Below are 71,877 nucleotides of genomic sequence, written 5' to 3'. Positions count from 1 at the left end.
TGTGTAGACTGCAGTTTCCACCTTCTAAATCTGTGCCATTCAATGACATCACCTGTAGAATATTATGATCAAAACACCTGTTTTGATCATATAGTGTGTGGGATATGCTAACAACTGTCCAAATGGATGACTTGAAGGCTGCCAGGAATCTACTATTAAAAAATTTCAAGTTTGCAAATTCCTGCAAACTCGTGTTACTCAAAGTGTGGTGTGTGCACCAGTAGCATCAGCAACTCATACCCCAGACCTACTGAATCTAGGATCTGCATTTTAACAAGACTCCCCAGTGATTCATATGCACATTACAGGTTGAGGACTGTAAACTATCAATTGCAATATAGATGTTAGCTGCATTATTATTCATGAAAAAAAAATAATACCTTCTTAATCTGTTTCAGAGACCTTCACATAATCATCTCATTTGGTTTTCACAGCAATACTGAGAGTTAAAGTTTTAAACCCCTGTTTATAGAAGAGGAAATGAGATTCAGAGAAATAAAGTGACACTTAGTATATTGAGTTTTGATTAGTCCTATAGTTGGAGAAAATGTTATCAATTCATTGTTCAGATACTCTCATATTTTTGTTTTTTTTTTTGGCGAGGAAGATCAGCCCGAGCTAACATACGATGCTAATCCTCCTCTTTTTTTTTTTTTTCTGCTGAGGAAGATTGGCCCTTGGCTAACATCCATGCCCATCTTCCTCTTTTTGCTTGAGGAAGATTGTCTCTGAGCTAACATCTGTGCCAATCTTCCTCCATTTTGTATATGGGATGCCGCCACAGCACGGCTTGACCAGCGGTACATAGGTCTGTGCCCAGGATCTGAACCAGCGAACCCCGGGCCACTGAAGTGGAGCACATGAACTTAACGTCCACGCCATGGGGCCGGCCCCCAATTCTTGCATTCTAAATGTTAAACAAAATTCTCATATGCAATGATAGAATCATTTTGGAGAGCAATTTGGCTGTGTATCAAGAATCATAGCAGTGTGTCGAATGAGGTTGACTGCTTTCAATATTTCTTTGAATTAGTGATTCTATTTCTGGAAACTTATCCTAAGGAAATAATCTAAGGCATAGGAAAAATTCTAGCCAAAAGAGCTCACCCAGCACTATTTTAAATATTTAAGCATTGGAAACCCATAGCATTCGAGGGTAGGGAATAGTTAAATGACCTACAATATATCCACATAATGATATATTAAGTAGCCATATTTTAAATGGTGTTTACATTTAAAGCATATTTGGTATTGAACCAGATTGACTCTTTATGGCCTTTTCATCTACTACATGAAAATGGTTGGAAAAAGTTAAAAATGAAAGTTGTAAGGCAAAGATTATTTGTAAAGTGCTAGCTATAAAATTCGGTCTAAGATATATAAGGAAGGGCCTGCTCAGGCCGTCATCACCCTCTCTATCCATCCAAACCCAATGCCCAGCCATTCTTCAAGTCCTGCCTTTTCTACGAAGCCACCCCGACTCCTTGGCCCACCCTCCCTCCCTCCTCACAATCCCCATAGCACACATTGGCCCTTGGCATAGGCTGCCTTGTACAGCTGGTATTTTCATACAGTACGTGTCTCCCCGACTGGGGTCCTTGACATCAGTGACTGGGTTTTTAGACCTCTTTTATTCTGTGCAGCACACAGCTAAACCCCTGTCCCCAATCACTCACCAGGTCCTATTGATTTGACTTCCTAGCTTTCCTCAGCCCTATCCTTTCTTCTCTATCCCTTCCATTAAGACGTGTGTTCAAGGCCCTCTTCATCTCCGAGGTGGATTCCTGCAACATTGTAGCTATCAATGCTGTTTTAGTTAGGGTGCTTTCGGCTACAAGTAACAGAAAACTCAATGTGGAGTGGCTTGAATAATGAGGAAAGTCTATTCCTTTTATTCTGGAGAAAAGCCCTTTCCAGAAAGCCCTCCAGAAGGCTCCCTCAGGGTCCACTGGCCAGCACTGGGTCACACATCCATGCCTTAGTTTCAGGGGAGGCTAGGAAAGCCACCACGGGGCATTTTCAATCTCAATGGTGGGATGCAGGCTCTGCCAGCAGGAAGGAGAGAAGGGTGAAGGGGCAGTTTCTATTAGGATAGGGAACCAATAGTGTCTGTCTCCAACTCCCTGCTTGGCTCTCCCCACCTCTTTAATCTATTCCCAGCACTGCCATTATTTACTCACTCATTTAATTAATGATTCATCTGTTGTATTAGTTTCGGCTAGCTTATGTTCCAGTAATAAACAACTTTCAACTGCCAGTTGCTTGGACTAACAGGGTTAATGTTCACTAGCCACGGCAGCAGGCGGGGAAGAGAGAGCCTAGAGATCTGCAACAGCTCTCACCTGCTTGCGCCTGAAATTGACATGTGTCAATTCTGCTCCCATTTTATTAGCTGAAGCAAGTCACATAGCCATATCTAAATTCAAAATGGCAAAAAGTGAGACTATCCTTTGTGCCGGGTGAGCAGCATTAACAGTTACCACAGTCAACAAATATTTATCGGGCATTGACTCTATGCTGGGTGAGGTGCTGGAGATGCATTGGTAAGAAAAACAAAGTATCTATTCTGAAAGCATTTACAGTCCAGAAGCAATAGTTTACTCCTTCCTGTATGCCTTCGTGCTAACATATAAAGACTTAATTGTACCACCTCTTACATTTTTATTGTGTTAAAAAAAAAAACTTGGCTGTCTGCCTGAACAGGTTGTAAAACCTTAAAGATGTCTTATCCCTCCTTGTAAACCTAATACCTAGAATGGTGCCCAGCACTAATAGAAACTGTAATATTCGTTGAGTGATGTTTGAGAGAGGATGGGCTCAGCTACAAGGAAGAGGAAGCGCAGCTGACAGTGACTTAAACAAAGACGGTTTGTCTTTTCACGTAGCGAGAAGTCTAACAGCCAGAAGCTGCTGAGGTTGGTTTCTCTGTTCAACAATGTCACCCAGGACCCAGGGTCTTTCCAGCCTTACGCCACAATATGCTTAGCTTGTTGGCTTCTCCTCCTGTGATTGTGCCTCAAGGTCACAAGACTGCTGCCGCTGCTCCGTATAACATATTCACATCTAAGCTGGGAAGGAACAGAAGGGGCAGCGGCAGGGGGCTCTCCTCTGATGACTGTCCCTCATAGCAAGGAACAAAAGCTTTCCTAGAAACCAGCCAGTAGCTTATGTTTCACGGCCAAAACATGGATCACATGGCCACCCCAAGCTTCGAGCAAGGCTAGGAAAGAGAATATCTGGATTGCCAGTCTCTGTGGTTGGAGATGCCAAAGAAGAGGCTGAGAATGGGTGGGTAGCCAACCGAAAGGGTTCATCACAAATGAAGAGTATGTGCTCAATAAATATTTATTGGTGGAAGTTCAGATTTTTATGATCTGGTTGTTTACTGATTTTTAAGTACATATAAAGAACCCTCATCAGTGTTGTGACTAGCCAATATTGAGCGCATCTTCTGTTTGTCCTGGGTACTCTGCCAAGCAAGTTATATGAATTTTTTCATTCAGTCTTCGCAACCGTATGACAGAGGTATTATCAATCTCTGTTTTACATATGAAGGAACTGAATCCTAGAGTAGTTAAGCAACTTGCCCAACTTGTTCACTTACGAGCTGGTAAATGATGAAACTGGGGTTTAAACTCCAGTGTCTGAGTCCAGAGCCCATGTTCCTATCCTAGAACTTTAGGTCTAGAGAGGAACAGATAGCTCATCAGACCCAAGCCCTTCATTGTCATAGCGCTAAAGAGCAGAGATGGGAGGTAACCTGCTCAAGATCACACAGCAAGCCCATGTCAGAGCCAGGCCCAGGAACCAGAGGTCCTGACTCCCAGGCCACGGTTTTTTCTATCACACTGGGCTGCCTCTATTTAGAAACCTCACATTAGTTCACTGATCTTTAAAAAGACAAAATGCCAAACTTGATATCCGTGGGCAATTCAGTTAAAAACAATGTACTTGACTTAAGGTTTGGCAAATTAGAACAAGTTGTTTCCCTTTTTGGAGTCAAAACTTGATGACTAGTTGGTTCAGACTTTTACCCAACTCAGTGGAAACTCCAGTCTGTACAACATTTTTCAGTTCTCATGTGATAAGGGGAAGGAAAGAATGTAATGGTCAAGCCTCAGCGGGGACTTACCGAGATGACTTCAAGCTCCAAGCTCATGACCCAGAAATGCTTTCTTTGTGGTGTTTAACCACATCGGCATAATACAGCCTTGGGAAGCCTCTTGATAGAGCAGAACATGTATGGTTCAAATCCTGCTTCTACCAATGACCAGCTGTGGGCACCTGTGACCTAGGCCGTCCGGAGAATTACGAGAAGCTAGTGTACGGAAATCTCCAGGCACAAAGCAGGACTCGGTGAGTGTTCAACTCCCTCTCCCCATCCTCAACTACTTCCCCTTCGGACTCAGGGCTGAAATGCAGCCTGCATCCAATTTAACAAGCAGTGCTTACCTTGTCCACACTGCATTCAGTTTCAGAAGGGTCGAGTTTCTTTTGTCAACAGGGGAACAAGTTTGCTTAACAAGTTTGAGAAGTCATTTGGGTGTAGCATTTAAGACCTCCGAGAGGAAAGGTTATAAGCACAGGCTCTTGAATCACACGAGGGTTGCATTTAGGCTCCATCACTTCTTAACTATGTGTGTAGTTATGTAACCTCCTTGTGTCTCAGTTTCCTTCTCAATACAATGGGGGTAATAATAGTACTGACCCCAAGGGGTTGAGCGGGGATTAGATTCGGGAATGTGTGCAGAGAGCTGATGACTGTGTGTCACACGGGAAGCCCATCACACGGGTTCGCTGGAGCCTTGTCAGATCCTTCAATCTCTTCCACAGCATTTTCCATCTGAGTATTTAGTGTCTGTTAGACAAAACATTTTCTCTGCTTCTCTTAAGGGTAAGGACAATGGGGCAAATGCCCTCATGTGGCAGCAGAGTGGGAGCGTTGAAGGCATTAGCAGAGAACCCGGGACCGCGGGGCAGGAGGCCCGGGTTCATGTTCTGGCTCTGCCACCAGCGCCCGTGTGTCCTTCTTTCTCTGGCCTTCAATTCCATGCTTGTAAAATTGGGGGTTGGAAGAGGTCAGGTCATTTTTGGCCTTAGACATCGTGCTAATCACGGCCATCCAAACGTCTTCTTGGAAGCCTTAGGTAACCAAAACTGGCAGGAAGCAACAGTTTAGTAAAGGTTCAGAATCCTCTAATTTGGGTTCACGAATGAAGAATTCTTTCAAGATCCCCTCCCAGACCAAGAAGAGCCAATTAGGAAGGAATAGCAGCCTTCTCCCTGTGCAAAGTTGAGGAGTCCCCAGGCTTGTCCTCCTTACCCCAGCCTCCCCACCCTCCTCTAGCCCCCCTTGGACACAATGTGACTTCCATCCTCCACCCTTTTTCCCCATATACTTCTGTAAACAAGCTCTCAGATCCTTCTCCACACTCTGAAGGAAATTCATTCAACAAACATGCACATCCTCCAAATGTGCACCCACTGTGCTCCAGGCACTCTTCTGGTGCTAGGATAGAGCAGTGGACAGAGATACAGCCCCAGCCTCATGGGGCTGACTTTCTATTGGGGGCAGACAGAAGCAAGCAAAATAAACAAGTGAGATACACAGTAGGGCAGGTGGAGTTGGCGGAGAGTTGCTTTTGACTGGGTTGGGGTTTTGCTAAGTGGGTACGATCTAGCAAGCTTGAGATGTGGGAGGGGAGGGTGTAGACAAGAAAGGAGTTGCAATAACTAACCATGGAGTTGAGGCTGGGAAAGGGAGGAAGGAGGGATTTGAAGGGGGCGGTGAAAAGGCGGGGAGGTCAGTGACTGTGGGGCCCCTGGGGGTGGAATCTTGAAGGAACAAGCTAGAAAGTGGTTTGAACGTGGGATCTTTGGAGGGCCTAGGGCTTAACTGTGTGACTGAGCAGCTGAGTCAGGGAAAACGAGATTATTGAGGGAGAGGAGGTCATGGAGCCAGGAGGCCAGAGTGGGTGGATCGGGCAAGTGGGTGGCAAAAACACCGAGCATCATGGCAGGACGAGCTGGAGAGAGGACAGGGAGGTGGGAACCGAGACCCTCAGGGAACTCGTTAAACAGTGACAGAGGTGAGAGGCAGATTAGTGAAGACATATTAACCGTGCAACTTAATGTTACAATTGGAGAAAACCTCTTTTGTTTTTATAGTAAGAACTACAGAAAGGGAGAGAGCCATTTATGTCATGAAAAGCAGGCCTGAACGTGAAAAGTTGGGAAATATCTGGAATATCTTGTTTCATCAAGGATCAAAGCTGCCAGCTGCGGACATGTGGCTCTACTTGTGCGATCGTGAGCAGCCGTGAGCTGGTGGGAAGGGATTTAGTTTTTTACGGGTGAAGAACCTTCCTGTCATCCCTGAAAGATCAAGGAGATAGCCACCGTTTCAACAGAGGCTTGAAATAATAGCGTAATGATAATTTGTTAGTATCATCTATTGAAAACCATTGATTGAGAGGCAATGTGTAGAGGAGTTAAGAACGAGGGCTCTGCTCCTTGCTACTCATTAACCTCATCTGGACAAGGAGGATAATAAGAGCACCTACCCCTTCAGGTTCTGAGAAGTAAATGAGCTAATGTGCCCAGAGATGGTTGCCTGGAGTGTGTGAGGACTCAAAACATGTTGGCTGGATATTCTAATCTTTCTAATCTTTGTTGGCAAAAAAACAAGCAAATAAAAACAGGCTACGAAGGTCCTGTGCCGTTAATATTTCCGTGTGTGGAGTAGCGGCCAGATAGTAAAGCTGAGACGTCGGTCCTTCCTCTGCTAATTGCATTTCAACAGCGGCTAGGAGGCGGTGTGGCCCCGGGGAGTGAGACTGTGCTGAGGGTCAGGAACCCTGGGTTTACTTTCCTTCTCAGCCTATGAGGCCAAGACCAGGTAAGGCCAAGGGCGAGGCAGAGTGTCTCTGAGCCTCCGCTGGCCCCCCTGTAAGGTGGGGACGATCATTCCTGCCAGGACCACACAAGGTCGTTTCGAGGACCAAATGAGGAAATGTCCCATGAAGGTAGGTGGTAACTCACTGGAAAGGTGTATGCAGCTCACCTGTGTTGAGTGAACCTACTGCGTGCTGGGCGCAGAGGTTTGGAATTCAGCCTGCCTCCTCCCTAAAGAAGGCAGGCCATGTACCCAGATAGCCAGAGTCTAGGGGAGAACATCCTAGGGGAGTCCCATTACAGAAGGAAGATGTATTTTTATGGTTGAGTCTATGAGCAGATTTAGGGAGAATATGAATTGCACTCAGTGTGCTCAGCAGTTCTCCTCCTAGAGCATCATCCAACAGATGTCCCTGCTTCTGCAAGATGGCCTGAGGTCCAGGCTGTTCACTGTAGAATGCTTCATAGCTGCATCAGTTCAGAAGCCCCCTAAACGCCCACCAAATAGAGGACGGGTCAAATATACGGGCTCTAAAGCAGAAGAAGGAAGAGCTCTTTGTGAACTGACATGGAAAGACGGCCAAGAAATAAGAAGTGAAGAAAAAAAAACTTGGCGCAAAACAGCGCTATAGGATACTACTGTTTTTTGTCCAAAAAAAGGCAAGGGAGAATATCTGTATGTACTTATATATGTGTAGAATATTCTAAAGCTAGTTAGAAGAAACTAGTCCCATTAGTTGTCTCTAGGAAGAGAAACTGGGACTCAGGGGTAGGAAGAGGAATATCACTGTATATCTGTGTGAACCTTTTGATTTTGAGACCGTGTAAATGCAATATCTGGGGGATGGGAGGCAGAAAGATGGGGGAGAGAGGAACACTGTGTGTGGGCTCTACAATCAGACAGACGGGCATGAATCCCAGCTCTACCACTTTCCAGCTGTATGACCTTGCACAAGTTACTCAGCCTCTCTGAGGCTGTTTCTATATGAAAGGGGTATGATAATGTGATAATACCTCCAACCCACCTGGGCTGTTGGGAGATTGAGACTAAAGAGTTTAGAGCATTTAGATGGAAAATGGTTGCTGTAGCTGTTTAACCAGCCAGGGCTTCCCCCTCTCCAGATCAGCTTCCAAACTTCCTGGAGGGCACATGCAGTTCATCTTTTCCTTTCCCATGCAATGCCCCAGGCACCTAGCCCATGGCAGTCCCTGCGCCTTCAGGATACCAGGTCAAAGCAGAGTGTGTGCTGGGGGGAGTGGTTGGGAGGGTGGGTGTCCTGAGTCAAATGCAATACAATGCTTCCCTCATGCTTCCTCCCTGCAGAGGAAAAACCCTGCCGACTAGCTGCTGGGCTCTCTGGTAACTGGGTCCAGCTCCCACGTCCCTTCACCCTGGGCTGCACCTCCTCGTGCTGTTGAAAATAGCAATTCTGAAACACAAGCGAGCGTGCATCTGAATTGCTGGTGCGAATCAGATTCCTGGGGGAAGGACCTCACTTTGCCCACTTAGGCTGCCAAGACGGAGCTCCAGCCCCATCTCCGGGGCTCAGTCCCACGCTCTTTACATGCCCTTTACTCTCTCTCCAAATTACTCACCAGTCCTCAAGCTCATCCACACCTTTCCACCTTCACACTCCACGCTTCTGATTTCAAGGATCTCTCTCTCAAGAGAGATTTCTCCACTTGCCTAAATGATGCCTGTCTTGACAGGTGCAGCTCAAATATCTCCTCCCCCAGCAAGTCCCTTCAATTTGGGCTTCCTTCCCCTTCCTTCGGGTGCTCCCAGACCCTGAATTTGCACCTATCATAGCACTATCATGGCTTCCTTGAATTAGAAGTATCCTCACCAACAAGGAAAACTATGACTTGCAAGTGCACGAATGTGAGGTGCTTTATAAACATCGGCACCACTCCGCCCCAAGCCCCAGAGAAGTGTTACTGTCCCCGTTTCATAAAGAAGCAAGGCTCAGGGACGTAGGGGTTTGCCCAGGGCGGGGGGCTGGGATCTATCTAGTCTCCCTAGTTGTTTTGGGTATATGTAGAGACTGTACACTCTTTAAGGGTGGCGGTCAGTTTCTTTTCCTCTCCTTCAGGGCCATGGAAAGTCCAGCCCCTCTGGGAATACTAATTCTTGAGATGGGGATGGTGGTAAGAAGGTGATTCCAGGTAGGGACCACCCCTGAGGAATCTGTGCAGAGGTGGGGGTGGCAGCGTAGGGGCCAACGGGTTGTTTCAGAGGGAAGATGAACATCATCATCTGAGAGGAAAGATGGTGTGGTGAAACAAGATGGGGCAGATATGGTTCCCACGTTGGGGAACTCAGGCAATCAGGAAATTTGCTGGAAACAGGCAGGCACAAGGCCAGAGGAGAGCAAAAGCTGTCTCCCATTTTCATCTACACATCTCAGGAAGTTCCCATGTGAAAAATCTACATATAGACTCCCCCATGTACAAATGAGCTGTACCATCCATATACAAAGCTATTCATTGCAGAATTTGGCTGTAAAAACCGGAGCCAATTCAATGTCTATCAACAAGGAACTCGTTACATCAGTCAGAATTCCCTATGAGGGAACACTCTCCAGCCCAAGAAAGGAGGAGGAAGTCCTCATTGCTCTGATATGGAACAATCGCCAAGATATATTTTAAGTAAAAAATGCAATGTGTATAATCAGGGAAATGAAAATGAAAACCACGGTGAGTTACAAGTTCACACATATCAGTCTGGAACATTTAAAAAACTGATAATTCCAAGTATTGGTGAGGACACAGAGCAAGGAGAACTCTCAAACACGCTGGTAGGTGTGTGGATTGACACAACCACTCTGGACAACAGTTTGGCATTATCTACTAAAGTTGACAATGTGCATTCCCTAGGGCCCTGCAAACGCCCTGGGGAAATTCTTACCCAAGTCTCCCCTGCCCCCCTCCACACACACCAGGAGAAACTATTAAGAAGATTCACACCAGTGCTCTTCCTAAAAGCAAGAAATTGGAAGCAACCCAAATGTCCTTAAATAATACAATGAAAAATTAATCATAGTGTCTTCATACAATGGGATTGCATACCAGGGTGGAAATGAACAAACCCAGCCACACATGTCAGCATGACTGAATCTCAGGACCATAATTGTGGGCAGGATGACAGCAAGTTGGAGAAGATGGCATGCAATACACCTCCTTCTCCTCAAACCCAAAAAGGTGAGACACTACACAACATTTATTGTAGGGCCACATAAACATGCGGTGGGACTATAAGAGAAAAGGGCTCGAGAAGCACAACATTCAGGATAGTATTTAGGGGAAGAGGAGGTGGGGTTGGGAAGGGTCACATAGAGGATTTTAAAAGCCCCACTTCTTTGTCTGGGACAGGTGGTGGGTATGGGGTAGCTTATTGTATTGTGGGTTTTTAAAAATTTTATATACATTGTGTAACTACTATTTTTGTATTTACTTAATATTTAATAAAAACAATTTTTAAAAATGAAGCCCAGACCAATGTGAATAGTATGCTACCATGTATAAGGGACACACACACACACACACACACACACACACAAACTCATATTAAAGTACTTCTGGAAGGGTACATGTGTAATGGGTAAAATTGGTTGCCTCTGGAGGGGAACTGGGAGGCTGGGGACAAGGAGGGAGACTTTCCTGAATTTTTAAAATTTTGAATCACACAAATCAACTGAAATGAAAAATAATAAAATTTGAAGAGAGAGAGACTGAGCGAGGGAGACAGAGAGGGTAAGGAGAAAGGTAGGGGAGGGTGAGAGGGAGGGAAGATGGGGGGACGGGGGCAGGGGGAGGAGAACTGGCTGGGCTCTGGCCACCAAAACCTTCTGAGTGTGCCCAGAATCACTAGTGGAGCTGGAAGCCCCGCCGGCCAGCCCAGGGAAGGCTGTGTCCTCATCCCACAGCTCAGCCTGGACCCAGATCATGCTCTTGCACCTAAGGGCAGGGCCAGCTTCACACAGTTGCCCATGTGGACTCTGGCTCTGCAATCTTCGGTTTCCAGAGCTTTGTTTCCAAACAAGCCTCCCTCGGTCTCTTTCCCTGACCCTGCCTTCTTATCTCAGACCTTCACCCCACCGGTGATCTCAGCAATTCCTTTGAAGTTGCTTCAGAGTTCTGAAATATGCGTGTGTGTCACCAAGGTCAGCCAACTGTAAATAGACCCTTTTCATCCCCTTTTCAATCCTCCCATCAAGGACCCAGTGTCCTTTGCTATACCGCCTCATCAAAACCTGCTCACATACTCATTATTCACATACCAATAACTCAAAGGAAACGAGGGTCACGGGCACGTCCCAAGGATCATGGCCTTGAGAGGTAAAGGCATGCAGTGATAATGGAATTTCAGGCATCAGCCTGAAGGAAGGATTTGGACACAATGGCAGGAGGTGCCTTCTGCCGTGCTTGTACCCAGGATGCCTGAGGACTCAAGTGTTGGCAGCTTGGGTTCATATAAGACAGGGGACCCCTGAGGTCGGGCTCAGTCCCCCAGAGCCCAATGGCCACGCATGAGGAGGAGGGGGCCAGGGAGGATTGTATTACTCTGAACTAAGAAGTACCTTATTCCCCAAAGAGCCAGTGCAGGGATCTGGGTGGCACCATAGTACGGAGGTGGGTGCTAAGAGAAGGCTGTGCTGCACAGCTGGACAGGATCAGCTCTCCATCCATCTCCTCATTGGGAAAGTTCCCCAGTTGAAAAGCACCTTGGCAGTTCATCAGTCTCCCTCGGGAGCAAGGTAGTGTTGCAAAGAAAGAGAGAAGACTTGCTGGATAATGGAGCTTAGTGGAAGCTGTTCGACAAGCAGGTCTGGAGCAAAGCCATGGCTGACCACACTGTGTTGGTGAGGATGTGGAGCACCCGGACTCTCACACACTGCTGTGGGAGTGCAAATTGTACAACCAAAGGAAAACTGGCAGAAGCTACTAAAGCTAACCCCACACTTGTCCCATGACCTAGCAATTCCGCTCCTGGGGATATACTGAAGAGAAGTGAGCACTTGTGTCCACCCAATGACATGTCCAAGAATGTTCAGAGATGTGTTATTCATGATAGACCCCAAATGGAAAAACCCAATGCCCACCAGCAGGAGAATGAATAAACACACTCCAGTGTATTTGTACAATGGAATACTACTCAAAACAAACCATAGCTACATGCAAAACAGGGATAGAGCTCAAAAATATAATGTTGTATGAAAGAAGCCAGACACAAAAGATCACATACTGTATGATTCCATTTATATGAGGTTCAAGAACAGGCAACACTAACCTATGGCCATAGAAGACTGGACAGTAGTTACCCTTAGAGGGGGGATACTGACTAGGAAGGAAAACGAGGAACTTTCTGGGGCACTGGAAATGTTCTGTATTTTGATCCGGGTGGTGGTTTCACGGACGGATACACATGTAAAAATTCACGGCTATTAAACTTAAGATTTGTATACCTTAATTACTGTAGGTAAGGTTATAGCAAAAACAACAAAAATATTCAAGGTCGAAAGCTCCATTGCTCCTGCCCCCTGACCTGACTACTCAGCCCCCAGAAGTGTTGTCCACCTTGGAAAGACTTTTCATGCCAGGTGCTGGTGGCTGTACCAGGGAGCAGAGAGCACGAACTTCTCAGGCTGAAGAAGAAATCATACGGCCTTTGGGGACCTCCTCCTCATAGATGTTTGAACATGGGGCAGAATTATGCCTAGGACTTATTTCCATGAAAATGTACCCCCAATATAAAGTTCTTGGGATAGAGATATATAGCTCCCATTCAATTTCAACTGCTGGAGACCACCAGTATTTTAGCAAAACAAACGGGGAAAAAACCCCAAAAACAATGACAGGCAATGGTTGGCTTAAGCCTTCAAGACACACGGCAAGTGAAAAAAAGCCAAGTTTGGGCAGAGGAGGTGTCAGGCCTTGTGTCCAGTCATGCCAAGAAATTTTGCGGTGATGTCAAACAGCTAACAGCCTCTCAGACAAGCTGATTTCTCAGCTACCCCATACAAGAAACCAAGATACATGCTCTACCCAGAAAAAACAAGAGGCTATAAGAAATTACATTAAAATGGTGGAAATGGTTATGTCTGGGTGATTAGAATAGTCTTACTTTCTCCTTTGCATTTAAAAAAAAAACCTCAAATTAGATAGCAAAGAACAAATTTTATAATCTTTCATGATCAGCTCAGATAAAATCCTTCGGGGGTCCTTCTGGACTCTGAAGCTGGGGGAAGAGCCCCTCCCCAAGGTCCCGTGAATCCTGCACCCTTACCCATCAGGAACTGTCAACGTTGCATCCCCAATACTGCCTCCGTGTCCCCCAAAGGGGCCAATACAAAGCAGAAAGGGAAAGGAAGGAGCTCAGACACTACTTTAGAAGTGAGGGGAGGTAGACTGAAACCCACCACTCCCAGTCAGTCTCACAGGTGCCAAGCAAAGGACATACAGTGTCCTTTGAAATACAACACAACAACCCTTCTGAAATTTGGGGACAATTAGCTTTTTCTACTCCATTTAACCTGTGAATCCTGACCCTCTTAGGAATATTAAAATTGTAGAGAATACTAATATACATATTAATATATTATACATGTATATTTCTTTTCTTTCCACCCCTAGTGCCCTCTGCCACCCTTGAAGGGAAAGGGCAAGCAGAAGGTCACGTGCCAAGGTCGAGTCAGAGCCCTCCCTCTAGCTCTGGCCCAGCAGACACAAACCTCTCTGGCCCCTCTTCCCCACCACCTCCTCCAAAGACCTCCTTCCCTCATCCTGGCTCTGGTCAAGGCCAGACTGGCTGCAGCTGGCAGGACCAGACGTTCACACTCATTGCCCTACAGACACTGTGGGAGGGCCTGCAGACCCAGGGGTAGACAAGGCCCCCTACTCTATCTCCCTTCAGCACCCCTCCCAGAGCCTGGCAGTATTACCACTCAACCCCTCTTCTCCCAAAGTCTAAGCTCACAGCCCAGCCAGGTTAGGAGAGCCCATCTGAAAGGCCAAGTCACACTCCAGTGTTAATGGCAACTCACACATTAATGGAAGTGCCAAAGCTGACCAGAGTTTTGGCAAATGCTTTTAATGACATTTTTAAACTTGTTAGGACAATGAGACTTTTGTATTCCTAGTCAGAGTGCCCTCATATGCTCCAGTATCATAATATCATTTTAGACTTAAGTCCATGAATTTTAATCACAGCATTGATAAAATTCATTAAGGACACTTCTGCTCACCTTGAGGGCTCTGAATACGTGGACCTGCAGAGTAGGAAGTGCTAGGTTCTGGGTCCTGGTCTAGTACTGCCTTTTCCTGCTCTGTGATGCTGAGCATGTCTGACCTGCCTCTCTCTGTGAGATGAGTCAGTGGGCCTAGATGATCCTTAGGGCTTGACATTCTCTGTGTGAAGCCCTCCCTGGGGACCAAACCCCTCTGAAGATGTCAGCTCCATCCTCTCTCCCCCCAACTCAGCCTCTACGGGGCTTTCCTCAGGTCTGTCCTGCCCCCTCTCTCCTTGGCCACTCTCCTAACCTCCCTGGTGGGCTCCAGTGCCCCTACATTTTTGTCATCTGCTCCTACCTTCCTCTTGAACTCCAGACCCAGTCCCATCTGCTTGCTGGGGGTTTTTCTCAGATGCCACGTAGGCAACACAAACTCATAAAAACTAAACTTTTCCTCCTCCCCCCAAACCCACTGCTGATCCCTCCAGCCACACAGCAACCCTGCACTGATATTCTGGCTTTTTGACTCTGCTGTCCAGTTAGCTGCCAAGTTCCAATCAAGGCTCTTCCCTATTCAAATCCTTCAAGAGATGCTGTCACCTACCATGTACTAAATGCCTCGCCCTGGCTTCAGGGTCCTCTATTAAGTCAGTGTCAGAAAGACTCAGAGAGGTCCAGTATTATGCTTGAGGTCACACAGTGAGTGGCAGGGCTCTTAATTCCCACACACTGCCTCGCCACCTCAATGGCTTCCAGTCAAATGGGATGGCAGGTAGTCACTGGAGTTGAAATACACACCATACCGCCCTGAGCCCTACCTTTGCTTAAGCTGCTTCATCTGTTTACAATGCATTCTCTTTATCCTCGCCTGCTAAAATCCTACCCATTTGGTCATTTTCCCTTTACTTCATTTCCAAAATGTTTCATAGGGCGAGCTTGTAACTTCACTCTAAATTGCCTTTGTTATTCAAAATATAAATTCATCAACAGGGATTTTTATCCCCATTTTTCAAGGCTTGAATTAGTTGCTTCATTCTTCTGAAAGCTTCCCTTATTCCCCCAACCAAACATGAGGTCTCTCTCAAACTCCTCCTCTCTGGAGCCCCACACCTGCATCATGCAGAGTTGTCTGCAATGTGTCTTACAAACCAGGTTGTGAGTGTCCTGGGACCAGGGGTGTGCATCCTCGCACCCCCAACACGTACCAGCACAGTGGTGATACTATGTCAATGTTATACCACATCGAGAACTTTTACACTTTAGTGACTTCAATGACAAGAATTTCAAAGGCCTTGTGGAGGAGGTGATCAGGCGAGTCCCGTGTCCTCCAGCCACACCGCTGAGACACGTAACTCCCAGCCAAGCCCAGGAGCCAGGCAGGACCACAGAGAACGGGACAGGGGAGGGGACGGGGAAAAGCTATCCTAGGCCCAGCCACTGAGTAGTGTGTCCCTGGTAAGTCTTCCTCTGCCTCTGCTCTTCAAAATATCCCTTTCCAGAAATGTTGAAGTCACAGCCACTGAGAGAGGGAAGGAAGGTAGAGAACAGGCCAGCACAGCCTTGAAGTGCTGTGGAGCCCACGAGAAAAGCCTTGACCAGATCCTTGTCCCAGGATTCTGCCACCGTTTCTTCGCTGGCTGACCTTGGACAAGTCTTTTAATCTTGCTGGTCTATTTCCTCATCTGCAAAATGAAGACCAGGTAAGCTCAAGGATCCCTTCCAGCTCTGAAAGGGGCTAGGCACACGTTATGCCTCTTGGGGTGCCCCAGTTGCCTATCTACAGAACAGGGAGAGCAACAATGGCAAAGGAGGCACGAGCCTGATTTCCCCAAGCTTGGTAAACAGGTGCTGGAGATGTCCAAGGGCCACTTCTCCCACTGAAGGAGGAGCAGATGCTCCTAAAGGAACATAGCCACAGGGAAGCCGAGGCGTGGGAGGTGAGCTGGACTTTCCACAGCTCCCAGAAGGCGGTGCTGTCTGGGAAGGAAACAACATCAACACCCATCTTCACATCCCTCCCAGGGGTCCAAGAGACAGGCAGGCAGGCAGACAGACAGAGCCTTCTCCAGCTGGGAGCCTGCAACTGCTAGACAACCCCGTTCTTAATGGTCCCGGGCCTTCTGAGGAGGGGATGATTTGTAGAACTTAAGACAGAAGCAGGCCCCCACTGATGACACCAAACTCAGCACAGCAACTGCTGCCCATTAGAACATTTATTTCTCAGAGAGAAAATAAGTTTCAGACAGTCATATTATAGTAGGTAAAATTAACTTTTGTATTCTTTACAAGCATAGATTTTTCTGTTTATTACGTCTCTTATACCATCTGTTATAAACAATTCTAGAAAGCAAATAAAGTCACTTTCTACAATAAATAGAGCATCGTGTGCTTCACAGCAGACGCGACTGAGACACATAGGCCCCATGCCACAGCAGGATCTGAGCCATTTCCTGTTCTAAAAGAGCAGTTTTAAAAATGAGACTCAGAGAGAGACTGAAAGATTGAGATTGAAAAAAAAGAGACTAAGAAAGCATTGGGGGGAAGAAATAGATAGACACAGAAATTGAGAGAGAGAGAGCCCCGAGATCTTACAACACAGGTTGAGACGAAGGTCACAGAGTCCACAGCCGACCAACTACCTGGGGAGAGGGGGATGCACTGGCTCCTTTAAATACACCACACTGTGTGCGTTTAAAATACTCAGCCACGCAATGGAGGACTCCAGTAATGGAAACTATAGGCCTGAATAATTTAGAACAGTATTTTACAATTATATACACCATGTCCTTCCCTAGCCATATGCTGTATTGTATTTTTATTATTGTACAAAATCCAAAACCCCATCCGTTATGTTATAGAGAGTTTTGTTGGTTCCCTTTTAAACTCTGGCTCGTGTCCCAAATGTATAAGAAGTTGTGGTGGTTGGTTGGTTGTATTTTTAAAAAGTCGAGTGTGTAAAAATGGCAGTGATCTCCCCAGTGACTTCCAAAACTCCCCTATGAAAAATTTAAAACAATTAAAAAGAACGTCAGGTTAAAAATCAACATGGCGATCAGCGGCCTGCAACCTGGCCCTGCGACTTTGGTGCTTAAGAGGTGAAAAAAAACATCCAGAGAACAGACATTGAAGCCTCTGAAAGTTGTGTTGGTTTGTCAGTCAGCATTCCCCTTTTCACAGTTTTTTTCCTTCCGTTTTTGAGAAGGTGCAGGTGGGAGGGGGTTGAAGGAGAAGGTGGGAGGGGGTTGAAGGAAAAGAGGGAAGGGGACAGATAGTCTGAAATAAAAGCACTGCGTTCCCTGGAGTTCAGAAGCGGGAGCAGCAGAGGCTGGGCAGGGCAGAGCACAGGACAGGAAGATGCTGGAGCGCAGGCACCACGCCATCGATGGTGGTGGAGAGTGAGGCTAGAGGCTGCAGTGGTAGCAAAGGAAAAGCCCACGAGGAGTGAACAGGAGGGGTGAGGGGGGCAGACCCAGCCGAAGGCACGGCTCCGCCCCAACAACCCTCAACATCCAAGTGGACAGACGGACACTCATGCCAGCAGCCTGGTTTGCTGACAGGAGCCCGCCCAGCCTCAGCCCACCTCTCGGCAAGACAAGGAGAGGCCAGGAAGGGCCTTGCCTCAATCCAAGGAGGCAAGCTCTCACAGCCTGGCCTCAGCTGTGCGTCTGCAGCAGATGTGAAAGTCGGGGGCAGGGGACAGGTGGTGTGTGTGCTGGTGGGAGGGTCACCGAGTGGTAGGCTGGCCCCTGTCCTTGGCCCTGAGGAGCCAGGCGGAGACACCCACCTAGCGTAGCAGCTGGCCTCAAAGGGAATGAGACATAAAAAGGAAAAAAAAACCCAGTTTGGTGATGGTTTCTGTCAGTTTGGCACAAGAGGAAGTAGGGAAAGGACCATGGGAAAAAGAGAGCCTGGACAGAGGTACAGAAGATGAGACAGGGAAGAGGTATGAGAATGGGTGATGCAGCGGGAGAGAGGGTGAGCTCAGTGAGATTCCTCGAGGGACCCTCGTGTAGCCACAGCACCTCTGGGGTCAATGTCAGAGCCTCGCTCACCCTGAGGTGTAGTTAGTTGGGAGTGGGGTGGAGGGGGCCAGGCACGCCCTTGAGAAAGAGCCCAGGACCTTGTGCCTCCTGGGGCCAGGTCCATCTCCACGGCTGGGCCCAAGCCTCACAGCTGTTTCTACTTCTAACTGGTACTTCAGTGGACCAGCCCCTGAGGGAGCTCAGGTGGGAGTTTTTGGCACATGGCAGGCCCGCCAGGGGAACCACGCAGTTGGTCAAAACTGGGGCCATGCCCTTGGGCAGGACACAACCCAGTCCCTGGCCTGCCATGGAAGGGGGAAGCTGCCGGCCATACGTCTGGCTGGGGCAGGAAGAGGCTTCTCTCTGCCCCATGGAACGGAGGCAGGGCAGGCAGGTCAGGCCAGGCCCCACCCTTACAGGTAGCTGGAAGTGACAAAGGAGTGGGGCCCCCGGACTCGGCTCAGGTGGATCATTGCGCGGTCGTAGGCCACCTGCACTGACTTGCGGATGCTGGTCTTGCGGCCTTCCAGCATCTTCAGCTTGTCCACGGTGTCTTCCACGCCCAAGGGCAGGACTTTGTCCCTTGGAAGCCATTGCCTAAAATACAAGCACAGTAAGAGGTCTGGGCCATGGTGGGTCCCATGAGGGGGCTCCTCTGGGCCCACTTGCTCAGGACCAGCAAAACCAGGGCGAGGGCAGGGCAGAGGGAAGCAGACTGGAACACCCCAGGCAGGGGTGAGACACACTTCTGAGCTGTGGCTAAGAAGTGTGGCTGATGCCAGGAATCCATGAACTGATCTCTGGTGGGGCCTGCACCTGTTTTTTTTTTTTTAACAGATCCCCAGTTGAATCTAACATGTGGCTAAGAGCCTAACCTTTGGAGCCAGATCTTGGTTTGTATCCCAGTGCTGGCTATGGGGTCTTGGCTTTCTGAGCCTCAGCTTCCTCATCTGCAAAATGGGTTGGGAGAGGATTAATGAAGATTTAAAGGAGGATTAAATGAGCTCATGTATGTAAAGCAATTTGCATAAGGACATGGAGTAAATACTCAATAAATGGTAGCTATCATTATCATCATTTTTACTAGCTGGTCCTACCTCCTCACTCTATAGAAGCAGAGGTGAAAGAACTCTCCTGCTGGTGCTAAGAGAAACCTTAAGGTGTTCACAGACCATGAGGAAGCAAGCCCCTCGTAGTGGACCCTGCGCTGCCCAGAACCCCTGCTCTGGACAGAGACATGCATTTCCGCAGCCACTGGGAGTACTGGCAGCTTACAGGCTCTCACCTGAGGCCCTCTCCAGGAATCACCCCCCACCAAGGGAGCTGCCTGGCCCAAGGTCACCTCCTTCCAGGGGCAGACGGCGTTCAGTGACTAGTTGACGTGGGGGTACAAAGGCACAGCCCAGATTCCTGACATCTCTAACGAGCCACCCAGCTCCAGAGCTGCCCGTAGGATCAGCTGAGCCCTCTACAGCAAGTGCTATAGTTCAACTTCTTCCTCTGCCCCGTGCTGCATCCCTCACCCCTACTGCTCTCCCCAGTAAGTCTCCTGATACAAAGCTCCCTCTCAGAGTTTCCCAGGGAATCTGATCTGCAGTACCCCTCAGTTATGATGAACACTCTTCATCAGTGTTATTGGTAACACTAAGTTACTATTAACATGGCAAGTGCAGGCCAGCTACTGGCAGGTAATGCCTCACCTTCACTTGGATGGAGGCAGGGTGACTGAGTCCACAGCCCCTCTGTGCACCTCTCCAGCATGTCAGCATCTGCACAGCCTCCCGGTCGAGCCCCTCAGCCCGCACCCTGGCATGGGCCCTCCCCGGCAGCAGGGCCCACTCACCAGGTGCGCTTATTGTCAAAGAAGAGGACAAGGAAGAGCTTCTCTCCAGCCTCGGCCTGTTTCTGCTCTCCCAGCTTCAGCACATCCATTGGGGGGACAGGGATGGGGACGCCATTGTGCAGGAGGCCCTCCCGGGGCATCTTGGGATCGATGATCTGGAGGCAGGAAAGGAGATGGCACTCAGCTGGGAGTAAACAGGGCGAGCAGGGCACCCTGCCCAGGACTAACTGCTGAAGCACCCCACACCAAAGCTATGCAGGGGCTTGGCCCTGCCCACAATCAAGTGATGGAGGGGCTGACCTCTTCCATGACCCTCAGTACCCCAAAATGGAAATCTTGACTGTTTCCCAGTTCATTGTCCCAATCCTCCAGCCCTGTCCAACCAGTCCTTCCCATGAGGGGGCTTGCTCCACAAACTATCAGGCCTCAGAACTGAAACAGGATTAATAGGAAGCCAGCGTGTGGGGGTATCAGAACTGAGTGGGTCTCTCTAATGTCCAGGCCAGATATGCAAACTTCTTCCTCCCAATGTCCTTGAAGGCAGGGGAGTGGAGGCCATTGTTTTCACTGTCAATTTCCCTTTAGAACCTTTGCAATTCACTTCAAGAGCTCAGGGGCCCTCCTAGACACCATGGCTATGAAGAACATTCAGCATCAGCAGGAGGGTCCATCCGTTTGGCTCTACCTAACAGAGCCCCTGGTTACCCACCACCCTCCTGTCTGACTATAATCCTCCCTGGTCCATGGACCAGATACATTTGTGGCACCTCCATGGTTAAGATCAGAGAGAAGACTGAGCTTGAAGGGTCACTGGAGAGGGGAGAATGATGTGGCTGGAAACAAGGGCCACTGGAGGAATTAGTCTTTGAGGCTGCATGCTCCACAAGGGCAGCTGCTCAGCAAAATGCCTGGTGGCATCAACACAACAATACTTCTCCAGCTCTATGGAGCACTAAGTTACCAAAGCTCCTAATTATTCACACATCATCATCTTATTTCATCCTCTTGCTGATGCCGAGAAGTCTGCTGACAGGTATTAGCTGACAGAGGAAAACGTCAAGCACAGAAGGAGGATGTTGCTGTTTGGGGCCATGGCTGGGACTAAAACCAGATGCCTGGACAAGGCGTGGGCCTCTGCTGTCCGCTGCCTCATACACAGCACCTGCCTCCAGAGCAGCTGGCTGACAATCTCTGTGCACTAAGGCCAGAGAGACTTGGACACTTACTGAGGAAGCAGCTTTCTCCAGAGATGGAGCTATCTTAATTCCTATACCCTGTCCCAGGGGGCCTCTTCTCATAATAAACTGCTCTCACTATTTACCTTTGGGTGTCTGCCAACTTCCCTACATCCCTCTCAAGATAAGCAGCTGAAAACAGGTGTTCTGGTTAAGAGTTGACTCTAAGGAAGAACCACTCCCACTCTGCCCCCAGCTGTGTGATTTGGTCAAAACTCTATCTCCCTGCCTGTCTATCTCTCCTGGGACTGAATCTAAGGATCCTAATGAGAAGTACCATATAAGCCCTCCTGAGCTTCCTTGATTATCGAACAAGACAGTGGGGCTACTCTGATACATTTCCTCTTAACTAAGCCATGCTGATTCCTGCCTCGGAACGTAGGGCAGATGGTGAAAAATGTCCCCCTGGAGGGCAGAAGCAAGGTGGGTAAGTCTGAGACTTAAGGAGAGCTCTCCTCTCTTTTTAAAGAAGACAGAGGCAAATGTGTCCCAAAATAATAAATAATGGTCCATTCACTCAAATGTTATGCAGATGAAAAACAACAGGGAAATAAAGCTTGTGATAAACTAACATATATAATAAATGTATACATACACTATTATTACAGCTATAATACATAATAAATAGAAGGAATGATACAAAATGCTTACAGTTGACATGTTGGAACGCTGGGGTTTGTGTTGCTTTTCTCTATTTTTCCAAAACTTCTGTAATGTACTTTTATTACTTTCACAGAAAAACAAAAAACGTTTTTTTAAAAAACAAGAGCCCCCCCTAAAAAGATTAAAAACTGTATATTCACTATGGATGCAAGTACATATATAAGTATGCACAGGAAAACTACTGGGAGAGCATAAACCAAAATGAAAACACAGGTTCTGTTGAGGTGGTTAGGGTTTCAGGCGGTGGCTGAATTTCTTTAATCAAGAAAGAAAATGTATGATTAAGAAGATAATTAAAAAGAAAAAAAAAAGACTAGTTGTAGACTGGCTTTTTTGCATTGTGAGATTTAAAAAAACCCAAACCAAAACCTGCACAGCCTTACTCACTTCTTCAATGACTAAGCTGGGGGGTCTCACCGACGCAGGACACGGAGCCTTGTGAAGGCAGCCCCAGGCCCAACCTCCCCAGCGGCTGGATCACAGCATGGATTCCCCCACCTGCCACTGCTAAGAAAGGGCTGAGGCAGGCCACATTGCTTCCAATACGGTTCCAGCAAGCTATGTAACCTCTTGGAGCTGTGGTTTCCTCACCTGTCCAAAAAGGATCCGAGTTCCTGCCCTCTTTACCTTAAGAGGTTACTGTTAGACTTGAAAGAGCCATAGACATGAAAGAGCTGGGAGAAGCCCACAGCTCTGTATGCATGAACGAGTTTGGCAGGGTGGTTCTCAACCCTGGCTACAGATCTTCTGGGAAGCTTTTTAAAAAATATTCAGGCCTTGGTCTGGCCTCAGAGAGTCTAATTTGGTAGTTCTGAGATGGGGCCTCAGTATTTGCACTGTTTAAAAAATTCTCCCAGATGATTCTGACGTGCCCCGAGGTTAGAATCAGTATCTTCCAGGGCCAGATGGACATCACCTCCCCAATACAGAAAGAGCTAAGAAATAACAATCAAGGTGGTACAAATGGAATTTTTAGCTCTGCTACTATGCAAAAAATGGAAATTTAGCTACTGCTAGTAGGAGTATAAACCAGAACTAACTTTCTAAACAGCAACTTGGCAATTTGTATCAGAATTTTGCATAGACTTTGCCCCAAGCAGGCACTCCTAAGAACTCACTGTAAAGAAATAATCATGGATGTGCACCAAGGTAAAGCTACAATGACGATTACTGCCAGCTATTTATTATAGTGAGAAATTCAAAAGAATTTAAATGACCAACTAAGGAATGGTTAAAATAAAGTAGATGCATACAACTGAAGACAATGCAATCATTTAAGTGATGTTGATGAAGAATGTTTAATGGCTTAAGACATGCATGTTCACGGTACATTGCTAAGTGAAAGCGAGGTTAAACAGAGTATGGTCTCATATATACACATATTTATGCATTAAACAAAAAAAGAATGGGTAGATAGATACACACCAAGAGGTAACATCTGAATACACGGGACTGTGGGTGATCTTGAACTCAATGGCTCAGAACCCAGGCTCTGACATCACACATTTTGTGTTCTGGGCTCAAACTGCAATCCTGCCACTGAACAGCTAGACAACCATGGGTAACAAATAGATCCTCAATTTTTCCCCTTACAAAATGAGAATAACCATACCTTCCTCAGTATTTCAAAAACTTAGCATGACAGATGTTTAATAAAACAGCTAAGCATTATCAGCAGCTTTTAAAATTCTCTACAATGAGCACATATTACTTTTATGCATAAGCAAATAAATAAATGCTATTAAATCCCTGAGAGCGCTAGTTTCTGTCTGCACACTTTCAGCCTATTGTAAGTGCCCAAGCTGGGAGCCTTGCTGGTCTGACCCACCCAGGCTGGGGTAAAACCTCCCTCCCTTCTGCAGCTAAAGGCACCCTGATTCCCACCACTCTGCTGGCTTGATCCAATCAGATAAGCCCCCAAGGCAAGGCAGGGGTCAGAACCACCCAGGGTGGCGTCTGGGGCAGACTCACCAAGGCAGGGTAGGAGGGATAGCCTCGGCACTTGGCCCACACCAGCTCCAGGGGCTCCAGGTCTCCGCGGTCTTCAAAGGGCATCAGGAGGCTTCTGCCTGGGGGTGGGGGAGGGGAGGAGACAGTGCCCGAAGGGGACTTGCAGTGGTGCCCAGGAGGCCTGCCTGTGGCCTCCATTTGACTGGGGCAGCCCAGGAATGAGTCCAACATCCACCCTTCCTCTTCCCTGCCCCTTCCTTAGAAGTTCTTAGACTAGATCACAGGTAGGCAAACTTGTTCTGTAAAGGGCCAAATAGTAAATATTTTAGGTTTTGTGGGCCACATGGTTTCTGTTGCAATTACTCAGCTCTGCTGTTGCAGCATGAAAGTAGGCCCAGATAATCCATAAATGAATGAGCATGGCTGTGTCCCCATAAAATTTTATTTTTGGACACTGCAATTTGGATTTCATGTAGTTTTCATGAGTTGCAAAATATCATTCTTCTTTTGATTTTCTTTTCAATCACTTGCAAATGTAAAAACCATTCTTAGCGCGTGGGCCCTATAAAAACAAGCAATAGGCTAGAGTTTGCTGACCTCTGGACTAGAACCTTGGGATGGTGTTCCTTAGAAAAATATATCTGCTTCATCACAGGGCCCCAGGGAGAAGGACCATAACCCAGCTTGAGCAAAGCCACAGACTACTCTCTGGGCCTCCCTGAGTGGGGAGTCCTCACGATGGAGGCCTCATGGAAAAAGATGCCTGGGACAGACATCCCAGTAAAACCACTTGCTACATGAGTTGTTTTCTGACAGGGCCTCACCTGGCCATCCAGGTCACCTGGATGCACAGTACTCAGCAGAGCCAAGCAGGTCTGCAAGTCTCTCGCATGCCTGCTTTCGTCAGAACCTTACACTGGGGGTCCCACCCGCGGCAGGCACCACATCTCTTCAGCTTACTTTGTTCTGCACCCAACGAACTAGCACACATGAATGGGGACTTCATAAATGCTTCTGAACACAAAGAGGAATGTTCCCTTCCCCTCCCCACATCTATAAACTGGGAATGGGGAGGTGACCACACTCAACCAAACAGAAAGGGCCAAATCCCACAGAGTGGAAATTTCTAAGGAACATTTTATTTATGTTTCTAAGGAACATTTATAATTTAAAAAAATATATACTACTACTAATGAGGAACTGTTTTCTACCTATTCAGTCAACAGCAATAACAACAAAAAGATAAAATCCAGTACTGAAGAGGCAGGCTGCGGGGAAACTGGTGCAATCACACACTGCTGAGGCAACTGCAGGCCAGTCCAATCCTTTCAGAATGTAATTTGGTGGTATGTCTCAAGAGCCATAAAAAAAAAGTATGAACCATCTGCTCCAGCAAATTCCTTCCCTGGGAATTTATTCTAAGAAAAATAACTTTAAAAACAAATAGGAGGATTTTGAACAAACATATTCACTATGTTATATACGTTAAAAGTTGGAAATAACCAAATGTCTAACTGCAGAACAGTAAAGTAGATGATAATGCATTGATTGGAAGATACATTATTCCAATAATATGAGATAAATAAAGATTATATCAACATAAAAAAAAAGTATGAGATAACATTGAAAAAAGCAGAATATAAAGAGCATGTGTTTTGGATTAGCATTTTGTTAAAAATATGCCTGAAATAAACAGAAGGCAACACAGAGAAATGAAGACAATGGTGTTAAGGTGATGGAACAGTGGCAGAACAATGTCCTTTGGCATCATTTTAATATGTGGTTTTTAAACTAAGAGTAAAATGTCACCACCCGAAGCACAAAGTATATGCCAATCCACTCCCAGTTTTGCACTAGATGCTGTACAAATTCATCCAGACAGGAGCCCTGCCCTCGGGGCACTGACAGTCAGACAGTAATGAAACACGCAGGCATGCACTCATCAACACACATGTGAGAAAGAAACAGATGCTAAGGGAAAATAAAGCAGTTGGGAAAAGGAAAGAGAGGGAGAGAAGCCAGTGAAGCCTGTGTGTTATGGAAGCTTCGAGGACAGGGCCTCCAGAATGCACACTGCCAAGGGAGGGCTGGCTGACGGGCACTCAGGGAACAGCCCGCCCAGCACCCACTCCTCCTGAGTACCACCCAGTCCTCTCCTTTGGCCCTGGCCTGTCCTTTATTCCCTTGGTCCATGGAGACGAGACCCATGTATTTTACTGTGTGGACCAGCTGGAGTAGAATGTCTCATGAGGAGAGGATCACATGCAATTACAGGGTTATGTGTGAGACGCAGTGATCCGGGCTATCACTGATTATTCCAGTGAGGGCACACTGGCAATATCTACCAAAATCACAAATGCACACTTCCTTCAATACAGCAACTCTACTTCTACAGACATACTCCCCAGGGATACAAAAGGATCTATGTACAAGGTTGTTCACTGCAACACTGATTATAACAAATAAGTGAAAACAATCTAAATGTCCATCTGTAGAGGGCTAAATAAATGATGGCGCTCCTATATAATGGGACATCACGCAGCCCAAATAAAAAGTACAAAAGAACCTCCAAGATATACTACTAACTGAAAAAAGGCATAGTTTAGAAGAACATGTATATGTTAGGCTTCTCTACTCACTCTCTTAAATATACACACGAGTTTTGGCTTGTATATGTACAGACAACATCTGGAAAGACACAAAAGAAATTGCTAAGAGTGGATGTTCTAGGGAGGAGAACACTGACTTTTCATATGCACCCTTTTGTACCTTTTTGATTTTTGTTACCATGGCCATGTATTACCTATTCAAATTTAATATAAATTAAAAAAAGAAAAGAATATGAAAAACCTGGGAGCGAGGGCCATCTCCCTGCCCAGAGCCTGAAGATTTGGAGGAGCTCAGGGTCCGGCTGTAGCCCGCAGAGCTGGTTCTTTGGAAGGCCTGGCCCCCCCAGATCCACCTGTACACTGCTCCTCACCTGAGCTGCTGTAGTCTGAGTCTCCATTCACACCTTCCAGGAAGGGCACTCGAGACAGGGCTGGCTTCCCACGGCTACGTTTGGGGGGTGTCAGACCACTGCATACAGAGCAGGGAGAAAGAGGGGGCGAAATGAGCATTTTCAATGACTAACACACCCTCTCTTGCTCTCCTATCTCTGATAGGACTGGAACTGCAAAAACTCTTCAAGGAGAATGGTTTCTCACCTTCCCTAAAAACTCATACTAACCCATGATACACTTGTGACCAAAAAGTTCCCATGAGGCTTTGAAGAACCATTTCATCCATGTGGAAGGACTGAACCTGCAAAGAGATGCCCGTTCCCCTGCCCAGGGACCTTGGACTTCATCCAGAGGAAAGGTTACCCCAGGCACTTGTCAATCCTTCCAGAGTCTAAGCAGCCTGGCCATGAGGAGAGCCCATCTCACATCTGCCCTGAATTCTATACTCTGTGGTTCACACCGCTTCTTCTTTAGAACCCAATCTCTTTTTGAGGTACCAAAATTTGTCTCTTTCCCAAATTTTCTATAAAGAACATGTCTTACTTCCTTAATTAGAAAACACATTTTTAAATTGGAAAAAAAAAAATCTTCTCACTTCCACTTTATGTGTGTGAAGTTTTTCTTAGACAGAGATGGATTTATTTTTAACTAACAAGCAGAGTGATTTTTTTTATAGGCTACTGCAAGGAGGTAAAGACATGTATCAAAGACTAGAAGGTGATAAACAAACATGAGAATAGTAATACCAGAGTAATAGTATGACTGGAACCCACCCAGGCCTCAGTATTTTTAAATAGCTCCCAGTGCAATTCTAATGTACAACCGTAATTAAGAGCCTCTGCGCAAGCATGATGTGGCTAGGGCTTCTTCTCATCCAAACTTTTAAAAATATTATTGCTATCTAATTTTTTCAACTAAAATAAATGCTTAAAAGACAGGTCAACAATCTGCAGAAGAGTAGAAATGTGTAAGAAACCCCTGGTGGGACAAGAACTGGTTGGAGAGCACGATACTCCTATTTGCCTGAATCATAACTGACTTTATCATGGTTTTATACAGAAAACCTTGCACAATCAGAACCCAATGAATCAGAATCCTTCAGGAACTAGTAGGTTGGGAACTTTTGTCCCACTAGTCAAAATCTCCTGTTTGGAAAAAACAAATAACACCAAGTTCACATTTAGGATTTGGTTCCCACTCACCCTACGAAAATCTGTCACTGGGCTTAGAGACTCTGAGGCCTTATAAAAATGTAAGGGACTAAGAATTTTATTAGGAAACCTCTTCAAGTTCACATCATGGATCTGGGGAGACATTTTCAAATATAACAGAAGGCGGCACAGCAAAGCGGTGAAGAGATAAACTCTGGAGCCAGACTACCTGTGTTCAGAACCTGGCTCTTCTCATTGGTTCTGGGACCTTGAGTGAATTACTTAACCTCTCTGAGGCTTGTGTCCCCCGTGTGCTGCTGTGAGGATTCAGTGGATTAACACACAGAAAGCACTCAGTAGAGCACTTACCAAGTACTCAATAAACGGCAATTATATAATAAATATTATTATATGAAAAGCAGTAAATTTTAATGTGTCACTTTAAATATTACAAACTACTAATGTTGTACTATCAAATGATGAGCCCTAAGAAGGATGAGCTCAATAAAACAGGATGCAACACCAAAACTAGGTCTGTGTGTTCCTGTTTCACAGAAAAAAGCACAAGTGACTCGATCACAGCCTGCACTTCAGCCTCTCTCCAAGTTACCCAGGCCTAAGCAGACAACCCAATCTATAATCACTGTGTACTGGTTTAACATTTATCTCTCCCCTCTGGAAGATACGCTCCATGCGAACAGATACCTCATCAGGCTTAGAATAGTGCCTGGTTCACGGTAGGTACTCAATTATTAATAATTGAATGAGTGACCCATAGAAAGAGGGTGCAGCCCCAACCTGCTCAGAAAATCATCAGAACAGATAAACCAAGGGGCAGGTGGGGAGGGGGTGGGATTAGTGACCAGAAGTTCTTTCAAGGTTCTTTCTAATTCTGGGATTATAGGATTCCAGTCTAATTAATAAGTAAGATCTTCCTTTATGTACTTATCACCACAGTGTAGAAAAAAAAAGAGAAGGGCTGGCCCCGTGGCCTAGTGGTTAAGTTTAGTGAGTTCCGCTTCAGTGACCCAGGTTCAGTTCTCAGGCATGGGCCTACACCACTCATCGGCAGCCATGTTATGGCGGCGACCCACATACAAAACAGAGGAAGACTGGCACAGAGGTTAGCTCTGGCTGAATCTTCCTCAAGCAAAAAGAGGAAGATTGGCAATAGATGTGAGCTCAGGGAAAATCTTCCTTGGGGAAAAAAAGAGAGAGGCAAAAAACCCCTGCAGTTGGAGCCCCTGAATCTCCTGTTTTAAACTCCGAAATTCCACTGAGAACCACTGAGTTGAAGAGGAAATGCCTTCCAAGGGCATTGTTTCTACATTGAGCAGGATCCCAGAGAAATCACTGGCACTTGACTGGAGTCGTGCAGAAAGGCAAACACACAGCCTGAATCAGCAGGCTAACCAGACCCTGGCCGGGCTTGCTTCTTGTGGCTCACAGCTGGGGAGAGCGCCCTTCACCAAGGGAAGAGCCCAACACACCCTCCACCTTAGTCAAGGGCTAGGAGGGGGCAGTTTGATAACCCCACTCCTACTGCATCCCCAATGAACTGGGTTTCCAGGCACCATATCTTTGAAGGGAGTCAGCAACCCCAAGCTGGGACCAAGCTAGAAGCATCTTATAAGATTCTGAAGTCTCTGCCTTTTCTCTATGCCTGGTAACTATGTTTTTTCCCATCTACTCCCCCTGCATCTCTAGAGGCTGCAACATGGAGGGAGAAAGCTAGGGCAATTTTGAGGCTTAGTAGGGAGGGAAATCTCAAAGGAACCACACTGAAAGCTGGGCCCAAGGGATAGCTGGGGGCCTCCCGTAGCCCCATCAGGAGCCCAGCAGCCAGGGTAGAGGGAGTACTTAATAGAACACACACCCACCCTGCCCTGGAGGTGCTTCAAACACACACACATACACAGTCTTTTGCTGCTGCCCGGGGACCTTTCCTCTCCTATTCTGAACAGCTCAGCTTCGGTTTCGTTTCAGATGTGCGACACCGAACAGGAAAGAACCCTCGAGGAAGAGACAGATTGTGGGTATGACACCCACTCGTGAGCCCCTCCTCAGAGCTCCTCTGAGTGTGGGTTGGAGTCCCAGAGGAGTGAGGTGAAATTGCTAACAAATCCAGGATCCATTCAGCAGCCATGTGGAGGGACCATGAGGTCAGCCTCCGGGACAAGTAGTTTTTCCTTTGTGGCACTGAAGATCTCCCATTTCCACAAGTCCCACACTCCCTTGTGTCTTGCAGAGCACAGAACATAGAGCAGGGATTCAACAAACTCTTGAACTTCGAAGAAACTTTAAGGTTCTGGTCTTAGAAATCCTCCCTTCAGGTAAAAGAATGGGGGAAAAAACCCATCCCTTCCCAGCTCCGGAATGGTAGAAGAGTTGGGGCCTCTGTCTAACAGAACACAATTCCAAATTTCCTATCTCCTCATTTCTTATTCCCACACCATACCTCTAAAGGGGCCAATGCTATGATGCCCCAAAAGACAAAGGGTGGAACCACGTCTGTAAGGAGCTTGGTTATCTAAGTGGGCCAGGGAATGGGTGTGGGGGAGTCTCAAATGTTGACTTCACTGGGCAATAGAGATTCGGCTGTCCCCACCCTCAGAGCCAAATTCAGCTCCACAAACCCTGTAAAGCATCAGCGCCACTCCTCCCCTGCTAGGAGGATCAGGCTTGGGGGTCAAGGGTCATACCATTTCCTGGGAGCCACCAGAGCTACAGACCAGAGGCCTCAGGAAATAGCAGAGGTGGGGGAAGAAAAAACCAAGATAAGCAGGAGGAGGTTCAATCTGTAACTGAGGAGAAGATAAAGGGAGAGGTGCTGGAGCTGCCAACAAAGCTGTTCTTACCTGCAAGCTTCAAATGCCAGTCCACCACTGAGACCCAAACTACATTCTGAGTCGGACCCGCTTTCGGTGTGTTTTCCAAAGCCGTTGGTCACGCCTGCCAAGGACACACAGAGTGAGTCTGAGTGCAGAAACCCCCCTTTCTGTGATACACGCTGCAGTGTGAGACAGCCGCCTCAGAAGGGCTCGATGAGCAGAGGTGGAGAGGATGACTGTTCCTTCCCCGTGGGAAACGGGTCTGGGTGGTAGAATCTGATACAGGTTAGGGGGAAAATACTGTTGGCTGGGGCAATGAGCAGACATTGCATTTTCCTTCCTATCCTTCTAGTTTTACTTTAAGGAAAACACAGCACACAGCTCACTCCAGTTATTGTCATTTGGCTACAAAGCGAAATAGCAAGACTTCCCCACTCCAGCTGGCTCACAAGTCCCTGGATCTGCTTCTAATTTCAAGCCTTGATTATCAGAGAGTCTCCTCCGCCTCTTGGGGAGCCCACCCACCTTGGCTCCTCTGATAAATATTCACACACCCTATCCATCACACAACTGGCAACAGCTAGCTTCATTCTTTTGGGATGGTGTCAGGGGAGGTTGGAGCAGGATAAGGGCTGTGTCAACCACACCCTCAGATATCTAGCAGGGCTCCTCAGAGTTGCAGAGGGGGGTACTTTTCAGCAGCACTAAAGCAGACCAGACCTTCCTGGGATGGGGAGTCAGAATTCCCTGGGTTCTAGATTGGGCTCTGAAACACAGGTCTGTTTTCCTCTTTAAGCCTTGGCCTCTCCTTTTGTGAAGTAAAGATAATACCTTCTTACTCATGGAGGATGCTATTAAGTATGCATGAGAGAAGGTCTATTTACAGATGGGAGCCCTTCGGAAGCAGATGAAGACGGTCTGGACATCCCAGGGACATAACTCTCATCTGCTATGAAGGCTTCAGCTCCCTTCTCTATCTATCCAATTCCTAACCACAATCCAGAGTCCTGCAAGTCTGACAGTGGAACCAAGAGCTCTAAGTTACAGATACATTGACCAGAAAAACTGCAAGGGAAGTCACACCTGTGAGAGTAGGTGTCCGAGCCAAGACATCTGGACTCTAACCTGGCTCTGCCTCTAACATTATGACATCAATTTAAATCACCGAAGCCAGCTGTGCCTCAGGTGCCTCACCTGTAAAGGATCAACACCTGTTCTTGTGAGTCTCCACTAAGGCTGTGCAGAAATATTCCTGTGCGCCAGGCAGCTAGACAGTGGGGGAGGAACAGATTGTAGCAGCATCCCCAAGCAGTGGGCCCTCTCAGGTTGGATGAGCCTGATGTCCAGACCTATTTCTCAATAGTAGGATTTTTCACTTTTAGTGCCCAGTGTTCTCAGTGATGTTTGGCTGCATCTGATATAGCTGAGAGAATGCCCATGACTAACTGCTACCATCTACTGCTATGTTCTATTTTCAATCCTTAGAGCCCCACAAGGTAGGTACCACTAGCCCCTTAGAAATATGGAACAGGCTCAGAGAGGTTAATTAATTTGCCCCAGGATACGCAGCTGGTAAAAAGCTGAGAACTGAACTTAGGTTGGCCTAACTCCAGGCCTCAAGCTCTTGACTCTATATACCAACCTACTGCCCTAATACAGGGAAGCTTGGGCCAGATGGGAAGGGAAAGTATTGCTGGAAACAAAGTGTTAGGCAGGAAGAGAGAAAAGCAGAGAAAAGCATGTACTGGCCACACAGCCCAAAGCCATCACACAAAAGGACATGAGAGGGACATGAGGAGCAAAAGCCAAGAGCAGGCCCCTCCCTGCCAAGCAAGCTGGCCTTCCATAGCCCATCAACACTAAACTACTCCGGCAACGGAGGCCCTGCACATCCGTGCCCACCTCACCCACCCAGCCTTGGCTCCCGACGCTCCAGGGAGCCCCTCTGCAAACCGTCCCTCACAGGGACTCTGTCCTTGTTTCCACACACCCGGGCCTAAGCCCTTCACTCCATCTACTCCTCTCTGTTCTGCTCTCATCCCCCAGGGCCAGCTAGGCACTGTCTCCTTGTGAAGCCTTCTCACCCTCTCTAGTTCTTACTCCCTGAACACCTCTAGCAGTGCTGTCACCTGACACATAACCACATACTGTCCAGCACTGTGACATCTTTGTACCTCGGGAGACCAGCTAGTCTCCCCACTGGACTGTGAATGTTTTTGGAGCTGGAGCTGAGTCTGGCTTATTTTATTACCCACCACAGTGACCAGCTTGTGCTGAACATGTGGTAAGGACTCTTTAGTAATCAAGCCCCCCATTACCTCTGGGAGCCCGTCTCCTACGATCCCCTGGCTCACTCTGCTGCAGCCACAGTGCTTCCCTTGCTGTTCCTCAAACATATGGGCATGTCTCCACCTCCAGGGCCCACGCACTTGCTAGTCTATCTTTTTGGAATTCTTCCCCCATATACCCGAATAGCTCATGCCTTCAACTCCTTCAGATCTTTACTCAAATATCACCTTCTCAGAAGGCCTCCCTGACCACCCTCTCTAACACCACCCCAACATCCCTTATCCCCCTTTCCTCCTGGATTTTTCTCCAGAGCTTCTAATACAAGACACAATTTACTCATTTGCTTTTAGTCTATCTCCCCTACAAAGGAGGAGATTTTTGTCAGTTTTGTTAATCGATTTTTTGCCCAGTATCTACTATAACGCCTTACATAAATATCTCATGAATGAAGGAACTACAATGAAGGTAGGAATCATTTTATCATATATAGCTTTGTTTCCCTCTCAGGGCCAATCTGGCCCTCTCAAAATACTTGCTTAAAGCCTATTTCCCTAGACCACTACTTGTGTGCCAGGCCCAACTATGAGCTATGGAGCCCTCAACGCTACTATTCGCGTGTCCACAGGGGCCATTAGGGAGGCAGCCGACAGGGGGAGGTGCTGGCTGGCAAGGCAAAGCAGGAAAGCAGATGAGAAGTAGTGAGAGAAGTCACAGGCGGGGTCACCTGTCTCTTCTTCCTGCTGAGGGGACTTCTCCCCTTCGCTCTCACTACCGCTCCTGCTCCTCGGCCGCTTCCGGGAGTGCTGCTCATCCTCAATGCTGGCGGGAGAGGTGGGAGAGCCCACTGCTCCATGGTCCTCGCCATTCTCCTGGGCCCCATCTGGGCTCCTCTGTAGCTTAACCCCATTCTTGGCCTTCTTGAAGAGGACTGAGGTGCGGCGGCCCACACCACTCAGTGGGGCACCGGCGGGGGTGTCAGGAGCCATGAGCGACACTCTGTTGATGCCATTGTCACTGAGCAGGCGTTGCAAGGGCTCACTCCCTAGCTGCAGAGGTGATTTTTCCAAGAGCTTGTCTTCCTCCACCTTTCTGGGCTTTAGGAATCGGCCTGGAGGTTTGCTCTCATTGATGGGTTTCAGAGTTGGGGGATCCGGGGGGGATTCTTGCTCAGATAAGGAAGGTGCAGGCCCAGTGGGCTCCAGGGTTGGTGGGGGAGGCAGTTTGGAGTCATCTGTTAGAGAAAAAAAGAACCTGCTTGAACATTTTAGAAAATGCCTGTTCCTAAAAGCCAGATAATGACACTGATAACCAAGACCCAAAAGCATGGCTATTAGAAAACTTGAGACACATCCCAGGTCTCAGGTTTGAGGCAAAGAGAATGTAGGACTAAGTTTTATCTATACTAGTAGTTCTAAACCCTGGCTATGTATTAGAATCACCTAGGAAGTGTCTTAAAAATTCCAATGCCAAGGTCCCATCCCAGATCAATTAAAACCAAATCTCTAAAGATGGGGTATTTTTTTTTTTTGGTGAGGACTAGCCCTGAGCTAACATCTGATGCCAATCCTCGCCTTTTTTCTTGAGGAAGATTGGCCCTGAGCTAACATCCATGCCCAGCTTCTTCTACTTTATATGGGACGCCGCCACAGCATGGCTTAACAAGTGGTGCGTCGGTGTGTGCCCGGGATCCGAACCTGCGAACCCTGGGTCGCTGAAGTGGAGCGCGCGCACTTAACCGCTTGCGCCACCAGGTTGGCCCCAAGATGGGGTATTTTTTTTAAAAGCCTACCAGGCGAGTCTGATGAAATAAGAGTTACAAACCATTGTTCTACACCCGAGAAAGCCGAAAGCCCCCTGCTTCATCAGTAATTAGGTAAGTCTCCCCTCTATAGACTAGGGGTCTACAACTCGCATTAGACTCAAGTGTTTTCTCATCTGTCAATGTATTTTGTTTCATGTCACCCAAGTGACACAAGGAGGACAAGCAGAAAGAATAAGTTTAAAGATGTTGCAAAATGAGAGCAAGTAAGTAAAATCAGTGGTTCTCAAACATGTCTGTTCACCTACCACCTGGTTTTAAAAATTGAGACTTCCAAACCAAAGCCCAGTCTAAGAATTCTTAATCTGAATCTCTGAAAGGTGAGGCCTGGGAATTTTGCTTTGAAACCCTCTAGAAGCTGTTGCAGCCAGTCTGCTGGGCAGGACTCTGTACTCCCACAGCCCAGGAGTGAGGATACAACTGGCATGCTGACTGCTAAATACAGAGTTGGGAAGAGTCACAACAGACACGAGGCCCTCTAATGCCAAATGTGACCTCTCAACCACGTCCCATTCTCTGCCAACCTAAAATAAAATGGGGCATTTCCAGCAATTTGGCCCCTTACTCTCTGGAGATAACTCTCAATCTTCCGGACTGTGTGGATGCCAGGCCCTCCCAAGCTGTAGGCTCAGATTCAAGGGCTGGTATGAGTGAGACAATTCTGTCCCCAGTGAAGTGGGGAGGATGGAAAGCAGCTCAGCTTTAAGGCCCCTGCATCTCTGAGAATCACTTCCCCAGCAGTCTTTTGCAGTCTGGCCTTTCTGCTTGGGATGGGCCTGTAGACTTGGCAAGCTGGGGTCAAAGCCATGAGGTAGCTCAAAAATCGACTATCTTTAGGGTCTGTCTTTCTTTTCTATCCCCCCACACCACAACCTAACCTGCTCTAAGAACCTCTCTACATGATGGTATGAAATGAGCTAATATTTATCTGGTATGTGCAATATGGCCATATCAGGTGCAAAATACTGAAATACTTTACTGGTTAGTAAACAGGTGCTGGGCCCTAGCATCTGAAACTCCCTGAACCTGCCCACAATCCAGCAACTAAATATCCGCATCAGTGGCCCCCAGGAGCCTACTTCAAAACAACAGCCAACATCTACTCTGACTGATGAATTTTGGTCTCTACTGATTATTAAATATTTTAAATATCATCCCTGGGTACACATGGAAGTGTGACTGCTCCAAGGGCTTTTTCTTGCTCACGAGGGTCAGACCTAAACTGGAGGAAGGATGCTTCCACTATGGGATTTCATTTCAGCTTAACTCTTACTCCCTCACCCTGGCCCCCAGCCCCTGCCTGTCCGTGACTGTCTCTCACCTCTGTCCCCATCGTCTTCTGGCTCCTCCTGGGGGGCCTGCTCCAGCACAGCCGCATCCCCCCGGGGCCCTGCTGGCAGCTCCCCATTGGACACAGTCTTGTTCAGTGATGGCTGCTGTGATGGCGGCGGCTGCGCCAGCTTCTGCCGAAGGGCATTGATCTCCCGGCGCAGCAGGCGGACGCGGCGGGTCCGGGCCCCGCTGGACCGCATGGCACTCACCAGGTCCAGTTTTTCCAGCAGCTCCTTCAGCTGCACCTCTGGGGACAAATGGGCCCGGTTCTCTGGGATGAGGATGTTGTCCACTGCCAGGGAGAAGGGAGGACAGAAGGGGCTGAAGGACCTACCCAGCCCAGGGCAAGAAGAAGGAGCCAAATCCTTCGGATGCAAAATATTCTGGAATGCCTGGGTCAGTGGCTTCCAGCAGCATCACTATGGGGCTTTGGCCCTGGCAACACCGCTGCCCAGAGGGCAGCCACGGGGACAAGGTCAGAATCTGGGGAACATCGGCAGGAAGCAGTTGACAGTCACGATTACGGGCTCCATGGAGCAGGCACGAGGCAGCGGGCAATCCCCGGCCTGAGTGACTGTTTGGTTGCTGCCATTGAGAAGCAGAGAGCAGGGACAGGCAGAGTGCAGGGCTCAGAGGCAATTCTGTTTTTCTGGTCCTCTACCTGCACTCTTCTGAATGAGCCAGACATATACCAGCATTGCACTCGCCCTGCCCCATGCTCCAATACCACACAGAGGGGGTCCAGGAGAGGAAGACCCCTGGCGAAGCTCTAGCTTTTATAACAGACGGCTAGTACCTGATTCCCCTTCCTACCATTCAAGAAGTGTTCAGTGAATTAGTTAAAAATTAACCCTTGGAATTATTCTAGGCACAAGTAGGTATATCCCAGCCTGTGCCTACCCCAAGTTTTGCTCCTGGAGTCTACCATGCAACTCCAAGGCCCACCCTGATCCCTGGCTCTCCAGGCTCTGTCCCTGTGCCTTCTCCTCCCCACCCATTCAGGCTTCTCACCGTCTTCCCAGGAAAAGCGGTAAAAGTCCTCAAATTTGGGTGACTCGGGCAGGTGGGTGCCCCTCTCAGGGTCATAGCCGATGTTCTCTGCCTGCCGCCGGGCGTGCCGCAGGACGGCCCCTCCTAGGTCCCGCAGGCGGACAGCTGCTCGGTGGAAAATTGTGTCTTTAGCATTATACTTCATGCAGTTGGTAACTATAAGGTTAAAGTCCTCCTCAAACTCCTCCAAGGTGCAGTACAGGTGGGACTCCAGCTTCCGCCTCATAGTAGAAAAATCCATTGGCTTGGATATGAATTCCAGGTAATCTGGAACCTAAACATATAAAACCTGTACAATTACAACAACCATTTACTAGCCAAACAAGTGCACCCTTCACCAGCACTCCTGCCTCCCCGTTTTCTGGTTTGGCCATGCCTGGCCTACTCGGGCCTGCTGACCCCTCACCACAGGCAAGTCAACTAGCCTTGCCAGACACCCAGACAGCCTTGCAGGTTTTATACACCCTGTGGCCCAACCTTCTCCTGGCCTACTCAGACCCTGTTTCCGTTCATGAGAAGCTCACTGCTCAGGAAGTGATGGTGGGGTGGTGGGGGGGATGGAACTTGCCTCACTCAGGTTGACAGGTTCCGCAAAGATGTGTGCAGGATCCTTCTCCTGCAGCAAGTCCAGTGTTGTCCTCAGTAGAACATTGAATGGCATCAGCTCCAGCTCCATGGCAGCCTGCTGGACCTTGACCTGTGGGGGAGGTAGGGAGAGATCAGGACACCCCCTGTGATGAGGCACCGAAGTTTTTCTTGATAACTTGACTTTACTCAATCATGTACAACAAATTTTCACAGCATATTAAGCTGACCAGTATATGAGGAGCTATCACCCAACCCTGAGCCTAGAATAATACCAACAGCTACCACTTTGTGAATGTTTCCTATACATCAAGCACCATACCAAAACTTACAGTAATAATAATTATAATAGTTAACACTTTAATAGTCCTTACTAAGTGCCAAGTAACATTCCAGCATTTTATGTAATATAAATGAGTACATGAAGTAGGTACAGAAGAAGTATTTTACAGAGAGGAAACTGAGGCACAGAGAGACTAAATAACTGACTGGCCCAAGGTCACACAGCTAATAAGGGGCAGAGCAGGGACTCAGTCCCAGATACTCGGGTTCCACAGTGTATGCTCTTGACTACTATGCCACACTGCCTCTCTACTTATAGTACCTCAGTTAATCATCATAATAACCCTGAAGGAGAAACTATCATCATCCCCATTTTACAAATATGGAATCTGAGGTCTGGAGAGAGTATGAGGAGGAGTCACTAACCCAAGGTCACCTGGCTAGAAAAGAACAGAGACAGGATTTGAACCCAGGTCTGACTTAGTCCAAGGAGCACAATGATGATATAAAATGTGCCTTGGGCCAGAATTCCCACCAAGTGTGCTGAGATATTGATCCTATTGGCCCTTGGGGCATCTAGGTCAGCGTGGGGTGACTGGGACCTCAGGCCCAGCCTCTCAAGCAGCAAGCAGCCTCACATATTTACAGTAGTATGCATTTTCTATGTGTGCCCTAATGTGAAAAGGTTAGGAAGCCACGGATTAGAATATGAAAAGTTCCTGCCTCTTGGCTACATTAAAACAGGCCTGCCTGCCTCCTTGTCCCTTTCATTTCTCTGAACCAGAGGCAGGAAGAAAAGCTCAGCTGTGTGACCAGGCCTGGGACGGCACGGACAGTTTGAATCCATGGAGAAGGTCCTGAGATGGCCTCCATGGCCGCACACGCTAAGGATGGCAAGCGCTGCCCAGTCTCAGAGATGGAAACTCAGGCTATTGGCCTACGAAAGAAGGGCTCGTGCTGGGGCTGAACAGTGAAGTGGAGTCTGGAGAAAGAAAGAAACATCTTTAACCCAGGCCTCTGAAGCATGCGAGTAACAGCTGCTATTCCTGGACCACAGAGAACAGTTTTGGCTCGTCATCCATTCAATTAATAGTATTCACTCCCTGCCATGTGCAGAGCGCTGCAGTAGACACTTCAGAGGAACAAGAGTATCAACGATGGTGATAGCAGCTGACACTTCTACAGCCCCTACTATGTGCCAGGCACTGTTCTAAGCTCTTTAAATATACTAAGTCATCTAATCCTCACAACAACCATATGAGGTAGGTTCTCTTATTACCCCCATTTTACAATCAAGGATCTGAGGGATAAGGAGATTAAGCAACTTATTCAATGTCACACAAGTAGTAAGTGGCAGCCCCAGGATTTAAACCCAGGTAGTCTGCCATAGCTCCTATTCCTAACCCCTACGCAACACTACCTACCTCAACATTCCCCATGCTCAGAGGATTAGAATCTCCTTGAACAGAGGTTGGAAAATTTAAATGATTCAAGACCATAAGTGTTTAAGGGCCAAGTGGGAACCCTCACAAGCTTCCAAGCCAGAGGTGATGTCCATCAGAATGGCCTGAGAAGCTTCTCAAAATACTTAAAGCCAGGCTCCCCCTGAGATTTCCTGAGTCAGAAACTCCAGGGATGGGCCCAGGCATCTATCTGATATTAAGCTTATGCTTGAGGCCACCAGAAGCCGAACCCCTAGAGTTAGAAGCCACGAGCAGCATCACACCCAATGCAGAGCAGGCAGGCCTTGGAGCCCACAGTGCTGAGCAGGAAGGGGAGAGAGCTGACATCAGGCAGGGGCTCCCGGGTCTCCTGATGCCACACTGACAGTGGGAGAAAAAGATCTTGAACAAGAGCCCTGGGGCTGGGGCTCCTCCTCACCTGCTCCCGCTTGAGCTTCTCTCTTTTCCGAATCAGCTCAATCAGCAGCCGCGCCCGCTCCAAGTCGTGCCGGAGCTTCTGCCAGTATTTCAGCTCTTCCTTCACTGCACTCGTCTTCTCGTCCTGCTCTCGCTGGAAGAGGGAAGGGAGAGGAAGGAGGAGCTGGGGGCCTCCTTCCTACCCGAAGTCTTCTCCCTGTTGAAGCCTCACGGGGCTTCAGCAGGTAGCAGCCCCGTCCCCCTCCTTGACCCACGGTCCCTGAGAGCCCTTCCACGCCCCCTCCACCCCACACCTTCCTCCTGTGCTTCCCCGGCCTTATAACAATGTTTCTCCACTGCAGCACAATAACTACCGCTGGGCTGAGATCTGGGACTGCCTCCCCCTACCCCTGGGGACACCAGAGAGCAGCTGTGCCCCTCAGGGCTGGAAAGAATTTCAGAAGGAAACTAAGAGACACCTCAGGGTGGAAAGAATTTCACCCTAGAGCTTTGACTTGGCTAGAAAACAAAGTGAAGTTCTTAACACAAGCTTGTAATAACTGACTTGAACATACTTTAAAACACCACCACCACCACCACCACCACAAACAAGATTCCCGCCCTAGAAGAGGTTACAGTGTAGTGGGGGGAAGGAAGAGGCCAACGGTTTGACACACAAGGGCATAGTAGCATAAAGACAACAAAACTGACCAGATAAACTGAACATGAAATTCTGAGAGAATATAAAATAGAGGATCTGAGGGGGTTGGGGTTAGGTCAGGGAAGGCTTCCTGGGGGAAGCAATCTTTCTAGGGCTTCACATGTGGTGATGGACATGGACGAACAAAACAGTAAGGGAGGCCTCTTTTGGAACCGACGGGACCACAGGGCAGAAGTGTGAAGGCAGAATTTATGACTCTTTGCTTCATGAGAAAAACAGCACAGAAGCTAGAGAACCACAAAAGCCAAGGAAAACCCAGGATCCAGCTGGCAAGAAGCCTCAAATGCCAGGCTAAAGAGCCTGGTTGTAGCCTACCTGGAGAGAGGGAATACATTCTGGAAAACGAAGTGACAGGACGAAAAATGATGTGTAAGTAAGACATGACCAGTTATAGAGCAAAGAATTAGAGGCTGGAGACCACCTAGAAAGCTATTGCTGAAGTTAAGGAGGTGAGCAGGGTAGCTGTAGAATGGAGACAAAGGGCCATATAAATCTCCCCAAACAGCTTAGGGGATGAGTAAGCTTATTATGGAGGGAAGAGTCAAAACTAACTCCAAGGTAAGGAATGTCTGAGGTCAGGAGGGAGAAGGTTCCATGCCAAAAACGGGGAAATACGTTTACCGAGAGGAAGGAAGATAATGAATTCAGTTTCCAATATCTGAGTTACAGGAAACAACATCTCCATGGACATCTACAGTTCCTTTGCCCCAGAGGGACTCAGGGCAGGAAAAAGTGATGAGGACAAGATGAGAAACCTAGAGCTAGTGTCACACAGTTACTTACAGCTATGAGTGAACAAGCTCTCCAAGCAAACAAGCAGGCAGCAGAGCCCCTGGGAATGCTACTATTAAGGAGTAAGAAGTGGATGCAGTCAGAGGGGTGGAGGAGGTGGGAAATGGTGTCACAGAGAAGCTCTGAGACAACGTGACCTGTGGTGTCAAATGCAGCCCAAGAGTCAATAGGGTGAGAATCTGAGGAAAGACTTGCTGGGCTGGGAGGAGGTCGCTGACGTTCCAGTGGAGGCTTCAGGGGAGCAGGCAGACTGTTTCAAGAAGGCACTGGATATAGACTTGCTCTTTAGTTACAAAAGACCAAAACTGAGGCCGGGCCGGTGGTGTAGTGATTAAGTTCACACGCTCCGCTTTGGCGGCCTGGGGTTCTCAGGTTCGGATCCCAGGTGTGGACCTATGCACTGCTTATCAAGCCATGCTGTGGCAGGCATCCCACATATAAAGTAGAGGAAGACGGGCACAGATGTTAGCCCAGGGCCAATCTTCCTCAGCAAAAAGAGGAGGATTGGCAACAGATGTTAGCTCAGGGCTAATCTTCCTCACCAAAAAAAAAAAAAAAAAAAAGACCCAAACTGAAATCAGACAGAACGCAGAGGGCACGAGAGTCACGTAAAGGCTTGCTTCATCTCTAGAGCAGTGGTGTGGGGATATTTAAAGGTGGAAGTAATAGAGCAAGTGAAGAGGGAGAGAGAACTAAAGACGTTTTTAAAAAGTCTCTTAGGAGGCCTCCACCATCTCAGAAAACACTAAACATGCAGCACCTCCAGTTGCTATTGGCTAAAAGGTCACACCTTTGGGCAGGCTATGCACTACAACTTAGAGGGTAAACTTGTGTATTTTCTATGAAACATTTTTTGGCAGATGGCAGTATATGGTCTTGAGGAAAGTGGGCCTTTTCCTAACTTATGCACTGTGGCCGCCTGGCTCTCAGTCAGCCCACTTCTTCCTTTCTGCCATACCTAAAGGGTTTTCCCCACATATATGCAAAGTTGGGCTTGCTCTCTACTCTCTCCTAGCATTTGCTCCAAAGTCAGGCCTCTCCCATCCAGAAGGAGCTGCTGTCTGGTCTGAAGAGCTCTACAGTGCTGGAGGTTGTTCCTGGGACAGACCACCTAGAGGGGTGATCGCCTATAGGCAAAGTCTCCACAGAGGCTAAGGGAGGGGTGCCCCAACCGTCACTCCTTCTCCTTCACTCTCCACCTCCCTCCACTACCCTTACATCACAACTTCACCTACCTGCTCGGCGTTTCTTTGGGACTGCAGGTGGGAGTGCAGGCGCCGGATGAGGGGGACACCATTCCGTGCCTGTCGCTTCAACAGCCAGTAGTTGTGAAGCCGCTGCATGAAGTGGTTTTTCCTCTGAAAGGAGAGACCACTACAGATCTTGTTCAACCTTGAGTAGAGGCACAGGGAAGTGAAAGACAGGGTCAGTACACACGCTAGATTATAGTCTCCTATCCAGACCCTGGTTCATCTCTGAACCTTACAGAGCATGACAGAATAAAGTGGCCAAAGACCTCACCTCAGAGAAAAGCTTGGAAAGGAGAGCAAAGTTAAGCAGCTCAGATTCAGCATGAGATATTTCGCTTGATTTTTCCACCTCCTGCCTTGCAGTCCTGATCCTCCAAAAGAACCCTCTCCCAGAAACCCTGTTTCCTGCGGTCCTGATCTCCTGAGAAACAAGGACTGTGCCCCAACACCCCCCACCCTTTTCTTGATAAAGGCAGCAAAAGAGAACAGGAACTTGAGTAAGCAATGGGCAATGTGGCCACTATTTCCTGCCCCCTCTGGCTGAGGGTCCCACCAGACCAGGGAGTAGTCCACAGCCAAGCTGGAAGGAAAACTAGTAGGAGTACAGCAGGCGATTGCTTTCTGAGCCCAAATGCAACCCCTTGGAGTTGTCTGACCTCTGATTTTTCATCAAAAATCTCAGCAGCCTAAAAATGTCTAATTTTGAACCAAATGAAGAAAAAAATTGGAACTAAAGGTGTAAGAGGTTGAAGAATCTGAAACCTTAGCTGGCTAAACTACCCCAAAAGAGAAGTCTTAAGGTCAGGGTTTAAGCCAATAACATCTGAGGGGAAGGGAATGGCGTAAGAAGGGAATTAATGAGAGCACACAATCTCTATCCTAACGCCCATATACAAGGTGGGTAACATTATTACCATGTTACAAAAGATGGAAAGGCAGCTTAGGAACAGAAGCTGAATAAATTAGTCACTAATGCAGCTAATAAGATGGTGGAGCTGGGTGGGATTTGAATCCATGATCTCTCTGCTATACCATGTTGTTTCCCAAAACTGGTTATCCACAGGGTAACCAAGGCCTCGGTGCTCTTGTGGTGTTTCCTCCACTTTTTCTCTTCATCTCACTCCAGTGACAGGAAGATAAGTGTGGCTAAACAAGAAGGTGAAACCTACAAAGGATGGGCATGTTGGGCTGAACATCACTCACCTAGGCCTTGCGCCTTTCCATGGTCAGACATTCCTGCCCCAAAGCCAAGCTTACAAAATCAAGGCCTAGGCCTTTCCCCCAAAGAACAGATCCCCCACCAACGCCCATGCCAAGCAGACCTGCCCAGATGCAGGCAGCCCCCTCCCTCTATAACCCCTTGGCCATGGAGGGTCCCAACAGCATTTGTGCAGGTAAAGAATAGTAATAATAAAATAGCAGCAGCAGCAGCCACCATTTATTGAGCGCTTACTATTTGCCAGGCACTGTGCTAAGTGCTCTACTTATATTATCTCATTTATTTCTAACAACCCTATGAGGTCGGTTCTTTTACAGATAAATAAACTATGGCTTAAAGAAGTTAAGTAACTTGCCAAAGGTCACACAGGTAGTTAGTGACAGAAGCAGGTCTGTCTGATCCTTAGACAGCATGCTGGGCTGGCCCCTGCAAGAGACTTCTACAAGAGCAGACATGACAACCAAAAAATCTAGCCCCAGGACATTACCACCCTACAGATGAGGACTAAGCATGGACCCTCATTTACTAAGCATGGACCAAGCACTCACCTCAGGGAAGAGGGTAGCCTAGAACAGCTCTGTGACTAGAAGCCACATTTCCAGTCAATTGAATTCTAACTCCAGCCACGGCTTGCAACAAGAGCCTCTCCCTCTTGATCTTCTCTGCTCTTGCGTCTTCTTCCCAGACTGACAAGTCTGGTTGCCTGTTCCCCTCACACAACTCATTACCCACTACCCACCAGTACTCCTTCTCCCTATCGTTTCCATCTAGAGAGACGGACAGCAGGAACAGAACCTAGAGGCATCATGAGCCCCAGCTTGTGGTCAGGGTCTGTTGCTTTCCACCTGATTCCAGCCCTCAGAACAGGACTTGGCATATAGGAAGTGCTCAATAAACATCTCATTGAATGAATAAAGGAGTGAACAACTTTACCTCCCGTGACCGCGGTTTCTTCATCTGGGGGGAGTGGGAGAAGGTGCAAGGACTACATTAGATGAATAATCTCCAAGATTCCTTCCTGCTCTAACACTGCATATTTTTAATGAACATCATCTTTGAGATGAGAGTCTGTGGAACATCTTCCCTGTCTGTTGCTTCTCTGCCAAGCTCCCATCCCTCCAACAGCTCCAGCTACCTTTCTGATTGTTTAAAACAGGTACAATGGTCTCTCTACAGACTCAGTGGGGGCCAAAGTGGATGAGTTACACAGCTGAACTGAGCGATTCTCTTTCCCCTAAATCTAACAGCTTCTCAAGAGGAGGAATAGCATGTCCTCCTCACACCACCACCCTCTCACATAAAGTCCCCATCATTCCCAGGACAGAGCTTTCTAGGATGGCAGATACCCACACTGACCCCTTGAAACAGTGGTTCTCAATTGGAAGTAGTTCTATCCCCATAGCAGTTTTTGGAAACACGTGGGGAATGTTTGAGGTTGTCACAAAGACCAGGCAATGAGGGAGGGGATGGGAACAGCACTTACAAAGACTAGGGATGCTAAACATTGAGAAATGTAGGGGACAGGCCTAATAATGAAGAATCATCCTGTCCAAAATGCCACCTGTGCCCCTGTTGAAAAATACTCCCTTAGACATCCCATCACCTGGATTTCTAAGTAACTTAATTATTTGTCTCACCTTGAACCAAAGGAAATACACTGCTCTGAGGACACAATCAAAACCACAAACCAGGCCAGGCAAGCCCAGGGTCCAAAGGAGAAGTCTAAATTTGAGGGCACAGAAAAGAACAGACATTCACCAACCATGCTTGGGGAAGGAGGCCTGGCTCAGGGCCAACGCCAGCCCAAGAAGGAACCACGAGTCCCTGGGGAGCGCTCCTGGGCAGGCTCACCTGTAAGAAGGTATCTGTGGGACAGCGACCATGGGGACATTTGAGGGCGTCTCTCGGCCCACTTCCTCTGGCTCTTTCTTGATCTTCTGCTTCAAAGTTATCTTGTTCTTCTTGGGCACTCCCTTGAGTTGGCCACCTACCCCACCTTGGCCTTCATCTTCCTCCTCCTCTTCCACCTCTTCCTTCTCTTCCTCCTCCTCACAGCCCTCCTTCAGCCCTTCCTCATCCCCAGCCTCACCGAGGCTTCCAGGGGAGTCGCCCTTCCTTCTAGCAGTGGCAGCACTTGGCGGTGAGTGGACCTCACAGTAGGCGGTCTTGCGCACTGTGAAGATGGTGCCATTGAGGCTGGTTTCACGCATGGGCTCAATCTTCATGAAGAGCCCAGCCCGCTGTGCACACGTCACATGGAAAGCTGTGTAGCAGTTCACCTTATGGCACTGGATGGCAGCACCCAGCCCCTTCTGCTTGCAGATATAGCAGGTTAGTTTCCAGCGGGCAGGTGGGATATTATCAATGCCCTCGATGGGCTCCAGGAACACGGTGTTAGCAAAGCAGACTTCAGGGATCCAGATGGCACATACTACATGGGCCCAGTGCCCGTCGCTGGTCTGTTTGAAGGCGCCACCCTTATTGGGGCAGAGGACACAATCCACAGGCCGGGAGGGAGACTGCAGGCAACAGCGGCATAACCACTGACCCTCGGGGATGTAGGGGACGCCATAGCACTCCTGGTGTACAGCCAGGTTGCAGATGTCACAGAAGAGAATGACATTGCTGTTGTGGCATTCATCATCCAGGCACACACAGCAAAAGGCATCTTCGTCAATGAGAGACTGTTGGGCCCCGCTGCTGCGACTCTCCAAGTACGACTCCTTCTCAAGCCGGTCCACCAGCAGCTCGAAGGTGTCTGCAGACACTGAACTGTGCCCATCTACTCGCCGCCTCTCATTCACCATGTCCAGCCAGGCAAGGTCTTCCTCATCCATGTCATACTCTACCTCTGCATCCAGGTCTTCAGGTGGCTTCTCAATGTAGCGGTAGTAGGCAGCAGGTAGCGGGGGTGCTTCTGGCTGGCTGCCTGAGTCCACCATGCGGAAGCTGGGCTGCGGGAGGTGGAAGGAAGTGCCGGACGCATGCTTGGAACAGGACTCCTTCTTCTTGCCTTTGGATGAGGGTTTTTTGGACTTGCCAGGAAACTGAGGCTGCTCACTGTTTTCCTTGTTACTATTGCATTCGGTGATATCCTGGGCAGTCAGCTCATCTTCTGTGATGATCTTGAGCGGGTCATAGATGCTGATCCGATGCAGGCGTCCATCGATGTCCACCTCGACGATCCGCTGGGCCTGGGCATATGTTAGGGTCTCCCGGGTGGGTGAGCACTTCAGACTATAAGGTGACGGGGAGCGCCGGCCCTCGGCAGTCTGCCGCGACGACTTCCGGCGCGGCTTCCTCATGGCACCTGGGAACCTAGGGGACAGGCCTGAGGAAACAAAGCCAGGAGACCATGAGCTGGATGTTCAGGCATGCACGTATTCATTCACCCTTCCATCTGATCGAGTGGCCACCGAGGGGACTGTCTATGCCCTCTGTCTAAACATCCAGCCCCTCAGACATCCACAAGGCTTGCTCCTTCACCTCCTTCAAGTCTTTCCACAAACACTGCTTCTCAGTGAGACCTTCTCTGACAATTCTATCTAAAATTGCAAATCCCTTCCCCCACCAGCAATCTTTCATCCTGCTTTATTTTTCACTATAACACTCACCATTTTTTACTGTGCTATGTAATTTACCTATTTATCATGTATGTTTGTTTCCTTCCACTAGAATGTAAGCTCCATGATGGGAGGAATTTTGCCTGTCTTGTGCACTGCTGTATGCCCAGCACCTGGAATGGTGCCTAGCTCCTAAAGCTGAATGAAAGAAATCAAACACGCATGATCCCTGCCCTCTAGGAGCTCTGTCTGATTGAAGGGACAGAAAAGTAAACAGATCATTACAATGTGACACTGGGAGAGATCTAATGTTCTAATGATGTACGTAAGGCTGTGGGACAGCTAACGATGGAAAAGAAGGGGGTGGTTAAGGCTTCAGAAAAGAAGAAAACAAGAACAGCACCCACTTTCAAGCTCTGTACATGAACAGCGGCCCCATCAGAGGATCAAAAATTCACAGGTCTAGAGCCCTCTCCCAACCCATCTTATCATGATTAGAAATCCTATTCCCTGACCATGCCCCCAGGGTAAAGGAGTGAAGGCAACTGAAATGTCTATCACATGTGGTCTATGGACTTCAAACTACAGCATGCAGGGTTTTCTCTGCAAAAGGCAGCATTCAGGGTGCACTGGCTAATATACCTCTATGCAGAAGCCCCGGAAGCTCTGGGAGTGACCCCAAGTGGCACTGAAGTTGTAAGCTGCCTATCTGGGACCCTCATTGGACCTAAGGCCAAGGTGACTGGGGCAATACCTGAGGTAAAATCTCAATGCATTGTTACCTCAAAAGTCCCTCTCTCCCAAAATACTTACATCCAGTCTACCCTTGTGCAGCAGAAAAAGCCCTAAAGTTTCCCACATCATTCTCTGGATGGAGGGAACTTTGACAAGCTCATAAGGAGCTATGGTAGGCAGTTACTAAGGCCATCACTACCAGGAAAGATCTTTAGGGATATGGTGCCCTGAGGTGCGGGCAGAGACTAGGAAGGGTATGAACAGGGAGAGGATTTCAAGGAGAAAAACATTTTGTCACCTTGGTTGTGGGATCTACCATCCTTATGAAGCAAAGATAGTGATGATAATTGAGCACACTTTTACAAACTACAAAGCCCTTTTACTTGTAATATTTCTCACAACTAGCTTGGGAGGCAGAATGATATTATCTCCATTCTACAGATGAAGAAACAGAAGCTCAGAAAGCTGGCACTCAACCCAAAGCTAGTAAGTGATGAAACTACAATTCAACCCAGATCTTCTGATTTGCTCAACTCACATCAGTGAGGTAAGAACGCCACAGAGATACCATGGTCTGGTACAACAAGAGGCTCTGGGGCAACCTAGGTTCTAATCTTGGTCCTGTGTGACCTGGACAAAGTCACTTAATCTCTCTTGTGCCTCCATACTCCATCAGTAAAATGAAATGAATAAAAGCTACCTCTTAAGGGTTGCTATTTGTTAATAAGGTATTATTAACATCCTTATTTAAAAGGCCTTCCAATCCCAAAGTGTGACTGAAACATACAACCAAACAAAAGACTTGGCTGAGGAACAGTGCCAGGCAGGCACACACCCCATTTTGAGCCAAAGGAAACAGAATCATCACAGCAATTCTGTCCAGGATCCAGAGGCCCTTGGCCACTACATGCCTTACAAATGCCAACTCCCTCGGGGCAGCCCAGGCCAACAGACCTGCTTTACTGCCCCCACCCTCTCAAGGGCATGGAGACCCTTGCAGAGCTGTGAAAAGCGACCTCAAAACACACTAACTTGAAATAGTTGAGAGAGAGGGTGTGGCCCCTCTTTTGTTAAAGCCACCATATATTCTTCCTCCCTACCTGTTGCCTCCTCACAGCTCGGGTATCTCTCAACCAAGCAGCAAGTATCTACTGAGACCTCTCCAAGACTCTGGACACTGGGCGCAAACTCTAGAAGGGAAAGGGCTGCTGCTGAGGAAAATAACGTGAGTTTCGCCCACAAGGAGCTTACAGTCTAGATTTTTGGCGGGAGTTTCTCATCCCACACAGCCCTTCCCACACACACACCTCCAAATATCTCCAAGACCCCCAGAGGTCTCCTCGGCACCCCTTGAGCCCCCACTCCCCCACCCCACCCACGTCCCCGAAGAATGAGGAGTTTCTGCAATTAGACTGTACTCCCCTGCACCCCACAGGAGATACTCTTGAGCCAAGGGAGGACCCCAGCCCAGGTTCCTGCCCCTTTAAAGGGGCACCTCTTCCAGAAGAATCTTCACCCTTCGGAGGAGAAAGGAGGGAAATAACATCACCTCCCCACAGGGGAGGGGGCGAGCGCGCCAGAGACAGACTGACGCTGCGTCCGACCCTCACAGAGAGAAAGCTAGCGCCAGCGACCGAGCGGGGCAGAGAGGCGAGCGCCCATTGGCCCCCTCACCTGCCCGTCAGGAGGAACCGGGGGACCAAAAACCGTTCAGGGGGTGTAACTCTCCTCGGGCCTGACCAATTAGAGAGCGTGGCGGGGGCGGGGCTCGGCAGCTCCGCTTCCAGGGCCGGGGGGAGGAAAACAAGATGGCGGCTGCGGGAGGGGGTCCTCGCTTTTCAGCTCCCCCCCTCACCCGCCTTCTCCTTCCCCGCCGCCGCCCTCGCGCCAGGAGAGAGCTTTCGCACCACCCCCACCCGGCTCGGGAAGCCCCCGCTTCCCTCCCCCGAACGCAGTCCCTGGTCCCCGTAGGCCCCGCTGCCCCCGCCCCCGCTCTGGCCGGCCCCGCAGCCGCCCCCATTACCTCAGCCGCCGGCCCGGCCCCACCGTTCGGGGCCCCTGGGCGCGGGCGGGCCGGCCGTCGAGCAGGTCCGCGCGGCCCGGGGAGCGGAGAGCGGCCTCCTCCCGCGCTGGGCTCCGCGGCCACCGCCGTGCCCCCTCCCGGCCCGCGTTGGGGGCCCCGGCCCGGCCGCCGCCGCCGCTCCCGGGGGAGGAGGGGGAATGGAGCCGCCGCCGCCGCCGCTGCCGCCACGGAGCCCGGCCGAGGGGAGGGAGGGATCAGCCCCCAGGCAGGATCCGCCCCTCCGGCCTCCCCCCGCCACCTCCACCCCTTCCCTCGCTCCCTCCCTGGCTCCGCGGGCTCTCCCGCCGAACAGGAGTGAGAGCGCGAAAGAGGGGGAAACGGGAAAAAAATCCCCCCGCCTGTGCCCGGCGCGCCGGCGGCCGGGGCGGCGCGGAGAGGAGCGCGGAGCCGCCGCCGCCACGGGGCACCGTCCCCTGCTCGGCCTCACGGTGGCGGTGCGGACGCGGCAGGGGCGCCGAGCGGAGACGGGGTCTGCCCGCCGCGGCCCCGGCTCACCCCGGCCCAGCCCGCCGCGGGGGCGAGCCCAGCAAGAGAGCTGGGGACGTTTGGGTCTAGTTGGGAAAGATGGGGGTACCTAACTCTTTAGGGTGGTCGGTCGTCCACTCCCCTTATCCCTGCGGAGGAGGTGGCTAAGGTTTGGGGCAACAAACCCCCTCCCCGAGCTAGAGGACCCCTCCAAAGGTTAAGCCAAGACAGTCATTGAAATCAAAACCGGTCTGTAGTTTCTTGGGGTGCAGGTGCCTGCACTACCCCCAGAAAGCCGCCCACCCTTCACCCGGTGCTCAGGTCCGGAGGACAAAGGTCTAGCGATGTCCATCCCCTCCCCCAGTGAGGACAGCCCGGAAAGACCTGCCTCTGTTTTGTACAGGTGAGCGTCTGGTTCCCTACAAGACATCCTTCTCAAGAAACAGACCTGACTTTTCGTTGTGTGCCATCCTCTCCCTTCGTTTAAAGAGAGTAAACATAAAAGTTTGACAGTCTATTTAAGGACGTCTGGTAACTCGTTTGTCACTGTAGACGTGGGAAACACTCCTTAAACCTGATTTGGCTAGGAGTCGGCTAATTTAATACAATAAGCGGCTTTCTAAAAGATGCTTGACAAATGGCAACTTCAGAGTTGGAGATGTAATCAGACCACTTTTGTTTTGATAAATTTAAGAAGAGGTCTCCCTTGCCACCCCCCTTTTGCCTATAAATTGGGAAACTTACCTCATATGACTGAAGTCTTAAGCACCAATATTTAGTGATGTTTATAAAGGATGTAGGGATAGACTGCCTTTAAATGTGAAGATGAATGACATATTTTGAAAGCGTTTCCTCTGCCCGCGCTGGTGGTGGAGCTTGGTGAGACTTTCACAATTTCTTGCTCGGTTCTGATGATCAAGGACACGGATTCTAGAGTCAGAGGATGAAAGATAAAGTCTTAGAGTCCAAGTCTTCCAAATGTTTAAATTGAACGTACTGCTACTTTTGAAGTATAGGTGTTCAATATCTTAAGGAATTTAAATATATTGTGTTTCGAATTTGAAAGTTTGATAAAAGTCAGGAAGCTAATTTGTATTACAAAGATTTTTTTTCTGATTACATGGTAGCACCTTCTGCCAAAGTGATAGTAAAAATACTTCTGGTAACCGACTTTTAAAAGAAAAAGGAGTGGCTTGTGGAGCTAAGCAAGGGCAGGCAATGTTTTGAAAGCTGTGAAGATGAAATAGTATGAATTAATGTCAAGTGTTGTAAGGCTAGGGGGAATAATCATTTGGAGGGAAAGTGTGGAAGAAAAAGTGAGTAATTGTGGAAGAGAAAGCCCTAGAGGCAAGAGAATATTACGATTACTTTAGTTAAGGGAAAAAAAAAAAAAAAAAAAAACCACTGAAGACTAAAAGAAACAAGAATACTGAATTTCATTTCTTGTTCTTTTAAAACGTGAAATCTAACCATTTGTACATATGACAAGTAACTTTTATTTCTTGATGGATGTTCTCAAAATTTATTAAGCACAATTCCCATTTGTGTGATTGGGAGATATCTTTTTCCTCTAAAATTATGAATAAATACCTTGAGAAAATGCATTGGTTTCCACTTGTAACAGTGAATAAAATAATGATTTAAATGCTGTTGAAAATGCATTAAGTTAACCTAATACATATGATTTCCAGGTTTTTCTATTCAAAGCTTTCATAGTAAGACCTTATTCAACTTAAGTGTTTCTCTTCTATTTTCAATTTCCTCTTTCTTAATGGTAACATTATAGTTGTCCTCACTTTTGTTTTTGACGTTTGGAATTGGTTTCTCTTAGTGTAACTGCACATATAACCAGTTCACTATGATGTAATCTTAAATGTAACATGGGACAGTTATGTCATTAAAAACGAATTTGGAACATGTATGAAAAATCCCAGAGGGACTAACTTTAATTCGCTTTAATTTTTAGCTACTTTAAAGAATTTAGATTCACCAGCCCTTGGCCTTTCCATTAAACCCTATAGCAATTAAATTCAACAAACAGAGGCACAGACCTTTGATTCCAAATAGTAGTTTTTTTTAAATCCTGCGTTTCTAAGTAGAAACTAGCTTATTTGGAGTAGGAGAGTGTTTACCATTTAGAACTAAAAGAGGAAACATGAATACAAAAAGTTTCCCCCCAATTTTTTTTTTTTACATCTCAGGATATCTTTGTTAATGCTTTACTACTATCATTAGTTTACTAAGGCAAGAAAACTCAAGGGTCAGATGCAATACCCACTGAATTAATAAAATATGTATGATAAGAAGAAAATAGGCTTTGATTGATTGTTAAATTATTTTTAATAGAATATTCCTTCCTTAGACCTTAGCTAAAAGAATTCTGAAACCATAAATGGGAAGAATGTTGGAGGTTGGAATCACTGTGATATTTTTATGCTGTAATGAAAATGGTTTAAGAATATAAAGTTTGCTTAGAAAAAGGGAAAAGTTTAGGCTAACAGCAGGCTTTAAATTGAATTCCACACCCTCTAAATTTAATTCCATTCATTTATTCCTCTAACAGACACTTATTGAACACCAATCAATAAGTTTTGTGTCCAAAACTGTACAAGTTGCTTTGGAAAATAATGACTAAACCTTGACCTAGAAAGGACCCAGTGATCGTATGTAAACATAAAATATATTTTTCCTTGCCTTGAGTAGTGTACAATCAAGAAGCAAGCTAGAAATAACCAGAAAATATGTGCAGGAGAAATTAGATAAGGCAGCTAACAGTGTGGAGCCAACCATTATTCAAATGGAGGATGGGAGGCTTCTTTTAGCCAGGTTCTAAATAGTGATGGATGTGGATTGATGAAAAGACTGGAATGACATTATTAGGTTGTTCACAGGGCAGCCCAGCCAGGGAATAATAAGGAAATTATCCTAGCTGGTGTGTATGGGCAGATGTTAAGAAAGAAGAAGTTTAATTGGATATGAGGTATGGCACGGGTATAAGGACAATAAAATAGTACCTTAGTGCAAGGTACTCTGCTTAGTGCTTTACATACTGTATTTATCAGAAATCTTCATTGCATTGGAAAATGAACTCAAATTAGTTTAATTAATAAAGGAAATCTATTGACTCTAAAACCCAGAAAGTCCAGGGGTGCATCTGGCTTTAGACAAGGTGAAGTCAAGAGACTCAAATTATGTTATCAGGACACTGTCTCTTGTGATCTCTCAGCCAACCTGAGCTGATAGCTGTACCAGAAAGACATGATACTCTGATTAGGTCTGGTCATTGTCTACTACTAGAACCAGAGGACATGGGCAAGAGGTGATTCTCCAAAGATATAGTGGACACATGTACAAAATAGGTCCAATATGTATGCCACATCTCATTTATCCATTTATTAACTCTGTGAAATTACTGTTATTATGGTCCCCATTATGTATAGGATAAACTAGAGCAGGAACAGTATTAGGTAAACCAGGAAGAATTCGCTATAGATAATTAGGCATTATGAAAATAAAAGGGCATTAACCAGAATGATGGAAGAGATGGTAGAGAAAGAGGAGGGAAAGAAGGGGTAAAATCGGAAGACATATCAACAGTTTGATGACTGATTGGACATAGGGACAAAGGAGAAGATCAAACATGAATGTAAGTTCAAATTTAGGAGGTTTTTAGAATGCTGGTACAATTATTGCAAATTAAGAGATGGCAAAGGGTTACTCAGGAGCTTCTGTGCATCTGAACACCCGAGGATTGAGGAAATGGAGCCTCTTTCGGTTACACTAAAACACATATTCATTCAATAATTATTTCTGAGCTGCAGGTAAGGTTCTATTTTACACCTGTGAAGTCTACATAGGTGAAAAGGCTACACTCTCAGACTGGAAGGCACTTAAAATCTAATCACAGGAATAAAGCAAGTATTTAATAACTGAAACATACAACAGCAGATAAGCACTTCAACAGAGATGCAAGCAAAATGGCGTGCGAGTTTAGAGAAGAGAGAAGGCTCCGTGAAGAAGGTGCCATTTGAGCTCCACCTTAAAGCTTGGGTTGAGCGTCAACTAGGAGGATGGTAGAGGGAGTGTGGTCCAGGCTGAGCACCAGCATGAGCAGAGAAAGGTGGAACACCGTAAGATTGATTCGGGGAACAGTGGGTTACCATATTTGACCCAAAAATGGGAGATGCAAGAGAAAAGGCTGGAAAGGTAAAAGTCAGAGCATGGAGGCTGTTAGGTGGGGGACTGGATGTGAAAGGGCAGTAGTCCCCTGTGATTTTTGGAACAGGGAAATGACTTGAATAGTTCCATGCTTTAAGATATAGTCAGGCAAGAGAGTATGGTCCAATATAGTTTAAATCATCCATCTAGTATGTCTTGCGTTATCCTCTTTGGACTGAACTCTAGCTAGAACATTTTACTGTATACTCAGTGGAATGCTAAACCACAAGCCTGAAAGTAAATAGTTTGTGGCAAGTGTAAATTGTTCAACCTGAATTAATGTCTTTTCATTTCAACCTTTAATTAACGTTTCTATTAAATCTTAAACGCAATCATGAGGGACATCAGGACACCATAAAATATAAATTATTTCCATATTTTAGCAAAAGAGCCAACCCTGCAAATAGCCATCTACTTGGTGTAATTTTACTAAAAAGAGAGAAAATACACAAAAATAATAGCATCTATTTAACCAGAACCTGCATTTTAACAAGATCCCCATAAGTGATTCATATGTGTGATGGTTAATTTTTCTGTGTCAACTTGGCTGGGCTAAGAGATGCCCAGATAGGTGGTAAAACATTATTTCTGAGTGTATCTGTGAGGGTGTTTCTGGAAGAGATTAGCATTTGAATCCATAGGCTGAGTAAAGATCACCTTCACCAGTGTGGGTGGGCATCATCAAATCCCTTGAGGGCCTGAACAGGGCAAAAAGGTAAGGAAAGGTCGAATTTGCTCTCTGCTTGAGTTCACCCATCATCTTCTCCTGCCCGTGGACATTGGTGCTCCTGGTTCCCGGGCCTTTGGACTTGGACTGAATTATATCACTGGCTTTCCTGGTTCTCCAGCTTGCAGGTGACAGATTGTGGGACTTCTTGGCCTCCGTAACTGCTTGAATCAATTCCTATAATATCCTCATTATATCTATCTATCTATCTACCTACCTACCTACCTACCTACCTACCTACCTATCTATCTCCTGTTGGTTCCATTTCTTTGGAGAACTCTGACTACTACAATATGCATATTAAAGTTAAGAAGCGATGGATTAGAGGATATTAGAGAATTCCAGGATTAAAGTGTTTTAAGGTCCTTGCATTTTCTAGGGAAAGAGTAAAGTTCAAGGATTAATCTAGCCTTTGATTAGTCAAAAATACCTGTTGTAACATCAAGTATGATTCCATTTATATGAAATTCTTGAAAATGCAGACTAATCTATAGTGACAGAAAGCAGATTGGTGGCTGCCTGGAGGTGGAAGAGAGCACTGACTCTAACGGGATGAGAGAACTTCTGGGAGTGATGGAAGCATTCTATAAGCTGATCGTAGTGGTGGAGAAACATTTGTTAAAAGTCATCGAACTATTGAATAGCTGTAGTTTATTTTACATAAATTGTACCACAATTAAATTGATAAAAAAGAATACCTGTTGTAATTTTTAGATTAATCAATAAAAGAATGAAAAAACTGGATATAGCTCACAAACTAGTAAAAAGGAATAATAAACAAATACTCAACCAATCAGACAAAGAAAAAGAAACGTAGTAAAGATGGAACAAATAAGAAATGAAGTGATGGCAGATTTAAACTCCGTCTGCATTCTACACTGTAGTAGTCTACAATGAGAGGGACATTTCTGGGAAAGTTTAATGATAGATGGTTAAAATGTGTGGATTGAGCACGTGCACTTATTCTCAAAACTTCACTAAAACAGTAGTAAAGGATTAAAAAAAAACCCACAACATAATAAAATCCACAAGAACAAAGAGAATGGGGAAAGAAACAACAGCAGATGAAAATTTTCAATAGAAGTTTGGAGAATGGAAGTAGATGGATGAACAAATCAGAGAACGCTAAAACACGTCTGCAAAAAGAGCCAGTAAAAACCAGCCAATTCACAGTATGCCACTACAAAGGCTCAGAAGTAGGAGACTGGAGGTACTTGTGAAGCGGGGGAGATGGTGGCGGGGAGAGTGAGCGTGAAAGAAGGATTGGCTGAAAAATCTGTGAAAAGGGCAGATACCGCTAGATCTCCCCACAACTCCTTGGAGATTTACCATCTTAAGAAATTGAACTAAAGAGATCTGGACTTGGGGACACCAGGCACCAATGAGAGCAGGGACAAAGTGCCATTCTGAAAATGGGAATTAAAATGAAACTTTACATACTGAATGGTGAGACACCCTGCTAATCCTATTTCCCTTCTCAGGGCTGATAAAGAGGAAGGGAGAAGCTGGTACAAATTGCTGGGATCTGGTGGTCCAGAAGGGGCCTGAGAAAAAATCCCATGAAAACGTTTTTAGCCAGTCCATCCTTTCAGTGGAGAATTGAAAAAAATGTTTTCATGAGATCAAAATTCTCAGTGGCCCTGTCCCTTCCCCTGTTCACATTTCCCTACACCAAGTTTATATTAGAACCTTACTACGCAGATTGCTGTCCAAGAACCAGTAGTGTTGGCATCCCCTGGGAGCCAGTTAGAAATGAAGAATCTCAGGCCCCACTCCAGACCTACCAAACCAAAACTTGCATTTTAACAAGATCCCCCTAGGTAATTCATATTTATATTAAAGTTTGAGAAGCAGTGGCTTGGAGGATGTTAGAGAATTCCAGGATTCCTCTCTGAAGGCAGAGAAAAGACCTATTTATGAATATTGATGGAGGAACATCCCCAATAAAAAATCCACTTGCCACCTCTTTGTCTTATACTGAAGCCCACCAGATATCAAGTACTCTCTCCCTCAACACACAATTTTAAATGGCTTTTTTTAAATTACCTCAATCTTAAAATTGAATAGATAGTCAATAACCAACAGATATATGAGGAAAATCTTATGAAGGTCAGAGCCCAAAACAAAGGACCAGAGGGAAAACAGTCAATGTAGAGAATCAAAAAAGTCTTAAAAACAAACAAAAATCTCAGACTCAAAGAGTAGTATCCATGAAATGGGAACGTAATAATATTAGAAAGAGGGGAGAGAGAGAAGAAGCAGTCAGAAAATAAAAGCGAAGTCTTGAAAATTAAGAACAGGAGGGGTGGGCCCAGTGGCATAGTGGTTAAGTTAATGCATTCTGCTTTGGCGGCCCCAGGCTTTGTGGCCCAGATCCCCGGGGGTGGACCTACACACTGCTCATCAAGCCATGCTGTGGTGGCATCCCACATACAAAAAATGGAGGAAGATTGGAACAGATGTTAGCTCAGAGCCAATCTTCTCACCAAAAAAAAAAAAAGAAAAGAAAAGAAAATATGAAGTATTTTTAAAGATACAATGGAAGACTGGAAGATGAAGTTGAGGAAGTCTCCAGATAGTAGAGAGAGAGGAAAGTGAAGAGAAGAGAAAAGAGAATTTGAGGATGACTTCAGGAAGCTCAACATCCCATTTATAGTAATTCTAGGAAGAGAAGTGAGGAATTTTCTCAGAAATGAAGGTAGTGAGTTCCCAGAATGAAAGGCTCCCTCAGTGCCCTGGTACGATGAATGCAAAAAGACCTAAACCAAGAATACTAGTAATAGAAAAAGGGAGGACCCTAAAAGCTTCTGGAGAGAAAAAGAAGATCACACAGAAATGACTAGGAATCAAAATGATATCAGTCTAGAAGACAACATTTCAACCCCTTCAAATGCTGAGAGAACATGGTTTTCCTTATAGAATTCTATGCCTAGCCAAAATATCACTCAAGTGTGGGAATAGTATAAAGACATTTTCAGACATGCAAGATCTCATTTATCTATTCTTTCTCAGGAAACAACTGGATGACATTTTCCACAAAAATGATGGGGAAAAAATCAAGAAAAATAAAAGTCATAGGATCCATGAAATAGGATCCAATACAAGAAAGAAGCAAAAAGGCATCCCCAAGATTATGGTAAAGGGAAATCCCAGAGAGGTGTGTGGAGGCCTGGAGCGCAGCCATTGGAGTTGGAGGACGGAGGGAGGACTCCAGGCACAATTGGAATGGATGGATTGCCAGATACATTTGACCATATGAGGGGAAGTTTTTCAGTACTGATGGAGAGTTTGGAGATTAATTTAATAATATGTACATAGAAAATGAAAATTTTGAGACAGGCAATTATTAATTCCAGGAAAGACAACTCACATGAAAAAGAAATATAATTTCTATTGAGCCTATGTAGCTCATTTACAAACATTTATATGATCATAATAATGAAAAATAGAATAAAAATATAACTAAAAATTATTATAAAACAATTTTGGGAATATGAGGTGAGAAGTAGGAGATGTAAGAGAGTTAAATTGTCGTTGTCTATAGTTGAAAGATAATAGATAATGTATAAAATTGAAAAATCAAGACCAAACGGTAAATGCATGCTATTTAGAATTGAAAGATAAATACTGGAAAAAACTGCTAAAGAGTCTGAAATAGTTGCTTTTGGGTTGGGTGAGCAGGAGTTGGGGTGAAGCAAGGGATCTCTGGTTTTATTTTTAAGCCTCATAGTATTATCTGACTTTTTAAAACTATATAATTTCATAAAAGTTAGTATGAAATATATTTAGAGTTAAATGATATTATTCCAGCAACTAAGTGAATAGATTGAAAAGTGGCTATAAGTAGTTAGATTTCTAACTCAAAATGGCAGAAAGAAGGCACATTATGCAAAAAAGAGTTGACATAATAGGCTTGACTGCTGTCCTTTGAAATGCCTACTTACATGGTTGGCCCATGACTGGCGCCTGGGAACTTGGATTTCAGGAAGGTTCTCACCACTCTAACTGATAGGAGTGGTTCACTGTGCCTAAACTATTTGTGCAAACAATATGGTTTATGCTAAACACCTGCTTTCCTTCTGGAAGTCTGGAATTTGAGTACATGCTAGACAGAGGGTGCCTATGTAACCAGCCCCCAATAAAAACCCTGGATGGAGTTTTTAATGAGCTTCCCTGGTAAATAACATTTGACATGTGTTGTTACAACTCATTGTTGAGGGAATTAATTGCATCCTGTGTGACTCCGCTGGGAGAGGGGACTTGTGGAAGCTTGGGCCTGGTTTCCTCCAGACTTCACCCCATGTGCCTTTCCTCTTTGCTAATTTTGCTCTGTATCCTTTCTCTGTAATAAATCATAGCCATAAATATGACTGCATGCTGAATCACGTGATTCCTCCTAGCGAATCATTGAATTTGGGGGTGGTCTTGAGGACCCCTGACACGCATATTTTACTCCAAATACCCATTAAAATCATAGCGTAATACAGGATGCGTGCTTGCAAGCAACAAAAGCCAGTTCTAGCTGTCTCAGGCAAAAAGAGAATTTATTGGAAGGGTTTAAGGAGGGCTCATTTGACAGGAGGCTGGAGGGCAAGCCAGAAATCAAATATAATATAGCTGGGTCATTGCCACCCCTGTCTATATTGTAAATAGTATCTTGATTTTTTTTCTGTTAGTTGCTAGTATTTGAAATACAATTTATTGTTGCATATTCATCTTGTATTTAGCCACCTTGCTAAACTTTCTTATTATTTCTAATAATTTGGTAAGGTCTTAAGAGTTTTCTCTGTAGGTAATTATATCATCTGTGAATAATAATTTTGATCTTCCCTTTTCAAACATTAGGTCCTTTCTTTCCTTTCCTCCCCTTCCCCCACTCCCTTCCTTTGCTTTCATCTTGCTGACCTTCATCACAATGTTGGGTAGAAGCAGTGATAGTGGACATCCTTGTCTGGTTACTCAGTTTAAAGGGAATACTTCTGACATTTCCCTATTAAGAATGATGTTTGCTTTAGGTGTATGTTAGCTTTAACAGATTAAGAAAGATCATTTCTGGGGCCGGCCCCGTGGCTTAGCGGTTAAGTGCACGCGCTCCACTACTGGCGGCTCAGTTTCGGATCCAGGGCGCGCACCAATGCACCGCTTCTCCGGCCATGCTGAGGCCGCGTCCCACATACAGCAACTAGAAGGACGTGCAACTATGACATACAACTATCTACTGGGGCTTTGGGGATAAAAAGGAGGAGGATTGGCAGTGGATGTTAGCTCAGGGCTGATCTTCCTCACAAAAAAAAAAAAAGAAAGAAAGAAAGATCATTTCTATTCTTACTTTGCTAAAAGTTGTTTTATCATGATGAGTGTTGAATTTTATCAAATGCTTTTTCTTTATCTATTAAGATGATAATTGGTTTTCTCCTTTACTGTTAATGTGAAGAATTGGTTCTCTAATATTAAACCATTCTTGTATCCTTGGAATTAGCCTGACTATGTCATGATTTATTACCTCTTTTATACATCACTGATTCGGTTTGCTAATACTTTAATATATTTGCATCTAGGTTCACAAGTGAGATTGGCTGTAATTTGATTGTGTTGGGAATTAACTTTTATTAATCTCATAGAATGAATTGGTAATATTTCCTCATTTTTTTATTTTCTGGAAGAGTTTGTATAAGATGAACTGTTTCTTGAAAAATCGGTAGATTTCAGCTAATAAATTATTTAATCCTGATGGTTTCTTTGTAAGAAATTTTCATTATCTTCAGTTTCTTTTTTCTTTTTTTCTTTTTTGTGAGGAAGATCAGCCCTGAGCTAACATCCATGCTAATCCTCCTCTTTTTGCTGAGGAAGACCGGCTCTGAGCTAACATCTATTGCCAATCCTCCTCCTTTTTTTTCCCCCCCAAAGCCCCAGTAGATAGTTGTATGTCATAGTTCCACAAGCTTCTAGTTGCTGTATGTGAGACGCGGCCTCAGCATGGCCGGAGAAGCGGTGCGTCAGTGCACGCCGGGATCCGAACCTGGGCCACCAGTAGCGGAGCGCGCGCACTTAACCGCTAAGCCACGGGGCCGGCCCCACTTCAGTTTCTTTATTGGGCATAGGATTATATGAGATTTTTGTTTGTTGAATTATATTTTTCTAGGATTTTGTTCATCTAAGTTTTGCAAAATATTATCTTTTAAGTCTCTGCTGCGTCTGTAGTTGTGTCCCCCTTTGCATGACTAATATTTTTTCTTCTCTCTCTCTTTTTCCTTTCCCTCCTCTCCTCAACCCCTGTCAATTTTATTAGTATTTTTTCCTCTAGATAACCAGCTTTTGGCTTTGTTGATCCTTTCTATTCTGTTTTCTTGATTGTTGCTCTAATCATTTTTATCTGCTTCCTTCTACTTTTTTTGAGTTTATTCTGTTATTTTTCTAACTTAGGTTGGGTGCCTAGTTCTTTAATTTTCAGACTTTCTTCATTTTTTAATATAAGCATTCAAGGCTATAAGTTTACCTTGAATTACCACTATTTTTTGTTTGTTTGTTTCTGAAGTCTTGATACATAGTAATTTTATTGTTGCTCAGTTCTAAATATTTTTTACACCTCTATTAAGAGTTCATCTTGGACCGAAGTGCTGTTTTTGAAGTGTGTGTGTGTTTAATTAAATTTTTTATCTTGAGATAATTGCAGATTCAGATGCAGTTGTAAAAAGCAATAAAAAAATATTCCATGGACACTTTATCCACTTTCCGCCAATAGCAACATCTTGCAAAACTATAGAAAATATCACAGACAGGATATTGACATTGATGAGAATTCATCTGTTAATCTTACCAAGGATCCCTTATGTGTGATGAACCACTTCTCTCTTGCTTCTTTCAAGATTCTCTCTTTGTCCTTGGCTTTTGACAGTTTGATTATGATGTGTCTAGGTATGGATCTCTTTGACTTTATCTTACTTGGAGTGTGTTGAGCTTCTTTGAGTGTGTAGATTAATGGTTTTCCCCCAATTTGGGAAGTTTTTGGCCATTATTTCTTCAAATATTCTTTTTGTTCCTTTCTCTCTCTCCTCTCCTTCTGGGACCTCCATTATGTGTATGTTGGTACGCTTCATGGTGTTTTACAGGTCTCTGAGGCTCTGTTCATTTTTCTTTATTCTTTTTTCTTTCTATTCCTCTGACTGGAGAATCTCAATTGACCTGTCTTCTTTCTGCCAGTTTGAATCTACAGTTGTGCCCCTCTAGTAAATTTTTTATTTCAGTTATTGTACTTTTCAACTCCAGAATATCTATTTGGTTCTCTTTTATAATTCTATCTCTTTACTGATATTCTCTGTTTGATGAGATGTTCTTATACTTTCCTTTGGTTCTTTAGACATGATTTCCTTTAGTTCTTTGAACATATTTATAATAGTCAATTTAAAGTCTTTGTCTAGTAAAGTCTGTCCTCCTGAGCTTCCTGAGACAGTTTTTATTAACTGCTTCCCCCTGCAACCCCATGTATGTCATATTTTCCCATTTCTTTGCATGTCTCTTAAGTTTTTGTTGAAAACTAGATATTTTAAATAATATGTGGCAACTCTGGAAATCAGATTCGCCTCACTTCTCAGGGTTTGTTGTTGTTGTTGCTGCTGCTGCTGTTTGTTTGTTTAGTGACTTTGCTGAACTAATTCTGTGAAGTCTGTATTCTTTGTCATGTGTGGCCACTATAGTCTCTGCTTGGTTAGCTTAGTGATCAGGTAATGAATGGACAGGCATTTCCTTGTATGCTTTGAATTAGTCTCCCAGCCTTTGGCAAGTGTGTGTGTGTGTGTGTGTGTGTGTGTGTGTGTGTGTGTTAGGGCATATCTTCAAGACTCCAGCACACTGTGGACAGCTCTGCTTTAGTCTTAACTTCCTGCTTGTGCAGAGCCTCAAGGTCTGCCAGCTGTGAGAGAGACTGGAGGCTTCTCAGATCTTTCCTGGGCGTGCACATGGCCCTGCACATACATGTGGCCTTCTAGATTTCCAGGAATATGTTGAAACTTCTCAAAGACCCCTGTAGATATCTTATTACCAAATTTTTCCTTTTAAGCTTTTTCTCAACTTTTTCTTTGCCCCACCCAACTGTTATCACCTAAAGTACCTGTGATGTTAAACAATTGGCCGCTGACTGTTTTCAATACGTTTTCCAGGGAAAAGTTAATGATCTCTGAGTTAGTTCAAATAAACACAAGCCCCGAGAGTGGTAGTTTACAGGGAACTGCCAGACAGGTCAAATAATGACATTTCTTTGAGGATGGGGCCTTTGAGAAGCTCCAAACCCATTTTCCCCTCTTGTGATTGCTAGGCTGCTGGTTTCCAAGACCATCGTGGAATTGGAGAGAGAGCAATGGGAATAGGGCGAGTTCCACACATACAGCAACTAGAAGGATGTGCAGCTATGACATACAACTATCTACTGGGGCTTTGGGGAGAAAAAATAAAATAAATAAAATCTTTAAAAAAAAAATAAATAAAAAATAAAAAGATAAGAAATAACAAGTGTTGGCGAGGATGTGGAGAAAAAGGAATCCTTGTGCACTGTTGGTGGGAATGTAAATTGTTGCAGTGAGTATGGGGGTTCCTCAAAAAACTAAAAATAGAACTACCATATATGATCTAGCAATTCCTTTTCTGGGTATTTATCCAAAGGAAATGAAAACATTAACTCAAAAAGCTATCTGCACCCTCATGTTCATTGCAGCATTATTTGCAATAGCCAAGAGACGAAAACAACCTAAGTGTCCATAAATGGATGAATGAGTAAAGAAAATGTGGTGTGTGTATATATAGATAATGGAATATTATTCAGCCATAAAAAAAGAAGGAAACCCTGACATTTACTATAACACGGATGGACCTCTAGGGCATTATGCTATGTGAAATAAGTCAGACAAAGACGGATACTGTATGATATCACTTACATGTGGAATCTAAAAAAACCCAAAAAACAACACCCCCCCCCCCAAACTCATAGATACAGAGAATAGTTTGGTGGTTGCCAGAGGTGGGGGGGGAAGGGCTGAAGGGGGTCAAAAGATACAAACTTTCAGTTATAAAATAAATGAGTCCTGGAGATGTAATGTACAGCATAGTGACTACAGTTAATAATTCTGTATTGTATATTTGAAAGTTGCTAAGAGAGTAGATCTTAAAAGTTCTCAGCACAAGAAAAATAATCTTATAACTATATATGGTAATAGATGTTAACTAGACTTATTGTGGTGATCATTTTGCAGTATATACATATATCAAATCATTATGTTGTACACCTAAAACTAATATAATATTATGTCATTTAAATCTCAAATTTAAAAAAAGAAAAAAGTATTTTATTTGTGCTACAGGACTAAGCCAAAGGCACAGAGTTATCCATGAAATCAGATAGAAGGTATGGGCAGACGGTGAGTGATATATAGGCAAAAGCTCAACCAACAGTGACCTGCAGGCTTAGGCTGCACTGATAGCAAAATGCTTTCCCCAGTGACTTATTTTTTACCTTGCAAAAATAAGGAGAGTGTTGCCACCATAATATGAGACTTATTCAAAATTGGTGAAGAGGAGGGTAAGAAGAATGTATCTATTATATTTTTAAGGCAAAGTTTTGTTATCTTCCTTGAACAAAAAAGAAAATGCTTGGAGAGGACACCAGAAGCACAATTGATAAAAGAAAAAAATTGATAAATTGGACTTCTTCAAATCTAAAAACTTATATACTTCAAATGACATCGTTAAGAAAGTGAACAGATGAGCAATACACTGAAAATATTTGCAAATTATCTATCTGATAGAGGACTTGTATCCTTACAACTCAATAATATCCAATTAAATAATGACCAAAAAATTTGATGAGACATTTTGCCCAGGAAGATATACAGATGACCAATAAGCACATGAAAAGATGTTGATATCATTAGGCATTAGGGAAATGCAAATTGAAACCACAATAAGATACCACTTCACACTCACTAGAGTGACTATGATTAAAAAAAAAGACAATAACAGTGTTGACAAGAATGTGGAGAAACTCCCACACATTGCCCATGGGAATGTAAAATGGCTCAATTACTTTGGAAAACAGTTTCAGTCATGCAAAGGACTTTGCTTGTCTTAATTTCCTTGTATATTGGAATGCTATTTTTGTGGTATATTTCTTTGTAGCTGTTTCTTTTGATGTAAAAAAATTTTCTTACATAAAGAATATTTTAAATCCTTTAAAAAGTGAAATAGCTAAACTTAGATCTTTGTTGTTGTTACAACAACAAAAAGAAACTGCCAATCTGTTTTCCAGAATGGCTGTACTATTTTACATTCCCACCAACAATGTATGAATGATCCAGTTTCTCTACATCCTTGTCAGCATTTGATGTTGTCAAAATTTTTTATTTAGCCACTCTGATAGGTGTGCATTGATGTTTTAGTGTGGTTTTAATTTACATTTCCCTAATGGCTAATGATATTAAATAACTTTCCACGTGCTTATTTGCCGTCTATATATCCTCTTCAGCAAAATGTTAATGTCTTTCACCCATTTTCTAATTGGATTGTTTGGTTTTTTACTGTTGAATTTTGAGAGTTCTTTTTATAGCCTAGGTAGTAGTCCTTTGTTGGATATGTGGTTTGCAAATATTTTCTCCCAGTTTGCAGCCTTTCTTTTCGTCTTATCAAGGTCTTTTGCAGAGCAAAAGTTTTTTATTTTGATAGAGTTCAATTTATTAATTTTTACATCAAAAGAAACGGCATGTGAAATATACCACAAAATGGCATTCCAATATACATAATTTTTCTTTTTATGGATTGTTTTTGGTGTCAAGTCTAGGAAATCTTTGCCTAGTGCTAGATCCTGAATATTTTCTCCTCTTTTTTCTTTCCAAAGTTTTGTAGTTTTATGCTTTACATTTACGTCTGTGATGTATTTTAAGTTAATTTTTGTATTTTTTTTTAATTTTTTTTCCCCCCAAAGCCCCAGTAGATAGTTGTATGTCACTGCTGCACATCCTTCTAGTTGCTGTATGTGGGACGCGGCCTCAGCATGGCCAGAGAAGCAGTGCGTCAGTGCGCGCCTGGGATCTGAACCCGGGCCGCCAGCAGCGGAGCGCGCTAAGCCACAGGGCCGGCCCTAATTTTTGTATTAAATATGAACCACGTCAAGGTTCATGGGGTTCTTTGCCTATGGATGTCCAATTACTCTAGCATCTTGTTGAAAGGGTCATCTTTCCTCCATTGAATTGCTTTTGGACCTTTGTCAAAAATCAGTTGGGCAATTTTGTGTAGATCTATTTCTGAGTTCTCTATTTGGTTCCCTTGATCTATGTGTCTATCCCTCTGCCAATACCACAGTCTTGATTAGTGTAACTCCATAAAACGTCTTAAAAATGGGTAAACTGATCATCCCACTTTATTCTTCTGTTTCAAAGTTGTTTTAGCTATTATAGTTCCTTTGCTTTTTCATACAAATTTTAGAATCATCTTGTCTATTCTACATAAAACTGTGATGGAATTTTAATAGGAATTGAAAGAATTGACATCTTTAGAAGTGTGTTTTTAAATTTCTGAATACATGGAGAGTTTTTCTTTATCTTTTTGTTGTTAACATCTAATTTAGTTCCAATGTAGTCAGAAAATGTGGTCAGTAATATAGCAGTTCTTTGAAATTTGCTGAGACTTGCTTTATAGACTAATGAATATTTAATTTTTATAAATGTTCCACGTATGCTTGAGATGAATGAATATTCTCTAATTTTTAGGTTCTATTGTGTGTCCAACAATTAATTGTGTTCTTCAGACCTTCTATATTTTTACTATTTTTTTGTGTGCACTTATAACTCCCTGGTGTATTTTAAAAATTATGTAGTGAACTTCTTCCTCTCTGTCAATGTTTTTGTCTTAAAATCCATTTTCCATGATACTAATATAATTACTTCAGCTTTCTTTTGTTAATATTTGTCTGACTTAGCCTTCTCTAACCTTTTACTTTCAAACTCTCTGTGGCCTTATGTTTTGTATGAGCCTATTGTAAACAGTATATTAGTGGATTTTGTTTTTTATTTTAAATCTAATTTAAGTATCTCTGTCCTAAATGGCACTTTGGGCTCATTAATTTTATAGTAATTGTTGATATATTTGGCCTTCTTTTTATCGTCTTCCTTTGTGCTTCCTATTTGTCCACTTTTCCCTATATCCCCCCACCTCCACACATATACTTCTTGCCTCATTTTGGACTTTTTCCAATTGATTGTTCTTTTTTCCCGTGTATCCTCTTTCTACTGGTTTGGAGATTATACATTCTAATATTGGTCTTTGTGGGTGCCATTGAAATTTTTACCATGCATATTTAATGAAGTCAAGCTAATCAATATCATAAGTCCTCCTGAACAATACAAGGAACTTAGAACTCTTACTCCAACTACCTGGTCTTCTGATTACATTCTATAATTTTCTAGTATTTTGGACCTGTCCTTTTGAATTTAATTTTTGTGACTAAGTAATAAATTCATATGGTTCAAAAGCCAGAAATATTAAATGGTATATAGCAAAAAGTTTCCATCCTGTATTTGTCCCCCATCTGCTTAGTTCTTTTTCATAAGAAATCACTGTTCTTAGTTTGTTATGTATCCCTCCAGAATTTTATTATGCACGAGCAACTATTAACATAGATTTTTAGTACTCTACCTCTCCTTTTTAATAAAAAAGTTAGCGTGCTGCATTAACTGCTTGTCATCTTACTTTTTTTCACTTAGTATGTCTTGGAGATCTTTTCATATCAATGCATAGAGATCTAATGAGTGCAAAGAGATTATCTGTTTAAAAACAGCTATCCATATTTCATCATATGGATTACTATAATTTAATTATCAGTCCCATGCTGATGAAATTTGGGTTGTTTCAAGCCTCGTTATTGCAAGCAATGCTGTAAAAAATAACCTTGTACGTAGATCATTTCATACATGTGGAAGTATATCTACGAGGTAAATCACCCAAAGTAGAATTCCTGGGTTAAAGGCTATATGCATTTGGAAGTGTGATAGCTACCCATAAGGACTCTACCAGTTCACCCTCATGCAAGCCATATATGAGAGTGCCTGTTTTCCTACAGCTTCATCAATAGAATTGATTAGAAAACTTGGATTTTTGCCCATCTGATAGGGGAAAAAATAATATTTTATTGTAGTTTTAATTTGAATTTCTATTATTATAAGAGAGTTTGAGCAACCTTTCATATGTTTTTATTGCCTTTTCCTTGAGAATTGACAAGGGTATGAATATATTAATGAGTGTGTACATTTGTCAAAACTAGTGGGACAGTGCACTTAAAATCTGTGCGTTTCACTGTATGTAAATTATACTTCTAGTATCATTTCTTAAAAAGACTTTACTTTCTCTATTTAATGACTTTGTCAAAACTAATTTGACCGTGTATGTGATGGTGTACTTCTTGAGTCTCTATCCTGTAACACTGATCCATTTGTCTTTTTGCCAATGTCACACTGTCTTGATTTTCTTAGTTTTATAGTCCGTTGTGCAGGTAGAATAATTCCACCAAATTTACTTTCCTTTCTCCAAGATCATTTTGAGTGTTCTATGTCCTTTGCAGTTCCACATAAATTTTAGAGTCAGCTTGTCAATTTCTATAATAAAGCTTGCTTGAGATTTTGATTGGGATTGCATTGAGTCTATATATCAATTTCAGGGGAATATCTTAACAATATGAGTCTTAAAATCCATTAATAGGGTATTTTTTCCATGTATGTGTGTCTTTAATTTTACTCAGAAATGTTTTATAGATTTCAGTGAAGGGGTTTTGCACATTTTCATTAAATTATCCTGAAGTATTTTCTATTTTTAGATGATTATATAGATATTTTTCTGGCTACTCTTGTTTGCTTTTCCATACCTATTTTGGGATGAAATTGGTTTAAAAAAGAAAGAGATTTTAAAAAGAAGTCATCTGATATTTTTAAAGGGAAAATGGAAACCTCTTCTATATTGAGTCTTACTATTCAGGAATAGGTCTTCTTCATGTTTCCAAGGAAGATATACAGATAGCCAATAGCATATGAAAAGATGTTCAACATCGCTAATCACCAGGGAAATGCAAATCAAAACTACACTAAGATATCACCTTACACCCATGAGAATGGCTATAATCACCAAGACAAAAAATTACAAATGTTGGAGAGGATGTGGAGAAAAAGGAACCCTAATTCACTGCTGGTGGGAATGCAAACTGGTGCAGCCACTATGGAAAAAAGTATGGACATTCCTCAAAAAATTAAAAATAGAAATACCTTATGATCCAGCTATCCCACTTCTGGGTATTTATCCAAGGAACTTGAAATCAACAATCCAAAGAGGCTTATGCATCCCATGTTCATTGCAGCATTATTCACTATAGCCAAGAAGTGGAAGCAGCCCAATTGTCCACCAACAGATGATTGGATAAAGAAGATCTGGTATATATATATACACACATATATATATGTGTGTGTATATATATATATATACACAAAATGGAATACTACTCAGCCATAAAAAAAGACAAAATTGTCCCAATGCAACAACATGGATGGACCTGTAAGGTATTATGTTAAGTGAAATAAACCAGACAGAGACACACAAACACTGTATGACTTCAGTCATATGTGGAATCTAAACTAACACATGGACAGAGAGAACAGTTTGGTGGTTACCAGGGGAAACAGAGTTGGGGGGTGGGCACAAGGGGTGAAGGGACACATTTATATGGTGACTGACAAATAATGTACAACTGGAATCTCACAATGTTATAAACTATCATGACATCAATAAAAAAATTTAAAATAAAAGAATAGGTCTTCTTTTTGTTTGAGTCTTTGTGTGCTTCAATAATGTTTTTGGTCCCACCCTCCCCCACACTAGGTCTCACACATTTCTTGTTAAGGTTTTTCCTAGGTATATATATTTTTGTTGCTATAATAAATGGGGCCTTTCCTTCCAGTCTAGCTTCTGATTATTGTTTACATATATGAAAACTATTTATATTAATTTTTTGTATTCTACCTTACTGGATTTTATTATTATGTGCCATAGTTTTCAGTTGATTATCTTGCATTTTCCATGTATACAGTCACATTATGTGCAAAGAGTAATAACTTCACCCCCTCCTTTCCAATTTCCATACATTTGGTTTTTTTTAATCTTCTCAAGTTGTGTTGGTAGTATGTTTAGTATAATATTAACAACAGTCATGGTAGTAGACATCTTTGTCTTTTCCTGATTTCAGTGAAAATGCTCCTACTATTTCCTCATTAAACATCATATTCATTTTTGGGGTAAAATAAATTTATTTTTTCATGTTAAGGAAGAATCTGTCTATTCCTACTTTTTAGAGTGTTTTTAAATCAAGAATCTTTGTTGAATTTTGTCAAGCTTTCTTAGTATCTGTGAAAATGATATCCTTATATTAAACTATCCTTGTATTTCTGAAATCTTACTTGATCACAATGTGTTGCCTTTAATATATTTGTGATTTTTGTTTGCTGTGTTTTATTTAGTGTGCTAGGCTGCATTCCATACTCTTGTATAATCCCCTTCCCTTGAGGGTGGGCAGGTTCTGTGAAATGTGAAAGGGTGTATCACTCTCATGTTTATGTTATGTTATGTGGCAAAGGTGAAGGGATTTTACTGATGTAATTAAGGTCCCTAATCTGTTGACTTTGAGTTAATGAAGGGGAGATTATCGTGGACGAGCCTGACCTGATCAGGTAAGCCCTTTAAAAGAGGACTTAAGACCTTCCTAGAAATCAGAGAAGCTTTCCTGCTGGCTTTGAAGATGCCAACTGCCCTGAGTTTTACAGCTGCAAAGAAATGAATTCTGCCGACAACCATGTGAGCTTGAAAGAGGATGTGAGCCTCAGATGAGACTACAGACTGCTGAAACCTTGATTGTTACGTTGTGAGACTCTGAAAAGAGGACTCGGGTAAGCCATGGAAAGTGTGGGATAATACATGTATATGGTTTTAAGCTGTTATGTTTGTGGCAATTTATCACACATCAATAGACAACTAATACTCAATATTTTTGCA

At 45.1% G+C, this 71,877-nt stretch overlaps 1 protein-coding gene across 3 annotated transcripts; it reads right to left on the bottom strand.

Moving 5' to 3' along the window:
• Nucleotides 1–16,318: 16,318 nt before the first annotated feature.
• BRPF3 (bromodomain and PHD finger containing 3) lies at nucleotides 16,319–50,508 on the bottom strand. Of its 3 annotated transcripts, none has more exons than XM_004424212.2 (13): nucleotides 50,340–50,507; nucleotides 45,870–47,349; nucleotides 42,785–42,941; nucleotides 40,059–40,190; nucleotides 37,879–38,007; nucleotides 37,272–37,584; nucleotides 36,250–36,552; nucleotides 33,834–34,340; nucleotides 30,848–30,941; nucleotides 26,817–26,914; nucleotides 23,858–23,955; nucleotides 19,989–20,143; nucleotides 16,319–18,742 (listed from the first exon to the last, which is right to left on the bottom strand). In XM_004424212.2, exons 2-13 carry the CDS (start codon nucleotides 47,321–47,323, stop codon nucleotides 18,559–18,561), a joined length of 3,624 nt encoding a protein of 1,207 aa, XP_004424269.1. In that variant the 5' UTR covers nucleotides 47,324–47,349; nucleotides 50,340–50,507; the 3' UTR covers nucleotides 16,319–18,558. The 3 variants fall into 3 exon arrangements, with proteins under 3 accessions (XP_004424269.1, XP_087294641.1, XP_087294642.1); XM_087438515.1 differs by lacking the exon at nucleotides 50,340–50,507 and adding an exon at nucleotides 49,417–49,587; XM_087438516.1 differs by lacking the exons at nucleotides 16,319–18,742; nucleotides 19,989–20,143 and having other exon boundaries at nucleotides 23,858–23,951; nucleotides 50,340–50,508.
• Between the last annotated feature and the right edge of the window lie 21,369 nt (nucleotides 50,509–71,877).

This window comes from Ceratotherium simum, chromosome 13 (genome assembly GCF_057802395.1).
Source record: "Ceratotherium simum simum isolate JZ-2026a chromosome 13, ASM5780239v1, whole genome shotgun sequence".
NCBI classification, from domain to species: domain Eukaryota; kingdom Metazoa; phylum Chordata; class Mammalia; order Perissodactyla; family Rhinocerotidae; genus Ceratotherium; species Ceratotherium simum.
The sequence above is the reverse complement of the archived record's forward strand: the minus strand, read 5'-3'. Positions and strand labels throughout refer to the sequence as shown.

Coding starts and splice junctions, on each gene's coding strand:
- BRPF3 (XM_004424212.2), bottom strand. CDS start 47,323: ATGAGGAAGCCGCGCCGGAAGTCGTCGCGGCAGACTGCCGAGGGCCGG. Junction 40,191..42,784: donor CCCAAAGAAACGCCGAGCAG/GTAGGTGAAGTT, acceptor TCCCTCTTCCAG/CGAGAGCAGGACGAGAAGAC. Junction 20,144..23,857: donor ATCCCTCCTACCCTGCCTTG/GTGAGTCTGCCC, acceptor TCCTGCCTCCAG/ATCATCGATCCCAAGATGCC.